Raw genomic sequence first — 72089 nt, forward strand, 5'->3', positions numbered from 1 at the left:
GCTGAAAATGTCCGAGTCATTTTAAACTGGCTTGCACGGTTGAAATACACCTTTGGTAAAATGCACGTCTCATCATCCTTGCACCATAGGTGCGCAGGCCTTTAGTGCATGGCTTTGTGGTTTCTTGCATCGCTTGGTTGAATATGGTTTGAATATTATCTCAGCTCCTATTTGTTCATGCAAAGTATGAGAAGCTAGTGATGAGCAAAGATGAGGCTTTCTGTATGAAAGTGAAACCGAGCTACACGTATAAGTCAAATTTTAATTATTTTATATTTATGCATTTGGTGGACGCTTTATCCAAGAGCATTTAACGTTCGCTGGAAATCAAACCCACAACCTTTTGTGCTGCTTTACCAGTTGACTTTTATGCCTGGTAATCACCTATTTTTATGTACCCAAGGTACAAACAAAGGTTCCTTTACTCCACAGAAATGTAAGAAGGGCAATGATTATCCCAAACCACTGTTTTGTAGAACAAGAGTGTGTTTTATATTTCAAATACCACCGCTCCCAATGGGAAAAGAATCAGGGCCAAGTCTAATAATTTTAGTTTATGGAAGGCATGCATGCAAAGTTTAATTTCATGCTGTGAAAATAAAAGGAACAAACCGGGCTGTTTTCGTCCGTCAATATATTACGCCATAAAACATGACCCGTCTGCGTGCATTTTACCGGAAAGTACGTTTAAATTTAGCATCAAAGGAAAATGAAGAATCTGAACATTCCATTGGGCTATCAACAGGTTGTGAATGTGAGGCGTCCTGCCAGCCGAGCTGGACTATGGTAGGAGGTAACGGAGCCAGCATCTGTCAACAGAAGTATTAGCCTACTCCAGTTTATCCACAATAACGTGTGGAATGTAGTGTGCGAAAACCAGCAAAGCTGCCATTTGGAAAAAAACAAGCATTTGATTGTGTAAATGTTGTTTCAAGGCAACAGTCCATCTGGAATAAGGATGATTTCATTGGGAATTCTTAGAAATTGTTTGGATTTTTGTATGAAATATTACACCCTTAGGCACTATTTGTGTCAAAACCAGAACATGACAGAACACAGAAGACAAAATTGTATTCCTCATAGTGTTCATCTACAGTATTCACACTTACTAAAAATAGTTAATGAACCCATGAAACTGTGACACGGGAACATCTGCTATAGCATGGGAATGCATGGATTTACATTTACACATCTACTAGATGCTTTCCTGCACAGTAACCTATAGTTGAGAACTTGTATTAAACATGTTGATATCTTCACAAATATGATGTTTTGCATATGGCCACAATTTAATAAGATTAAATTAAATTTGTTTAGTTGTTGAACCGATGGCTCCGTGATAAAATCTGCAATGCTCCCTAACTAGACAGCATTACCAGGCATCATACTAGGTGTGCATCTGAGAGAAAAATATGCAACAATAAAAATTAGAATATGCATTTATAAAATGGTTAGTTGGTCTTGTTTCTGATTGGTTGATTGATGTGTTTAATTTACAATAAAACCCTATGACCTCTGCACTCAACGATTGTGTGTATCACTTCTCAGCAAAAAGCTGAGATAATTGCATTTTTGTAAAGGACTTTTGATAGAGACATACACAGAGTACTTCCTGTTTGGCCTAAAGAGTTGCTTCTGGGTTTTATAAGTTGGGTAAGAGCACCACCTGGTGGATAATAGCAGAAATACGGATTGCCGGAAAAACTTGTCATTTGCAGGGAAGCGTTTTCTCTAAATTAACGAGATAAATCGTCAATGGCGGGGAAAGATTTAATCTGTGGTACTATGTCATACAGTCAGAGAGGTTCAAAGATGACCATTTACTCAAGCTTGCGACCACAGATAGCCTACGATAGTTGGTTAGATAAATCAGCATGATCAACACACAGTATGTTTGCTACGTCCTGTGTACAGTATTTGTTACCAGTAGCGCTTGCATGCTAATGATGTTGCGCTAACGTGTCACAGTCGTCACAGCGATTCAATAGGTGTCATCATTGTACAGTCTACATGGTTGTCATACCTAAGTTTACGATGCTCCATGTCGCACAGTGTGATAACGTAATGATCTTATAAGACGACAAAAATCCTGCCGTGTATCCCAGGCTTTAGATGAATTGAAGTAGCCTATGTGATCATAGTAAAGGTTTATTTGTGTGTTTTGATTTTGAGAGTTTAATAGATTGTATCCAACAACATACCTTTATACCTGTCCATGCTAATAAATTGTCCAGAAGAAAAAAGATTTTAATGAGCAGTCGGGAAAGTTTAACATTCCAGTGACCCTTTTAGGACTAATTTGAGCAGATCTAGCATTAATTGCCACATAAGACAGACGGCTTGGAACGATGCCCAGAACCCAATTTGATGAGACCAGAATGTTCCGGAAGAAAAGGTTTTTTAAAATCCTGTGAGAACACACTGAGGCACAAGGCACTATATGCAGTTTTTAGTTAGAAAGGTATACTTATAACTTAAATACTTATACTTACTATATAAAAGGGGTACTGCCTCAGTGACAGCTTTCTACCTTTATTTCTGAGAATGTGCAAATGACAATTCAATGGAATTAAATATTATTTATATTAGGGATGCACCGAATCCAGATTTTTTGAGTTTGGTTGAATACCGAATCCACTGTTTAAGATTCGACCGAAACCGAAACCGAATCCTACTCACATCCTTATTCCATTAACACAGTAAAAGACATTAATGAAGTAAACAACGTCCACAGCAGTGTATTTTTCATTTTATTTAATTTTAACTATAAATAAAGGATAGGCAACATTATGCCAGGATGACAAGTTGGAAAAACTATTTTGACAATTACCATAAGCCTATGCAAAATGAAAGCGATGCGTTGCGACATGCTCGTTTTCCAATAAGCAAGCAGCTCCGCGCTGAAACCGGCGTTCGGGTTTTTTCCACACTCAGCGCTGAGTGCCGAGAGTTCAAAAATATTCAACTTTGAGTGAAAAGCTCCGATCGTCAATGTCAGTTTTCACACGGCCGTCCAATTACAGTGGAGGAGGGGCGGGACATTACCACAGCAACCAACCGGCTCACAGCTGAAGCATCACAGCTACCAAGCGCTCGGCTGAAAAACAGCTGGCATTCGGCGTCCTCAAGGCGTTTTCAGCTGTGTTTAAAAGTTTTATTTATATAAATTGATACGACATTTGTACACATTTTTAAAGTCAACTAATAATTTATATTCAAATTAACTCAAAATCTTATGGAAACCAGGTAACTTACTTTTTGAGTTGAACCGAACAAAATTAATTACAAACTATTTATTTTTTACAGTGCAGGTTAATGCTATTTACCTGGGATTCTTAACCCCTTATCTGTCACCCCCCTTTTGAGTGGTGGGGGGTGAAAAGTTAATGTGCATCTTTAAATGAATATAACTCGTCTAGTGACTAATCTTGGTCTTGTTTTAAAGAAGACACTTTGAAGTTTTTCACTGAGGTGTCCGGAGTTGAAAATATTACATTTCAAAATTTAAAATATAAATCTCAAGTAGTTGTGATCTAAATTTCATATTAAAATCACACAAAAAAAAAGAGGTTTGTGTCACACTTTTAGTGGTTTTACCAACAATGGCCACTAGGTGTCATTGGTTTGCTGCAAACTCTTGTCACAAATTAATAAATTACTGTCACTGCATTATTATTACTGATAAAACGTTTTGAAATATGAAAACTACATTCTTAAGGCTTTCCAATGATAAATAGGTTGTCAACATTTTTGTAGCTTTATAATAGTATATAGTGTTATGAATATATTAATTAATATGCTTTCCTATGGAGGTGGGTTCGTGTAACAAAAAACAAAAAACATGTTACTACATTATGTCTGCATCAGATGAGAAAACTATGAAAACGACATTCTGAGAGCTTTCCAGTCATATATATATATATATATATATATATATATATATATATATATATATATATATATATATATATATATATATATATATATATATATATATATATATATATATATATATAAATATATATATATATATATATATATATATATATATATATATATATAATATATATATAGTTTATCAAGATTAAGGTTTAGAGTAGGGGTTTAATGTTATAAATATGTGAAAACAAATTGGGCCTACATGTGGGCGCATGACATTTTAGAAACTGACTCTCACTACGTCATAATATTCCCAAGATGGTAATGAAATATGAAAACTACACTCTTAGAGCTTTTCAATGATATATAGTTATTCAAGATTGTTAAGCTTTAGAATAGTGCTATGCATATGTAAAAATAAATTGGTTCCAGCTGTGGCCCAGTGACATTTTTAAAACTGACTCTCACTACGTCAATATTTCCCCAAAATGGGGATGATAAATGAAAAATACACTCTCAGAACTTCCCAATGATATATAGCTTGTCATGATTATATAAGAATTCACATGTGAAAACATTGAAGTAAACATAGGCATCTCGCTGACGGGACAGTGACATTTAGCAGTATATAAATGTTTTGAGGCGCACTCTTTTCATAAATGAATCAATTACTCTCCCTACATAATTTATTATATAAAACACTGTTATATGTATTCTAGAGGCTTAGACCTTACCAACGATATCAATTTGTCGTGATAGATTAAAATGTACATAAAATATATTGAAGTAAACTTAAGTGTCCCGTATATGGGACGGGAGACAGTTAAGTTAAACAAAAATGTTTCGATATCTTTCAGGTATAAACAAAAGTACAATGGCCTATTAATTTATAATTGTCCCTGCATGTGAAGCTGTGAAATACTTTAAGTGAAAATTTAAATTTTTGTAGGTGTTACCAATTAAATTATTATTATTTTTTAAGTTGGTCCAACTTTTCAGTTTTTATAGTGTATGTATTTATTTATGTGATTAATGTTGGCCTTCTCAAATAATCCAAAAATTACAAATATGAATAAACACCAGATTCCATTGACAACAATTCAGTCCAGCCAAACTGATTTACCAAGAGCTCAGACTACCGTACATTTGCATACGTTTGCATGCAGAGCTACTGATTCAAAAACTGATTTGCACACCCAGAGAAACCAAAGTCAAGCTGGACATAGCAAGACGCTCATCCAATATTTGCCTCTGAATGGAAAAATTTACTGTACCTGCACCTGTTTGACCTGAGATGAGTATCTTTTCATGCTGGCTGTGCTGGAAGGATTATGATTCACAAGCCAAGCTTATGAATCTGTTCACGCATGTTCAGACATGAATCATCTGCTGCAGGGTTGCAGTAGGTCACTGAATTATATAAGTGCCTTTATGGGGGCACATGGCCATGCGGCTCTCTGGTCCGTCTATTTAATCATGCTTTCTCCTCAATCGCCCTCAAATAAAAATCCCAGCTATCCATTCCGGTGAGTCCTAATCTAGTTAAGACACATAAATAAATAAAATTTTATATTAAATTTTAAAATTGAGGAGGATTATTGCATGATGATGGCCTATGGCTGTGCTGCTGAAGTGGGGAAATTCCATGTAGACAGACAGAGAGACAGACAGATTGATGACCTTCTGTAGTTTTAGTGGACAGTTTTCCGGGATGTTCCGCAGACAGAATTCCAATAATTTTAAAATGGAAGTGGCATGTGCCCACATTCCAAACTGTATTAACCACTCACATGCAACAAGTATGAAAGCTATGCTACCTTTAATGAGGACTGGATGTCCTGTCCTCTGTCAAACTAACCTGCTGTAAATACTTCCACGTACGTCAGGTTGTGCCAATAGGACATGCAATGTTACCGTCAAACTGGATGCTCACCATGTTTTATGGTCATGTTTACAGACTAAAGACAATCTTTTCGACTGGAGTAATTTAATCTGAACTAGAAACTATTGCGTTTGCTTGATGGTACATCCACGCCACTAGGTGTCAGTATAAAGTACAAGACAACGGCCATATCATTCAGCACAATGTAAACAAAATTAATGAAGTGCACTTTTAATAAAATCCTTAATGAATAAAAATCCTTAATGTCATAGAAAAGTTATGGAAATGTATAAATATGTAAAATATCATAATCGGCTAGATGTTATTTTTTCATCTCTCTAGCTCCTGAGGTCGTGAATCAGTATGTCATGTATGCAGGTTCGGGCACTAGTAAGGACCCTATAGCTCACTTCACATTGGGACACTGTTCATTTATTTTCCTGTGACATGGCAGCTTAAGCGCGTTGTGATTATTCACAGCTGTTATTCATAAACTACCTGCAAAACCAACATCTCTCTGATGAAATAATATGTGTAATTTTATTCACTGACTTATTTATTGTTAATTTTATATTTTAGTGTCTAATGTTATCTTTTCTCTATATGAGATTAATTTTCGTCTGTGCATTGTCCTTGATAAATAAAGAAATAAAATAAAATAAAATAAAATAAAATAAAATAAAATAAAATAAAATAAAATAAAATAAAATAAAATAAAATAAAATTAAATTAAATTAAATTAAATTAAATTAAATAAAAACTTAATTTTTAACATGTTAAAGTATATTGTGAAAAATGCTTTCATTATTTTCAAATTTAGAGGAATATTACCTTTAAATATTAAGTAGATCCCTACCGGTCAAGAAATGTGTTTTTATATGAAAACTAAAACAAATGATTGTATTTTCAAAAGTTTTGATACGTTTATTGAGATGGCTCGTGCAATATCATTTAGACGGCTTCAGAAAAGGTCACGTGATTTTCGGTAAAATAGGAACCATTGATACTCACTAGTTTTGCATTGCATTGTGGGAATTTAAGGGGAACGAATGTTCCAGTGCACTGGAAGGATTTTGCGATTGGAGCTGATTGAGATGCAGCCCAGGACAGCGCTTCCCTTGTAGAGGTATTTTTTGCACTAATACCAAAAGTCCGACACCATTGTAAAAATCAGGAATTTTTGCATGGACCTGGAAATGAATATGACATTTTTTAAAATAAGAGTATATGATTTTTATAAAAAGAAAAACACAATTTTTTTCAATAAAATAATTTATTTATTTATTTATATATAGAGAGAGCTTTTTATAATTGTTTAATTGTTTCAAAACAGCTTTACATTAAGCAGGAGAAAACACAGAAAAATCGGTGGACAACATAAGCAGTAGAATGCAGTGGCTAAGATTAAACCGTAGTACTAGTGAGCGTAGTAAAAATGTAAGAGTGTTCAAAGTTAAGCCAATGTCAGCTGACTCCCTAGGGGTCGAAAAAAACTAGTAAAAACACCCTATTTTTATCAGGGGAAAAAAGTCCTTTTGGAGAAAAAAACCCTTGAGAGAGAGACAAACATAGCTGATTCTATAGACAACAAGCTAACTATTGCGGCATAAGTATATTTACAAGATGAGTTATGTGAATTCTTTGTTAAAGAGATATGTCTTTAATTGATCGACTGTGTCTGATTCTTGAACATTGTTGGGTAAATCATTCCAGAGCTTTGGGGCTAAATAGGATAAAGATCTATCACCTTTAGACACTTTTAATATTCTAGGGATAAGAAGGAATGAAGAGCTCAAATGCAAAACCCTCTAAGTTTGTCTGACATGTTTTCTTATGAATTTAACAAATTTGACTTTCATTGCAAAAACCTCTAAGTACAAAAAGTATAAAAGTCTCCAGTCACTCTTTACTGTCATAAAAACTTAAAAATTTGGTTCTTTACAACCTTTAACCAAGATAAAAACTTTGGCACCTTGGTTAAAAGTATTTGATGAACACGTTAAAAATGAACACGCCGAAAGCATGTGGTCAATATTATCTCATTTTTGATGGAGGTGGCATTTAATGGCTTTTGCATCAGAGCTCTTCAAATATAAAGTGCTCTGAACTTGGTTTAGGTCCCTAATCAAATGTAAGCAAATTTGTGAAATTTGTGACGATACATTAACTTTTTTCTACGGATCAGATTTCCTTGCACATGCTGTAAGGTTATGCGGGTTTGAAATAGATCAGGTTTTTGACAAACATGTGTTCATGAAAAATGCAAAAGAGAAGCATTTTCACTAGTGGGCCACTATTAAATAAAAAAGAAACAATAAACAAATAAATTCCTTATCCAATAACCCCAATAACTGGAAATGTCATTCACTGGCCAATATCCTCTATCTCATCCAAAACATTCATGCATGAGTGTCTTAAATGTCTGATAAGAGAAAACGACCACTGCATTTTACTTTTCATTATATTGTGTGTTTACTTAATTTACTCAATCTGGAAGTTTATCAGCAAGTGCCACGTATGCAGTGAGCTAGAGTTATATATAATGTAGGTTGCCTTTTGAATTCCACTTTTTTGTCTGTCGAATGATGTCATAATCCAGTTGTTTTTATCTGGATTAAGATGAATATTATGCATTGTTACACAGCTTACTGTAGCTGAATAGGCCAAAATCATATCTGTCTTTGAAATTCATTATACAGCAATCAAAGGCAAATATAGCATTTTTATATTTTGAGTTACAATTCAATGGTGAATGCAAATGAGCTCATCTCCGTTTTGACATCACATGCACTTTTTTATGATGGTATCTTTAAATAAACATATGGAGAATGCTCACAGTTTATACAAGAACAGAAACCCCACGATGGACTGCAAGTTCAAGCATGAACCCTCTGCCACATGAACTCTAAAAACAAGGTGCTAAATAGCACTAAAAGTGGTACACTTGCTTGTAATCACTTTAAGTGCTATAGCACCTACGTAAAACTATAAGTGGTGGTATTGCATGACTATAGCACCACTTATAGTTCTACATAACAACATATGGTTTTAAAATGGTGCTATATAGCCCTAAAGTGATTCCTCTACACTGTTTAAAGTGGGAGGAACCATTGAACTTTTAACATAGCTTTATTAACCTTTATTGATTGAAACACACGTAATATTGCATTTAAATAATAACTGGTGCATTTCAAAATCAGGCATGCAACCATCACAGGCACCCATTTTGAAGACCCTTGGTGGTACTCATAAAGGTTACACTTTAGACACCTTACTAACTATAAATAACTTCGTAACTACGTGTCAACTAAAGGCTGATTTATACTTCCGTGTAGGACCTACGGGAAGGCTACTTCTGTGGTATTGTTCACGTCCCAATTCAATGTACTCATTTAAAATGTACTCAAACCGGTGAAAAAGTTTATTAAACTTAATGGTTCAACAAGTTCATCATTTTGACTTCCATAAACTCAAATAAAAACTTGGCTAACTTAAAAAAAAAATGTATTTATTAATTCCAAACAGAGTCATTTCACACTGCAAATAATTGCAAACTTTTGGTGGTTTTGATGATTTTAATGGCATTCAATTTGCCAGGTAAGATAAGAACATTTACTTCAATTTAAAGTTAAATCAACACGATTGGTTGAGGAGGATTTCCAGTTCCCAGCATGCTTTACATGAGCCTGCATTACACAAGCATTTTTGATATTTTATGTGTTTTTTAGTAAAGAGAAAGACTCAATAGTGTTAAACATTTTTTTTTGTTAGAGATTTAGAAGAGTTAGCTGTTGTTATTGCCTTTCACTGGTTTTAATTTAATGAGTCACGTTGTTAATAAGTTTCTGTGACTTTTGTGAACACCAAAAAAAGTGGTATAAAGTAGTTTTAAGTACTGTATACAAAAATATAGGAGTTTGGTTCCATAACTCTTACATTTTTAAAAAAAATTGTGTTTTTTGATTGTGATTCCATAGACTGTAAAAAATAGGGAGGATGCGACGTCACCTCCCTCCATTGTAATGAATTGAAGCCAAAAATTGGTCACCACCATGTTACGTAAAAACGTCAGTTTGGAGCCAAGGCATGCAGAGAAGGAATCGTCCGTGGAGCCAGAGGTGGAGCCGCGCTATCAAACTTTCACCCAAACGCCCGCGCGACCATTTCAATCATGCCAATCATTACGACACGACACGCACCATTCCTATAGCATCAAATTACTAGCTAAAATGAAACTTATCACAAAAATGTACACTTGAACATATATCAGCGTGATAACAACTACTTGAAAGGACCAAAACCATCTTTCGGAAACTTTTATTGGAAGTGTAAATAATTTTTTTATTTCGATTCGTTTGAATAGAGAGGGCGGGGTTTGTGACTTGTACTGCAGCCAGCCACCAGGAGGCGATCAAAGAGCCAGCGGCTTCACTTTCAAGACACACCCGGTGCATTCCAATTAATATCAATCAAACTGCAGTTAGTTTGTTTTGATTTAAGCCTTCATGAATAAAAATCACAGCTAAGTAGCTGATTATTATGATTATTACTATGATATCATAATAATAAGCATGTTTTGACATTTTTTTTTTAATGGAGTTATCTCGTTTTGGAACCAAACTCTTCATGTGGTAAACAGTACTTATAGTAAACCATCCCAGTCTCATGAAATTTTGTTATATAGTCACGTATTTTTTTTCACGATATCACGAATTTCCACATTTTTTTCGTGATCGTATAACGAATTCCTGTTTTTGTCCTATTTTCTTACCATTCTCGCTTCGGTTTAGGTTTATATTTACATAAAATGACTTCCCTACCCAACCCTAACGCAGACGACATATAAAAAATAAATCAGAAAAAATAGTATAAACCAATATATATAAAGTGACATTCTAATGCAAGCACCAAATCTAACCCTAAACCGAGGCGACAATGGCTTAAAAATAGGGAAAAGCAGTTGAGTATCCAAATACGCAATAATCACATGAAAACAGTTAATAATTTGTTATACGATCACAAAAAAAAGAATAAAAAAATTACGTGACTATATCACGAAACCTCGTGAGACTGGGTAGGGTAAACAGTAGTTTTAAGTACTTAGTAGTGTACTTATTATTAAATAAAAGGAAATGTAATTAATTAATTATTAATTATTGTAAAGTGTCCTATAGGGCATTTACTGGTGTATACACAAGTATCAAGGCAAAAGCCGAAAAAACAGAAGTGCGTTGTTGGAGAAGCGTCAGCAGTGATGGAGATAAATAAGTGACTTTTGTTGCATGAGGAACAACGCTCCTTAACTGGGTCCATCTTAATTTTTACTGTGGCAAGCCAGTGAAATGCAAATGAGGAAATGCATTGACCCGAGGGAGGGGTTCTAGCAGACCAATCACAGTGCTTGCGGTCCACAAATGGTGGATTGTTACGTTTTTGGAGAGGTGCACAGGCACAGAAGTACATATCATATACATATGTTAAATAGTATAATGATACATGTTTTTTACCTTGCTGTGTGGTTACTGTCCATCTGCTATATTGCCAATTGGAATGGGGCACTGGGATTCGGGTTGCTGTGGTAACCTTCACAGATTGGAACCTCTTGTGCATCCTTGATGGGTACATGTCTAAACAAAAGCCTTCAGTGATCCCTACAGCACACTTCTGCACAATAATGAAAACATCCTAATATTAATATTTTTGGGTTATATGTGTTAAACCATGGTTATGTCAATTCTCTGAAGAAAGGTTCAACACGATAACTAGCTTACACGCTCAACTCTTATCCATCCTAATGGTATAAAACATTGTCTTCTCAAGCCTGCAGGAATTACAGTTTTCCAAGAAAATACTTTTGGGATTTTTTTAATACTAGATTTTTTGTAAGAAGCACTTAAAAATGATACTAGTAACACGATACTGTGGGGTAATAGTTCACCTCTTGGAATCTTAAGTAGTTATGTTATTTTGAAGTGTGTGAAAAAGTGCAACTCATTTCCTGAACACCGGGTGACGGATATCAACATGGGGCACTGACAAAATCATTATCCTTGTCGAACATAGAAATTTCTTTAATGGGGTCCTGAGACACAGCTAGTTACCGTACGAGTGATTCATCAGACCGTAATAATACAGTACATTAATTACAAAGACTCCTGGGTCGTTCTCATGCTGACATGATTTTGATCAAAAGCATGATGGGATTGAAGCAAGACTGTGACCTCTGTTGTTTGCTTTGGATGGTGATCAAGCATGTAATTGGCTTTTCTGACATGCTGGGGCATTCATTATTTTGCGCGTCCAATCTGTAATTAAATTAATGTTTAAAAATCTTTACATCGCACTTGTTTGGACATAAATGGAGAAACTAAGGTTGTTGAAACTAAAGGGTTGTTTCTAACCCAAGGCCGGGCAAATATTGAACAGAACCCATGTTGAGTTACAAATAAACCTATGTTGGGTTGCTTCAATGCAAAGGCTGCGTTGTTTCAACCCATGGCTGGGTAACAATGCATGTTTATTTATAACCCAAAATCTGTTCTGTTGAATATTTACCCAGCCTTGGGTTAAAACAACCCAGCATTTTACAATGTAAATATGAATCAACCAAATATTATGACACCTTCATGTTCTCCTTGAAAATTCACAAAAGATTTTTGTATTTCATGCAAAGCTGATATTGTAATGAGTTGATTATCCTGAAGGATTTAAATTTTATTTTCACATAGTTGTTTTTTAAGAATTATCTCAGGCAACTGGAGACATTTCTCATTTGGACATCTTGTTTTGGATCATTACTGTCAAGTCGTCATCATTTGTTTAACCACAAAACAACATTAAGATTATTTTAATGATACGGTTAAGAGGTTTTTTTTCAAATATGCACATCCATGTGCATTTTTGAAAAAAAAAATATCACTGTAAAACACCTCTCATTTATTTATCTAATAAACACATCTCACATTTTGTTTTGTTAGAGAATATTCTGTGATGGAAAAATGGCTGGCATCTTTGTTTGCCATTTCATGTGTCCTAAATAAAATACAGTTAATTCTTTCCCTGCCATTGACGAGATATCTCATCATTTAAGAAAAAACATTTGCATAAAAAACGTGTTACTGATGAGGTTTTATGTTAATCTGTAATACCGCGAGTATCCAATAAATGGCGGACTTCCATAATTTATCAAAAAAAGAAGAAAAAAAATATTTTTTAATTTTACGTTTATGTTTTAATCGTTGTAAATTTCTAACAAAAATTATTTTTGCTAAAATAATGTATTTTTAAAGAAAGTACCCAAATGTAAGAGTTTATAAGCAGAAAAAAATATACATACATTGAAAAAAAATGATTCATTCAATTTACTCAATTTTTTAAGGTAAGTGGTTGCAATCAATTTATTTAAGCTACATTTAAACAAAAGTTGTTTATTTTATTTATATATTTGTTTAAATGTTGCTTAAATAAATTGGTTGCAACCACTTACCTTAAAAAATATAGTAAATTGAATGGATATTTTTTTCAGTGTATGATGAAATGTTTTTTTCCCATTTTTTTTTTAAGCAGAGGGTCTGTTCTTTCATTTGATATATTTGTGTTTATATATTTTTAGAAGAAAATTTTCCGTGAAGTTTTTTTTTGGAAGCTTTTGTGAAATCACAAAAAGGTTGGCTGGAATTTTTTTTAAATGTGTTATATGAGTTATATATTTTTCACAATTTATGTATAATTTGACTCATAATAAAATGCCTTTATAGAGGCTATACTGTATGCATTGACATTTCACAATTTTTTTTAAATTACATCATAATTGTAGGACACTCAACATTGCTATAAATCATTCTTATCCATCTTATATAGTCTTTATCTGTATATTTTTTATAGATGTTGTTTACAGTATCATTGTTTTTAAATGTAATGATAAGTGTAGTATTATTTGCAGTATTTGTATGATTTATATTTTACATTTCTAGGACAAGGGAAAAATAAATTTGCTTCCTTACATTTTTAAAGGAACAGTATGTAAGAAATGTATATCAATTAATCATAAAATGGCCCTGATATGTCACCAGCAACCAACATGATCTCACGAATTTCCGTGGCATAGTCACGGAATTTTGTGCTCATTTTTCCGTGGCATTCTCACGGATTGGTTACTCAACTGTTTTGTCCTATTTTCTTACCATTTTCGCTTCGGTTTAGGGTTAGAATTACATGAAATGACATCCCTACCCAAACCCAACTCTAACCCCAACGCCAGGTGACAATTGTTTAAAGTTTAGAAAATATAAAAGAATAAATCAGAAAAATAGTATAAACCAATAGTTAAAGTGACATACTAACGCAAACACCAAATCTAACCGAAGCGAAAATGGTTTGAAAATAGGAAAAAGCAGTTGAGTAACCAATCCGTGAGAATGCCACGAAAAAAGACAGTCCGTAGCAGGGCCACGGAAAAAATGCGGAGATCCGTGAGAATGCCACGGAAAAATGAGCACAAAATTCCGTGACTATGCCACGGAACTTCGTGTGATCATGTTGGTCACCAGACATTATTTCAAATACTTATATCACAGTGGTCCGGTCAGGATATTGTCACTTAAAAGGTGGAGTTGCAGCCCTCAACTGATGTTTATGTTGTCATGTTGTGTATTAGCCACCAGTTTTTTGATTGCAGTACCAGTTTTGGCCACAATCCTACATACTGTTCCTTTAAATTTAATCAAATTAGCTTCATGAGTCATTTCAGCTTACTATTTTAAAGTTTACTCCACTTTAACTTTAGCTAATGGCAATTTCAACTCGTTTATAAGTTATAGCATTACTATAGCTCATTACTAGTCATTTTTGATTCATTGAATTTAGTTGTAATGCACCAAATTTTCCACTGTAGCCAAAATTAAGTATAAAGACATAGCAAAGCTTTATAGGATTAGGATGTCTTGATTAGTTGAGTTTCTGATAGGACGTTCTGCTTGTGACCTCTCAGGTGTGTTCATAACATTTAGGATGTTGTTGGGACGCAGTTAGGATTGACATTGCCTTTCACAACGACCAACCAGAACAGAGAAGAGAAGAGAAAGCAGCAAAGAGGATTAGATGACGTAGTGTATAGGGTCTGAGGTCAAGGACTCTGTCAACTCAGTCATCTGCATGTGAACATATGTTGCACTGCATTGTATTAACTAGAAACATGCAGGTGTGTTATGGGACTTTAGTCTAGGAGCGTATATCAAGGAGCACCTCTATGATATTGTATCTCTTTGTAGCTTCAACAGTAATCTGTTTGACAATAATTACAAGAATAGTTCAACCTAAAATATGATGGTCTGAACCCATTTGACTAACTTTCCTTGACGATGGATTCTATCAAAAGAAATTTGACCACAAATATGTTTCTGCCTTTGTGTTGTGTTCAAAACAAAAATTGCCCTCTTGCTATTTTCTGTATATTGTACATTTACCATAATGACGATGCATTGTGCCAATTTGATTATTGCATGTCATATTACATCCCAGATTCGAATGTTAACATGCTCGCCAGATTTAACCATCATGATTAACATACATTTCAGTCGATAAGAAGATAACAAGCTTCGGGTTTGTAAAATAACACAATGAGAGCACAACAAGTTCACAATGACAGAATACTCTGTTCTCAGTGAACTATTACTTTCTTTGTTAACTATTCAGTCAAGGTTATTAGCAGAATAAGGATGTAATTCATGAGAAAGAATGATGTCATAAGTATAAATGGTTAACTCAAGTCAAGCATTGGTAAATAAAGGATTTGTCAGATTGATGTTGGGTCAAGGATGAGGTTCTGCTCCACTAAATGGCACAGGGTCATCAAAACACAGAATGGTCTGACCTGACTTTAAACAAGACCGTTATAGATCGTAGCCAGCATCTTTATTTTAAATGTCATTTCAGGTCACACAGACTTAGCTTCCTCTTTTGAGTTTCATTTTAACCACTTAAAAACAGGGCTGGCTTATAGTTATTATAGTTTTATTTATATTTGGAATTACTTTAACCTTTAGATTTTTTATTTTATTTTAATTTACTTTGCTATTTTTCCAACTAACATTGCCAATATTATTTTTAGTTATTTTAGTCATTTCTGCCTTTATGTGACAGACAGTGTGCATTAAGGAAACACAGCATGAAGTTAAAAACAACTTGGTTTTGCAAGTCAATTCAACATAATATATAAAGTTTTGACTTGTGAATAGTTTACATAAATTATAAAATTTAGTTTAGGTTCATGAAATCAGGAAAAATCTAAAGTGCTACAAAATAGCAGAATAATATTTTTTTTTAAATTGAAGGTGCTCTTTGGTATGGGGGGGGGGTCCAAGGCACTCTTTGTATTAAAAAAAGTGTTATAAAAAGCCTTTATTTAAACATGGCTTTATTACATTTAAAAATTAAACTGGGCAGCAACCCACGCGTAGCGGCACAGATAGCCTTCCTTAATTTAGGTTGTTCAACTTATATTTTTATGCATATATTTTTTTTACATTGTGAAGAGAGGGGTATGCAATAGGCAAAGGACCTCGACCTGACAATAGACTTGGGCGGCCGAAAGTTAATCTCCGCCATGTGTTGATGCACCCACTGCATCAGCTCTGACCCAATATTGCTAATAAAAGTTAAATAAAATAAATGTAATTTGTCTTACGGTGCATTACATTTTTGTCTATATTCGTTGCCTGAGTTCAAACCCATAACCTTTTGTGCTGCTGATGCAATGCTCTACCACTGAGCTATTAAGGAGTTTTAGTTTTATTTTAGTTTTTATTTTGTTTCATTTAATAATTTTAGTGCCCAAACTTATAATTCTTTCATTTTTTTTTGCTAAGGTAACATTTCTAATGATCATTTACTTCACTATAAAAATAAAAGTTGGTTCAACTTAAAAAAGTAAGTTATCTATGTTTTTCGTCAATTTTCAGTTAATTCAACTTAAAGGGCACAAATTATCCGATTCACGATTTTTCATGACATTTTCTTTGGTGTGTAATGCTGCGTTCACACCAGTTGTGGTAAGCGCGAGTGGTTTCAATGTTAAGTCAATGTGAAGACGCGTTGATGCGCTTCTGGAGGTAGACATGATTCCGTCTAATTCGCGCGTCTCATTCGTGTGAATGGCGCGAATTGAGCATTGCCGTGGGAAATGCGCAAGTTACAAAATTTAAACTTTGGCGGAAAAACGCGCTGCCATAACCAATCAAGAGCTTGCTTTAGTAGTGACATGATTACAGGAAGTGAGCGGAGTCGCAGAAGCCCATCCCATAATGCGAATTTCCACATGAATGTCTCGATGACTAGAATTTCACGCGCAAATGAAGCGAGTAAACTCACGCGAAACTTAACTTTAAAAAAAATTCTGCACATGAAAGTTTCACGTGAGCATGCGACAGTTTCACGTGAGCACATAAAACTAAACTTTAGATTTTTTTACTCCAATGTCACCTTAGTGGCTGGCTAGATTCCAATTATCAGATGTGTTTTAATAGTTTTAGTTAACGATATTAATCTTGTTTCATCTGACCTTTTCTAAAGTGGCAATACTTTTACATGATTTGTAATATTAAAACAAACAAAATAAGTTTGAGTCGTGTAAATTGTTTGTTAAAGCAATTTACTAGAAATGCTTTCATGAAATGCATTTTGCTTATGTTTAGTATTTTGTTCAGTGTGATGTTAGCATGTAGTGTAAGGCCAAGTACGACTTGCACAGACGGTGTCAAATGACAGTTTGTTGTGGTTTGTCTTTACAGTGTTTGCAGATGTATGCAAAATCCGAGTTTTATGTTTAGATTGCTACCGTAGATAAAGGTGGTGCAACTATTATCAGTCACAACAATGTTGCTTATATAGGTTTTTATTCAATGCAACACCCAGCAGCTTTTCCAAGTATTACTGTACTTGAAGTCTAGTAAGGTACAAAGTTTCATTCGTATGGTGTTACTGTTTCAGACAGTCAGCGCTATGTAAGGAAACAGTGAGAACGTGTGTAAGGAAACAGTGGGTGCAACTGTTTTTCTTCTGTGACATGACACTTTAATCTTTCTACAAAGTTATTGGAGAGGAAATGAATCAGTTTAATTTTTCGTGAGGAAATGTTGACTTTGTTTTCGTTGCCTTTCTGTCTCACAAATGAGTTAGTTTTGCTAAAATGCCTTTAAACATCGTCCAAGAGATTTCTTAAAACGTGTGAAAGCCCATGTCGAGAAATGAGCAAGGCTGCAAAAAGACTTGTAAACAAGACCGATGACAGGCTTCGACTTCCCCTTTCTAGCTTCCTCTGTAGCTGCTAGTGGAAAAATACTGACAGTTTAGTCATATAGACAAGCGTTTGAATGTTTGAGACACCTCCACTGTAAAAAAAATGCAGCATGAAGTTTAAACAACTTGCTTTGCAAACCAATTCAACTTTCTATTCTATGTTTTGACCTATGAATAGTTGACATAACTTATAAAACTAAGTTGTTTAACTTTTTTTATTTTTATGTTACTTGAACTTAAAATTATGTTTTTTTGCAGAGATCCTCTTATACACAAAACATGACCATGGAGAATTTTGGCTTATAATTTAGTCTTTTTATCAGTGCATATATAAAAATTAGATTTTTTTTATAATTTTATAATGTTACACATACACTACATACATAAGTTGGTAATATTGTCATGGGCCAAGTCCAAATTTAAACCCCCTCACATTTAAATACCAAAAATTTGAGTTTATTCTCATTATAAAAGGTACAGAAGCGGTCACCTTTGCACTTTAACTCTTTCCCTGCCAGTGTTTTTTAAAAAAGTTGCCAGCCAGCACCAGCATTTTTCATGATTTTCACAAAAGTTTATTGCCTTCCAGAAAATGTTCTTCTTTAAATATATAAACAGACCCTCTGCTTTCAAAAAAAAAAAAACAGTTTCATCCTACCTTCATTAGTTCTCTTGTAATCACCTCTCAAACATGGGTAGGTTTCTTGAAAAACACCCAATTTTGAGCAAAAAGCTGAGATAATTCCTTTTTTGCGAAGGACTTTTGATAGAGATCAGATGCAGAGTGATCTTTAAAACATACACGGACTTCTTTCTCTTTCACGTGAGGCGCTACTTCCCGGTTGTATAAGTTGCGGAAGTCCGCCACCTGGTGGATAATAGCGGTATTGCGGAAAGACGTAAAATCTCGTCATTGGCGTGGAAGAGTTTTCTCTTAATTGACGAGATCTCGTCAATGGCGGCGAAAGAGTTCATGGTACTTTCAAATGGGTGCTTTTGACAAAAAAGTGTTAGGGGACGTGCACACCAAAGCTTTTACGCCCGCGGCCGGCGCATGTTTTCAATGGTTTCCAATAGAAGCTAGGCATTTTTCAAATAAGCCACCAGCTAGTGTTTTTTTCCGCACTGAAAGCCGACGCTTGGCGGTTTTTCCGCGCTCGGCGCTGAGCGTCAAGAATTGAAAGAGATTCAACTTTGCGTGAAAAGCTCCGCTCGTCAATGTCAGTTGTCACACGGCCGTCCAATTACAGTGGAGGAGGGGCGGGACAAGTATCACAACAACCAACCGGCTAACAGCTCAAGTATCACAGCTACCAAAGCACTCGGCTGAAGAAAGCTGGCGCTCAGCTGATAAACAGCTGGCAATCGGTTTCCTCCAGGCGTTTTTAGTCACGTTTAAAAGTTTTGGTGTGCACAACCCCTTAACGCTTCTCATTTACTTAGGTGACGTCATGTGTTGCCAAACTGAATCCGTCAAGCATAGAGAGAGAGACCGCAGTTATGCAAATTTGAAAACCACGCCCACCGGGGGGAAAACAATCCAACCATCTCCATTGACTTTGTATTGCGAGAGGCTGCCTCCTTGTCATTTCTGGCTTATAACAAAAAACTGAATAATGCCGTAAAGCTGTTGTGTGATAAGATGCACAGCTAACAAGCCAAAAAAACCCAGAAATAAGTTTTTATAAGCTGTCAACCCCAAAAAACGAGCGTTAAAAGACACAAAAGTGGAAACGGGCAACTTTTCATAGTACTCCTATTAGTAGAACTGCGCCCACTAGGGGGAAACATGGTCGGCGATCCACTTTTTTCTCCTTGAAGGCTGGGTTTTGCGGCTCGACGGCTTATAAAAACATATTTCTGTGTTTTTTGGCTTGTTAGCTGTACATATTGTCACACAGCAGCTTTTAGACATTATTCTGTTTTTTGTTATAAGCCAGAAATGACAAGGAGGCGGCCTCTCGCAATACAAAGTCAATGGAGACGGATGGATTGTTCCCCCCCCCGGTGGGCGTGGTTTTCAGGTTATGTCTCTATTAACGCTTTCGCACCGTGTGAATGTATCGTAATGAAGCATATTAGTACCTCAAAGTTATTAAGACCTATTTTAAGATTACCGTCCCACCTCCTTCTGAGAGTGTACAATATGAGTAATCGCACTGCCAAAAAATGATCTGGTTTCCATTTAATACTCATAGGCCACATTTACACTACCTGTTTAAAGTGACTTAATTACAAAAAATAATCTCTCAAGTGGCACAAATCGGATATGACCCACGAACATGTAAGCTGGAAAAAATTGCATAGATTTTGATTATCTCAGATCGGTTTCAGGCCTCATTCAGAAGTGGAAATAAATCGTATATATATATATATATATATATATATATTGGATACACACATTTGTGTCTACAATGTAAGCGGAGGGATCGGATATTCCCATCTCAAGGCGTGTCGTGCGTCTCTCTTAGCAGCACAATGGAGGATGACGGCTTCACTTATTATAGTTTTATGTCTTGTTACAGAAATAAAGCTGTATAATCTTGTATAATCATTTTGCCTGTCCATTGCATATTGCAACATTTTACTTCCTCTGTGGTTTAAACTGTTCTGTGTCAGAATTGTTTTGCCAAGTTTTTATTGACTTGTTAATTTAATTAAAATTAAAGTGCAACAGGAAATTTTTACAGTGTAGGGCAGGCATATTTAAAGGTGCAGTGTGTAGGACCTCTTGACAGAAATGCAAAATAATATACAAAACTATATTATCAGAGGTGTATAAAGACCTTTTTATAATGAACCGTTATGTTTTATAAGAATAAGAGACGTTTTTATCTACATACACAGAAGGTCCCCTTACGTGGAAGTCGCCATTTTGTGCCGCCATGTTTCTACAGAAGCCCTTAACGGACAAACTTTTTTTATTAAGTTGTCTCCGTCAATTACATGTTTGTCCGGTGGTGACTACCGTAGCTTCTCTATGCGCTTCAAAAGCGAGGGGTGAGCAGTGGACTGAGCCGTTGGTTGCAATTCACAACCTCACCACTAGATGTCGCTAAAATTTTACACACTGGACCTTTAATTTAGTGCAGTGTGGTAAAAATCATAGGAAAACAACTATTCTACATTTATGCATTGTAAACAGATCAATGCGGCAAATAATTAAATAAATAAATATATTTTAAATATATTTCCAAATATACAACAATTGGAAATATTGAAATATATTTTCCATATAATTTAATCCAAGGAAATATATTCACGTTTTATTGGAAGAAACACTTTTTTATGTTACAAACCCATAAACAAAACATTTAAAAAAGTTAAAATTAAATATATATATTCAACTTCTAAAATATACTTTATAAAAGTAACTTGTATTTATCATATATTTAAAATATATTTTGGCAAAGAATACATTTTTGGCAAATTTGAAATGTATTTGCTTGTCCATGAAATATATTTTAATATATATATTGATATATTTAGGTTAAAACTAAATATATTTTCAAATTTAACAATATATTCATTCATTCATTTGAGCATTACTTTTTACAAAATGCATATTTCCAATATATGCAATATTTATGCAATATTTAGCATATATTTTTGGACAGATACATTTATTTTTTGCAATATGGGTATGCAGCTGATTGATAGCTGAACAAGTAATTAACAGCTAAGCATGTGATTGACAGCCGTTGCCTGCAAATGATCAACATTGAGAACAACGCTGCAGTTGTGGGAGAACTGTGAAAGAAAAAAAGTGATCTTGTGATCAAGACAGGAGAAGTAACAAACAAGTGGAAATTTACTGAGTCTTTACAGAGGCCAAAAGATGTGCAGATATTTATGCAAGCAATACAATACAATACATTGCTACTGCATGCATAACAGATTTAAATTGAAACTTTAGCGTGAAATATAAACACACTTGTTGACTTCATCAGGTTCAGATGAACGGGGCGGGAGGCTTTAGGGGTGGGAAGCATCTTAATTCAGTTAAGCTGATATAAACATGGGCTATACCCACAAAACCACAGCTGAAGTCGCTTAGTTTTTAGATGCACTAAAAATAGTTTGTTTGTTGGTGACGTGACAAAAGCACAAAAAGTTGTTTACAGTCAGTCTGGTGTTCTTGACTACCATTCCCACAAATAGTTTTGTTGTGAAAACAATATTGAATATCTGGCCTGTTGATCATTTTAGTGCATATCTTAAACTTTAAGTCAGTTTTTTAAAGGTACCGAATGCATTGAAATAATCTGTTAAATTGTTCTCTGATATTTACATAGATAATATGTAACTTTATTAAGTGCAACAATGATCCAGAGATGGTTTACATGTCCATTTACAACCCTAGGATTTGTCTTTAGATTGAAATGGTCTATTTTTACCTTATTTGAAAGGGTCATAAATAATAATGTTGAGCTTTGCTCTGATTGGCTGTTTCTGAGAGCAGCTCCTTCAGTAGCTCTGTGTGTGTGCAAACAGATCTTATGTTTGAGTCTGTATCAGACGAGATACATATTTTAAGAAATCATCAATTGTTTGGAGATCCTATACGTTTCTGAATGATAAGTTTGTGTTTTTTCAGTATGGACCTGCAAAACGTAACTTTAACGTCAATAGTAGAACTTCAACCTAAACGTTAGCATGTAGCATTAACTAGCATATAGCGCTAACTCAAGCAGTCAAAACTTTGTTTTAGCAAACTTTGTTATTAATTTAATGTGTAATTTAATGTTGGGGGCGTATATATCGACTGTGACATCACAGTTGGTGTTATGTTGAGATTGGTCGGTTTTCCAGCGGTCTTACATGAGGTTTACATAAGAAGGAGAAAACAATCGTGTTTGAGGCTCATGATATGTCATTGCCATGAACAGAGCTCATATTATTCATCTATGCCGAGGTAAATACAGTTATACATTATGCGACACCTTTAAAAAAAGTATGCATACAGTTATTATTCAAGTAAGGACACATGACTTGGTAAGATATTATAAAGTCAGCAGTTTAAATATACAGTACACTCTTAGAACAAAAGGTACAAAGGTTGTCACTGGGGCGGTCCAAATATATACAATTTTGGACATATACAGTGAGGAAAATAAGTATTTGAACACCCTGCTATTTTGCAAGTTCTCCCACTTTGAAATCATGGAGAGGTCTAAATTGTAGGTGCAAGTCCACTCTGACAGACATAATCTAAAAAAAATCCAGAAATGTATGATTTTTTAACTATTTATTTGTATGATACAGCTGCAAATAAGTATTTGAACACCTGAGAAAAATCTATTTGGTACAGTAGCATTTGTTTGCAATTAGAGAGGTCAATGTTTCCAATAGTTATTCAACCAGGTTTGCACACACTGCAGGAGGGAATTTTGGCCCACTCCTCCACACAGATCTTCTCTAGATCAGTCATGTTTCTGGCCTATCGCTGGCCTTTCTCCCAGGACTCCTCTGGATCATCCAAATGTTCATTGGTAAACTTATGACGGGCCTGGACATGTGCTGGTTTAAGCAGGGGAACCTTCCTTGCCTTACATGATTTTAAACCATGACATCTTAGTGTATTACCAACAGTAACCTTGGAAACGGTGGTCCCAGCTCTTTTTAGGTCATTGACCAGCTCCTCCCGTGTAGTTCTGGGCTGATTTCTCACCTTTCTTAGGATCATTGAGACCCCACGAGGTGAGATTTTGCATGGAGCCCCAGTCTGAGGGAGATTGACAGTCATGTTTAGCTTCTTCCATTTTCTAATGATTGCTCCAACAGTAGCCCTTTCCAGCCTTGTGGAGGTGTACAATTTTGTCTCTAGTGTCTTTGGAGAGCTTTTTGGTCTTGGCCATGTTAGTAGTTGGATTCTTACTGACTGTATGGGGTGGACAGGTGTCTTTATGCAGCTAATGACCTTAAACAGGTGCATCTAATTTAGGATAATAAATGGAGTGGAGGTGGACATTTTAAAGGTCTTTGAGGGTCAGAATTCTAGCTGATAGACAGGTGTTCAAATATTTATTTGCAGCTGTATCATACAAATAAATAGTTAAAAAAATCATACATTGTGATTTTTTTAAGATCATGTCTCTCACAGTAGACATGCACCTACGATGACAATTTCAGATCCCTCCATGATTTCTAAGTGGGCGAACTTGCAAAATAGCAGGGTGTTCAAATACTTATTTTCCTCACTGTATATGTACCTTTGAGGTAAACAAAGTGTACTTTTTAAAAAGGTACCGCCCCAGTGACAACTTTTGTGCCTTCTTTTTTTTTAAAGTGTACATATTGAAAACAAATGCAATAGTGCATGATATGAAAATGAAGGTACATTAGGTGTATTAAAAGTACAGTTCAGTACGGCTTGTACAGTAGACTGTAACCATTAGCAAGAACACCGAGGTTCAAATAAACTTCAACATAATGTTTTTAGATCGAGAGGTAAAGCAGAACTAAGACACGTATGATATATAATAATTAATAGTATCATACAGAAGCTAGCCAATAATGACTTTGAAGTTCTCTGTTTTAACAGATTGGCATATCATCTTTAATCCCAAGAGGGAAATTCACAACATCTAAAAATACTAAAGCTTGTTAAAATACCTAAAATGCAACTGTGTGAAATGTAATAGTACGTGTGCTATAGAGGTAAAATATGTATGTGATGACCTTTATGAGCGGTTTACAGTCATAAATGTTTCACTTATTTAGAGAGCCGATATTAAAGTAGAGATGGTTTAAAGGCATACAGCTCTATAAGACTAAGAAGGAAAATGGTCACATATTTTTAGATGTATTTAGATGGCAGATAACTTATATTATTATTATTATTAATGTTTTTTGTTTACTTGGGTCCTTTTATTTCTATACTGATGACTCTAAGAGCTTTGCTTCCTATGTACGAAAACATGATTCATAAAATATTAAAATCAAAATCAAATGAGATGCAATGCACTCAGCTGTAATGCATGAACAACCTTATCCTAAGACTAGTTAAATATTTTATTAAAATCATTGCATTCAATAGTTTACCCTTTCCCAAATATATACCAGTATGTTTTATGCTTTTACAAAAATATGATATGAAAATATGAATATGTGATATTCTTAACATTATTTGTTTTTTATTTTAAAGAAATAAATAAACCACTAATAATGACTTTTGAATTAGGCAAATAAAGACTATGTGTTAACTTAGCACCCTCCTCTCTCGTATATTATGTGCTGGCAGCTGTTGTATGTGATTTTGATGGTGTTGTACTACTGTTGACCTCTGGCGGCGCTGTTTAGCACAGTCTCCCCGCAGAAGTGATGCGATGCAGCGGCGCGCTTTTCTGAACACTGGCGCTTTAAGAAGACGCGCTGGTGCCGCGGGCGGACAGGAGGCAGGCCGGTGATTTTCCACTAGTGATGATGTCTAATGGTCACCCATGTTGAGAGACAAAGGTCAGAAAAAAGCTCATAAACTAAATTTACCGCCGCTGCTGTTATTCAGCACTCTGTCGCCACACAATACAGAAGAACACAAGAGCTTTACAGAGGAATAAAAGGAAACACAACGCAAAAGGTAACACATGTTTGATTTAGTTTGCCCCTTTTATATTTCATTTAATGCACTGTTGCCAGAGCATTAAAAGCATTGTGATTTATTTTCTAAACATTTTTGCATGAGTTGTGATATTTTAATTTATTTGAAAATGAAGATGACATGAAGCAATGAAGATGTCTTTACCCCAAGTGCTTGTAGGAGTTTAACAAGAAAGCTAAGAAGTATTATAACAGTTTTTGTTTGTTTTTAAATATTTTACCTCACATGATGATTTTCAATCTAATATTAAGAAGGCTATAATAGTTTAAAAACAGTCAAAGGCAAAGTATACTGTCAGAATGAGTTATTGCATGCACGTGTCTTTCCCATTTTCAATATTTACGATCTCATTTCTCTGTTGCTTTTATACATCATGACCACATCATCAGATTAATAACAAGCGGTCATGATCTACTACTGAATGCATTTCTCCTGGTGCTGTCACTTGTACTAGTTGAGTTTCCTGCACTCCTTTCCACTGACTACACAGACTGCTGGCTATATTGAGTTAAGAATAGACAGACTTTATAACCGATGGAGTATTTATCTCAACAGTATCAGTAAACGGAAGCGCAAAATGTTTTGTCATCACATATCCTAACAGTTTAAGCTTTGTGCGTGCATATAACGGTGCAACCTGTTGGATACATTTGAAGCAGTACAAATGCGTTGTAACGCACGAGGTTACATTTTGCGGACACTTTGCGCACTCTGGATGAACGATGTTGATGTAAACGGATGTCCGTGTCGTACGCGTCTTTGCTTTGGAATCAGACAGGACGCGGCGTTTATAATCAGAAAAACGAAACGGAGGACTTGCGGCGCGTTTAAAAGTTTCACTTAACAATTTTAAGCTGACGCGCCTTACGCGACGCACACACAGTAGATCCGCTTGCAGTACGCGTCTTCTGTCAACAGACCTGCCATGTTTAGACCGATGGCAATTTTATTTTTATTTCAATATCAGCGATGCAATGCAAGAAGTACTGTAACGCCGTATTTGATATAAATTCCAATGCGTAAAATGAATAATTCAATAATAAATATTTTATGAATATTCCGTCTCCACATCCTGTGTGAAATCGATGTCACGGTGTCAACTGAGGTAAAGCAAGCGCGCGAGTGATATCTAGTGATAAAGGTTATGCGGAAGTCAGTCAGCTGACAAGTCAACTGTAGTGTAGAGCCCTACTCAAACAAACCCAATCCAGGATACCGAGTTTAGGTTTCTGTGCACTTGCCAACTTGCATAGCCTACCTAGCACACTGATAAGGGTAACAAGCATGCCTTTGGGGCAGATGCCAGCTTTGAGTACAAAAACAAACCATTGTGGTGTTTATATCTTGGTCATAAAAGTGGGTTGCAAACATGTATCAGCTATTATTTGTACTTTTTTATTTGGTGTTAGTGGGCAGAATCAACCTGATCTCACGAATTTCCGTGGCGTGGTCGCGGGGTTTTGTGCTCATTTTTCCGTGGCGTTCTCATGGATCTCCGCGTTTTTCCGTGGCCCTGCTGCGGACTGTCTGTTCCGTGGCGTTCTCACGGATTGGTTGCTCAACTGTTTTGTCCTATTTTCTTACCATTTTCGCTTCGGTTTAGGGTTAGATTTACATGAAATGACATCCCTACCCAAACCAAACTCTAACCCCAATGCCAGGCGACAATTGTTTAAACTTTAGAAAATATAAAAAAATAAATCAGAAAAAAAAGTATAAACCAATAGTTAAAGTGACATACTAACGCAAACACCAAATCTAACCCTAAACCGAAGCGAAAATGGTTTGAAAATAGGAAAAAGCAGTTGAGTAACCAATCCGTGAGAATGCCACGGAAAAAGACAGTCCGTAGTAGGGCCACGGAAAAATGCGGAGATCCGTGAGAATGCTACGGAAAAATGAGCACAAAATTCCGTGACTATCCCACGGAACTTTGTGAGATCATGTTGGCAGAATTTAGTTTTATACTGTAAACTTTGAACTTGTTTATTTTATTGGCACTGTTAAAATTGTTTTACATGTTTTTCGTGTTGACGCCTATAAACATTTAAGTACACTGTAAAAATGGCTAGCTGTTTCAACATGACAGATATGGACTAACCCAAGTGTTGTGTTAAATTAAACAGAAAATTTCTACTTTCTAGTTAATTTTACTCAACAGATGGGTTTGTCCTTATCTGACCCAAACATGAGATACAGTACACCCTTAGGACCCCATTTATTATTAAAAATGCGCCATTCATACCATTCTCTAAAAATAAATTGCTGGGTTTTTTCAACCCAACATTAAGTAAAAAAATGCACAAACCCAACCGGTTGAAAATGTTTATATTTCACTGAAAAAATAAATAATTCATTACATTCACTCAACTCCCTAAGGTAAACGGTTGCAATCAATTTATTTAAGCTAAATTTAAAAAAATGTTTTGTATTTTTATTTTTTTGTTTTTGTTTAAATGTAGCTTAAATAAATTGATTGCGACCACTTACCTTTCAAATTTGAGTAAATTGAATGAATCATTTTTTTTCAGTGTTGAGCCAAAAATCCAGTATTTTGGATTGAAACAACCCAGCATCGGCTTACATGTTAGAAATAACCCAGCATTTTTTTTTAAATATACAAGTTTACATTTTCATTTTCTTTATGCATGTTAAGGAAATCAAATATGTTGTAACAAACAACATAAAAGAAAGTCTAAAGAAATTATTGCCAGCTTTTCTTTTCCTGTACCAAACAGTTTTGGGGCACCATTTCCAGTATTTTTCCCTACTAGGTAGTCAATGGTGCTCCTGCTTTATTAATTACAAATATCTTCCTTTGCATTCAGCAGAACAAAGAAATGCATATAGATTTGATACAATTTGCAGGGAGTAAGTTTTCCAGTGAACTGTCCCTTTAATGGGTGTTGGTTTGGTCGGGTATCAAATGTTCCCTTTGAACAAGCATGACATTTGTAAAGTCTTAAAGTTCTTGGTGGACACTTTCACAGAGAGTTACAGTACGTGGGAAATCTGATCTCCTCTGAGACGCCGTACAGTACCTACAGTACACTCTAAAAAAACAAACGGTGCTATATAGCACCAAAACAGTTGCTTTGGATCGTAACGATAGAAGAACCATTTTAGTGCCATATAGAACCGGTGAAGCACCAGTGAAGAACCAGTGAAGCACCAGTGAAGCACCAGTGTAGAACCATATAGGGGCCATATAGCACCACATATGGTTCTACATAGCACTATATGGTTCTACACAGGTGCTTCACTGGTGCTTCACTGGTGCTTCACCGGTTCTATATGGCACTAAAAATGGTTCTTCTATCGTTACGATCCAAAGCAACTGTTTTGGTGCTATATAGCACCGTTTGTTTTTTAGAGTGACAAGATGTGCTGATGGATGTCATTTATAGCATTAACCTCAAGCCATGTCTCCAATCCGGGTCAAACTCAACATCTAGCATAAAAACAAATAGTTACAACAGCTTCAAAGGAAATAATGCAACTTGTTTTTTTTGTAATGATAATGTAAGTCTGTAATGTTGCTTGTCTAAGATCGACCCAACCATGCACAACCATTGACATGAGGGTGCTTACAATGAAGAGCAAAAAGCCTTTAATTATTAAACTCAATCTTGTGTTGTTGTGCATATTGGTCAGCTGAATGATCATCTACAGGAGTTAACACCGTTACATACTTCACCCCTTATTAATATTTTATAACTACTGGCATGCTTAAATCAACTGCACTGGATTTCTAGCCAAAAAGACCCAAAAAGTAAGCTTTACTATAGGCCCCCTCATCACAGGACGGGGAACAACATTCCCATTGCACCTGATTTAAATGCAAGTGTCTTGATAAAGAAAGTTATGTTCATATGCATTGTTTGCAATTCCATTATCGTTCAGTTAAGTGCTTCAAACTTTACACAGTTATTTCCAAGGCAAGGCAGAGCATTAGTGTGCTATAGATCAAGCACAAAGTTAAATGATAGTGAGCATGACTCGATTTTTTCGTGCATCGTTGCTTCAAGTGTTGTATACAAAAAAAACAGCGTAACCCAAATGCGGCATCTGTAGTGGAACAAGTTTGGATTTATTGCATTCAATGTGAGAGCTCCCAGGAAATATAAGGACATTACGTAATAAATCACACATGCAAAATCTAGACTTAAAGTTTCCCTCGATAATCAGTACTTGGTATTCCTGTCTCTCGGATACAGTAGCTCCCCAACTTACAGACGTATAAAAACAAATCACGGCTACTTACAAGGTGCCTGGAGGCTTTTGGGAATATGTGGGATGATTGCAGATTTTGGACTAAAGGGGGAGCTACTTCTTCTGTTGTATTCCTGAACAAAACTCCTTCAAAGTCATTCGTTGCTACTTTGGAATAAAACAGACATAGCCAATGACGCAATGCAAGTTGTGATGATGTCATGACTTTTTACATTATTTGCACAAATGCCTCAAAATGCCAAGCATAGAAACGATCCTGGAAGTACAAATCGGCATTGTTCCTCTATGTAAAAGGCTGAGACGGGTTGGACACTGATACACAAAAGCCTTTTGTCACTTGCCACATTTAGCCCTATGCAAATTTACTGAGCCTTGTCTTTGCAATGCTGCTCACCACAATCTAAATCCCATTTGTCAGTCATTTAAATATCGTGTACAAACAAGCAAAAAACATGCCGACATTTTGCCTTTGGTAAAGTTGGGAATTATTATTTGGGAAACAGGGCTAACACACAGATCCAAATAAAACTCAATGCATGGTTTAAAAACCACATATATTTACTACTGTAAATGTTTCGAGTAAATTAAATAATATTTCCACGAATCCCATGATTGACTCCTTCATGTCAATGTGTTTTTCCAGTCTTGTGAAAGGAAAAGCTATTAATGTCAAGCCATCAGCTGTTCGAGTAAAGCGCAACCGAGGTTTGGATTGCCGTCCGCACGCTCTCGTTTGTCGCGTCTGCGGCTCGGATTGCCAAAAGCAGACAGTGCATGCAAAGATAAATAGTTTCAGACCTCGGACCCTTCTGAAGAGTGGAAATTTACTGTCGGGCTGACTGACGCTGGGGTTATCCTCTGCTTTAAAGCTGTGACCAATCTGCTGATTGCTTTTAATTGTCTTAGCTTGTAGGCGGGGTCGTGGTGTCACCTCGGCTTACACTGAGCCTCGGAGAGATTTAGGCTGTGCAGTCAGAGGTATGGTGTCTGCTGAGAGAGCAACATAGACCAATCGGATTTAGCCATGAAGGAAATGTAAGTGAAAGACAGGGAGTGAATGAAGCGTGTTGCCATGTAGAGGAAATGTAGAGCCTGTGTCCCTATATTGTTATTTTATAATTGAATGTATTTTTTTTGTTCTTGTGTAGTGGGGAGAGGTGTTTGGCTAAAAGTATAATGTTGTGGGGCTTTTATCTGTTTGTAATGCCTCTCTCAAGTATTATAAACTATAATGTATTTTGTGTTGCATTATAAATCCTGTTGATAGTACACATTATTTCTGTCCACCCGCCGGCAACAGATCGTAGCGCAATTTGAATCAATTAAACCAGGTCGTTGCTAGTTGAGTTGTGTTTTCATCAGCTTGCTTGCTTTGAATTTGTGCCAATGCAGGTTGTGTCACCACAGTGTTTTGAATGGAAAGTCAAGGTCTGGATGTTGCTCTGATTATGCAACAGTGTGTTTGAGTTGTAGCAGCTTTCTAAGCTCCAGAAATATACAGATTTAACCTACCTCAAGGGGATGATCGGCATTTGTTGAACTCTTTAGACCTTTAAATGTGGCTCTTTATACTATTGTGTAACAGTCTTGTGTGAATCACCAAGTGAATGTTTTTTAAAAATACAGGTGAATCTTTGTTTTGTTAAACATACAAGTTTGATGCTTGTACAATGTTTACTAGTACTGTTATAGTACCGCATTTATATTTTGGATGGTGGCCTTCTTCAGTTCACCTTTATTTTTAAGAAAAAAAGATAAAGAATTGTCCCTAGCTGTCATTGGGGTGCTACCCTTTCAAAGAGTTCATTTTAGTACCTCAGGAGGTACATATTGGTACCAAAGAGTCCATATTAGAACCTCAAAGTACATAGTGGTACCAAAGAGTGCATATTAGTACCTCAGAGGTACATTTTGGTACCAAAGAGTCAATATTAGTACATCAAAGGTAGATAGTAGTAACTCAAAGGTACATATTGGTACCAAAGAGTCCATATCAGTACCTCAAAGGTACACATTGGTACCAAAGAGTGTGTATCAGTACCTCAAAGGTACACATTGGTACCAAAGAGTCCATATCTGTACCTCAAAGGTATATAGTAGTACCAAAGAGTGCGTATTAGTACCTCAAAGGTAGATAGTAGTGACTCAGAGGTACACATTGGTACCAAAGAGTGTGTATTAGTACCTGAGAGATACAAACTGGTACCAAAGAATATGTATTAGTACCTCAAAAATACACATTGATACCAAAGAGTGCGTATTAGTACCTCAGAGGTGTATATTGGAACCAAAAAGTCTATATCAGTACCTCAAAGGAATATATTGGTACCAAAGAGTGCGTATTGGTACCTCAGAGGTACATATTGTAACCAAAAAGTCCATATCAGTACCTCAGAGGTACATATTGGTACTAAATAGTGCAGTGGCGAACCGTGAGTACTTCAGCTGGGCCTTCAAAATATGCAATGAAGTGCAAATGCCTCTCCATGCGCAATTACGCATGGCGCAATAAATGAAAGTCACAAATTTAATGGATAGGTTCTACTTACTACACCACCTTAATTCTTAAAAACAGAAAAATGGAGACAAGTGAGCATGGGGGAAAAAACACCAAAATAAATTGAGAGTAGTTTGTTTTTCATAAATTTTAAAATTCAGAATATAATACTAGGCTATTCGTATTTCGTTAAATCATACAGTGAACGTGTAAAAATTCTGAGCACGCAAAGTTAAATTACAGAATAGGCATCGTTTGCCTTTAAATGCAGTTTTAAAGTTTAAAATTACTTTAATCTAACTGATAAACACAAATACAGACTCTGCTGCTCTGTAAATTTGCATTTAATTTTTGTAAATATATATTTAGCTGTAGGATAGCTTGTTAGTCTTTTTTCATAAGGGGAAATATAGCACCCTGCGTTCTCAGTGCACCTCCTTGTGGCTTATAACTGTTATATTTTGCGGGCTCGCAAAATCCCTAGCCCGAGCCCCGGTGAATGTTTTTGCATTCTCTGAGATTTAGTTAGGTAATTATATTGTATGTAATTCGGCGTCGCCTGCAGTCATTACTATCCTCAAGTAAAACTGTCAGGAAGTGAAAGTATAATTAAACTCATTATTTTTCTCGTGTTCACGTCTGATATGCGCAGCGCAGCTGCACGCGCATCTCTCGGCTGTGCTCTTCACGAGTACCCGCTTAAGTAATTTCGTTTTTACCTCAGCCCTATCAAACTAGCCACAACGTCAATCACGTTTTCTGCCATTTACCTCAACCACTCTCACAGCAGAGATTCGGGCCATTAGACGGTCTATGATTAGGACTTCTTCTTCTTTGGTGTTTTACGGCAGCTCGCATCCAGCTTGTTGCATGATTAGGACTTCATGAAGGCTTACAATGCTTTGTTTTTTACCCGCCCACTTGAAATCAAAGCATGATTGGTCGATTTGCCCGTCACTCTCCACACCAAAACACATAGCTTGGCCTTCCTTGGGATTCTTGAAGTCCTAACCAATGAATGAGCCAGTTTACCGGGCCTTAATAGAGACAGACGATTCTGATTGGATATGAACCTGACAGTAAGCTTAACGTTAGAACATAGATGAGAGAAAATATATTACATGTATTAAATTAAATTAAATATAAATTTAAACATGTAAAAACATATTTTTATTGAATACTTTATTATTTATTAGTATTATTATAAAAAATATTTTTATTAATTTTTTTTAGGCCTTCTCTGAAGGCGTATAAGGCCCTGAAGGTTCCCCACTGAAATAGTGCGTATTGGTACCTCAGAGGTACATATTGGAACCAAAAAGTCCATATCAGTACCTCAAAGGTACACATTGGTACCAAAGAGTGTGTATCAGTACCTCAAAGGTACACATTGGTACCAAAGAGTGTGTCTTAGTACCTCAGAGGTGCATATTGGTACCAAAGAGTCCATATCAGTACCTCAAAGGAATATAGTGCTACCAAAGAGTTCATATTAGTACCTCAAATACAGATATTGGTACTAAAGAGTCCATGTTGGTACCACAAAGGTAGATAGTAGTGACTCAGAGGTATACATTGGTACCAAAGAGTGTGTATTAGTACCTGAGAGATACATATTGGTGCCAAAGAGTGTGTACAGTATTAGTACCTCAGAGGTGCATATTGGTACTAAAGAGTGCGTATTAGTACCTAAGAGGTACATATTGGTACTAAACAGTGCGTATTAGTACCTCAAAGGTAAATATTGGTATCAAAGAGTCCATATCAGTACCTCAAAGGTAAATATTGGTATCAAAGAGTCCATATCAGTACCTCAAAGGTAGATAGTGGTACCAAAGAGTGCGTATTAGTACCTCGAAGGTACATATTAGTACTAATTAAAGAGTGTGTATTAGTACCTTGGAGGTACATATTGGTACTAAAGAAAGCGTATTAGTACCTCAGAGACATATTAGTACTAAAGAGTGCGTATTAGTACCTCAGAGGTGCACATTGGTTCCAAAGAGTGCGTATTAATACCTCAAATGTACATAATTGGTACCAAAGAGTCCATTTCAGTACCTCAAAGGTACATAGTGGTACCAAAGAGTGCGTATTAGTACCTCAAAGGAACATAGTGATACCAAAGAGTCCATATCAGTACCTCAAAGGTAGATAGTGGTACCAAAGAGTGCGTATTAGTACCTCGAAGGTACATATTAGTACTAAAGAGTGTGTATTAGTACCTCAGAGGTACACATTGGTACCAAAGAGTGTGTATAAGTACCTTAAAGGTAGATAGTGGTACCAAAGAGTGCGTATTAGTAACTCAGAGGTACATTTTGGTACCAAAGAGTGCGTATTAGTACCTCAAAGGTAGAGAGTAGTGACTCAGAGATACATATTGGTGCCAAAGAGTGTGTACAGTATTAGTACCTCAGAGGTGCATATTGGCACCAAATCTGTACCTAAATGCTAAATATTAGGACATTACAGTAGGGACCATTTTTTTGTTTTGATAATGAAGAAAATTGCCATACAAAACATCAATTAAAATGAATAACTCAAGACAGACAAAAGAGGTCTTCTAATGTCGTACAACTGTTGTATGGAAGACAGCTATAGATTTTATTTGGATTCCTGGCATGCAGCCACACTTGTAGGTTAATTTGTTTATAAAATCACATATTTATTAAGGAACAGCCCTTAAAGTGACGGAAAATTGTATTTATTGGGCGACAAATGCTCTAAGAATTTTTCACCCTCTTCCTCCGTTTCCTTGAGAGCTGGGAAAAGGCGGACTTGTGTTTGAGGAATCAGCTTCACAGTGGGTCTATAGTTTGTTCAAGGGTTGCTAAGCTGTTGGGGAGCAGAGAGCGATGTTGGAGCCGACTTTGGTATCGTACTCTCTGGGATTTCATCTCGGGGGCTCCATGGCGAGTTTGGCTCGTGCTTTGAAACACAAGACGCCAAGCCTGACATAATTACTCCATCCTTGAATAGATTCCTGACAGCGTAAACACTGTTAGTTAAAGGAACATGGGCGGGATAAACACATGGCATTTCTGGAAGCTACGTATTTCCGGATGAATGGATCTACAAGTCTTTTTCATTGAATACCTTATAATTTGTGCGCTCGATTGAATTTGAATTGGCTTGCAGACTTTAAATCATCATGTAATAGTGGTCTCTATTTCACAGGTGGTTGGAGGGGAGGGGTTGAAACAAATTAAAAAGGATAAGTAACGTCAGTCGGAAAGCAAAGGAAGTTCTCACGTTAATGATTATATTTTGTTTGGAATAACTTATTTTTAATTTATCCCTTATCCTTTGGAATATTAATCATTTACAATAAAATCTGTTACGTAAATTATTCGAAATTTAAATTTTATTATTATTATTATTTCTTTATTTTTTATTTATTTCTTTTTATTTTTTATTTTTTTTATTTTAATATTTTATTTTAGTTAGGTACACAGTATACGATTGCAAAACTTTCTTACAGCGTGCATGTTGTGTTCTGCGTGATTTCCTGTGTTAAAACCACATAAAGTTAATCGTCATAGCCATCAGATTAACCTCAGATGTAAACATTTCTCATGTATGGAAAGTTACAGTTCTTAATTCCCTATTTACAGCTACAAACTGTTTTAATGTTAGACAGTCTATTTGTTCTCTCCACTTGCAAGGCCTTTCAGTTCAATGGAGAGAGTTAAGTTAAATGTTTTTAATTGAATTCAAGTCTTTGTCTCTCTACGTTAGCATGGCCCAAAAAGAGAAACTCCAATGTCTAAAAGACTTCCACAAAGACATCCTGAAACCTTCCCCCGGAAAGAGCCCAGGCACGAGGCCGGAGGACGAAGCTGAGGGAAAACATCCCCAAAGGGAAAAATGGGCAAGCAAGCTTGACTTTCTTCTGTCAGTCGCCGGGGGCTTCGTAGGTTTGGGAAACGTTTGGCGTTTCCCGTACCTCTGCTACAAGAACGGCGGAGGTGCATTGTTGTGTGTGTGCCACAATTTTGTGAGTTGGTCATAAAATAAGGGACCTTAGTGCACGGCTATTCAAATCTTACCCTGGAGGGCTGGAGCACTACAGAGTTTAGGTCCAACCCTAATCAAACTTAACCACCTGCGATTGTCAAGTGATCATAAAGACCTTGATTAGCTTGCTCAAGTGTGTTTGATCAGGGTTGGAGCTAAACCCTGCCGTGCTTCGGCCCTCCAGGGTAAGATTTGAATAGCCCTGCCTTAGTGAGTTATCACAAGGGCCATGACGATGTTCCCCCGATATCCAACCTGGTGCACGCCGAAAACATTAAGAACCACTGTTAAATGAACTTTTAGATTTTAACTTACATGCATGACCGTAACCACCACATAACTGCCATCCCACTCGCTTCACAATGGCAGGAAGTATGAAGAAAGTATGCAAGCAAGTAGGAAAACCTCAGAATATACAAACAAACTCCCATAAGTTGAAGAGTTAAACACTAATCTAGCAGTTAATAAGATGTAATTATTGACAGAATTAAACAAATCTTCCCTTTGCCTAGGTGCATTTCTCATCCCATACTTCATCTTCCTGTTCGGTGGAGGCCTGCCTGTGTTTTTCCTGGAGGTGGCTTTGGGCCAGTTCACCTCTGAGGGAGGGATCACCTGCTGGGAGAAACTCTGTCCCATCTTCACAGGTGAGTGTCCTGATCGGAAAAAAAGCAAACCAATGAAGAAATGTAGGCAGAAATGTAGGCAGTTTAATCCGTGAACGGATCGAGAGCGAAAGCACATGAATATTAATTTGTGGTAAGGACGTGGGGTGTGAGGCGTGTCAGATAATACCAGCTGGATTTGAAGATACGCTGTGGCAAACATATAGGTTTCGAAATGTGGGCTGCCGGATAGGAAATGCGTAATTCACCTAATATCTGTGCAGCAGATATTAGTTTAGTTACCAGTCAAGGTTAGGTTAAGGATTAAGACATTTTATATGATATGTTTCAGTGGTTGCTGATGTGGAAAAGGTAGACATCACATATCAGTGGCACTTATTAATTTTGACCTAAACTCAAATGTAAAATAAATGACCAAGGTCAGAAAAACGACAATAGACTTGAATGCTTAACTGAGCAGGTTTTCAATGAGCTGAATCTGTTTGTCAAAGTATTTTGTGTGTGACTTAATAGCAAGGATATTATTAATATTAAAATATGCTATAAAGTGTGTTGATTAAAAGACCCATTGACCCACACTCCAATAACGACAGGTGAGAGATGGATGTGGTGAACTTGCATGCTTCGCTCTCATTGGTAGTCGCTCCCGAAAGTCGCTCATCATTTGCATAAAAACTTTTAAAAACTTTTCTTAACTTTGTCGCATTGATAGACACGCCCCATCCAAGGGGCAACCTTCTGGTCTATATCGTGAAGCCAACACGGAAGCGACTTAAACTACAATTCATTGATTGGCTTCAAAAGGGAATCCCCATAGACTCCCATGTTAAAATGCCCAACTTTACAGCAGAAATAAATATGTTTACAGCCTGCTACCAAAAGTGTTTTTGGTCTATATAGCAAATTTTGCCTTTCATGGCAACTGTGAGGGGTGAGAATTTTTTGCAACTCATTCATTCGAATTATATTAAGCCTTAAAGTTCTGCATAATTAAGGGCATGGCCACTTGAGTGACAGGTAAACTGCTGCTAAGGTCCACCCATGTTCCGCCTCTTGCCAATTTTCAGTTATCCAGGGCTGCGTGTTCTCCAGTTTTAGACACGCACTCACGAACTTCCCTAAACACTTCCCCTGGGGGGAATCCCTGTCCACTTCCGCGCTTTGCACAGTTCAAATGATGGAGGGGGCAGTCTCCACTTTCCATGTGATCAAGGGCTTAGGGCGATCCATTTGAACCTTCTTCAAGTGTTCCAGCAGTAGTGGGCGCTTGTACAACGTAAGCAATGACGTGCACCCGAGTGAACAGGACTGAGGGAAGTTAGCGAGGGAAGGTCATAAAAAATGAACTGGAACGCAGGGCAGGAGTGACACACTGCCAAGATGGCCGCCTAGTTTGGGCTTCAAAAATTCTCAAACCTACAGGTGACGTCACTGACACTACATCCATATTTTTTACAGTCTATGGCCCCATCCGATTGCCAACAGTCACTTTCGCTGGAAGTCACCAAGCTTCCATTGAAATGAATGAGACTGTAGATTTTCCCCAAATGTATCTCTTTAATACTCTTATATAATAAAGAAAACATCAGACCTCAAAAAATATCTGAATATATTTTAACAAGAATCTACATGCAGATTACTGAATTACGCTAATCTTTGTGCAGGCGAATTACATGACAGCTTAGTCTGTTTTGCTATCCAGTCACATCAATTTTCATAGTTCAGACTCTAAATCTGATATTCATCATTTTCGTCCAGCTCTGGTCAGGTTTTTCTTGTTTAAGTATCTCTAAGAAATTTGTAATTTATTTAGCTGCTCTTATGGTCCACTGGATCAGCTGAAAGTTCATTGTACAGAGAGTAACAAAACTAGTCTTTTCTTGCTTAAAAAACCTGCTTAGACCAGCATGAATTCCAGGCTGGCTAGTGCTGGTTGGAGTTGGTCTTGCTGGTTGACGGTGATAAAGAGGGTTGACCAAGAAATTCTTGCTGTTTAAGTAAACTCTCAGAAAAAAAGGTACAAAAGTTGTCAATGGTGTTGTCAACCTTTTCAAAAAGTACACTTTGGTACCCAAAAGGTGCATGTACATACCTCAAAGATAAATGGACCTTTTTCAAAACTTTTGTACCTTGTTTCTGAGAGTGTAGTTTCAAAGCGTTATGAAGGCATCCGCATCATATCCAGAGGCATAACATACTGTATGCATGGGTATCATCCGCTCAATGTCAGTATTTTTCTTTGTGCAGGTATCGGCTACGCATCCATTGTGATTGTTTCTCTGCTGAATGTCTACTACATTGTCATCCTGGCCTGGGGTTTGTACTACCTGTTCCAGTGCTTTCAACCAGAGCTCCCCTGGGCAAGCTGCAACAACAAATGGAACACTGAAAACTGCATTGAGGACACCCTCCGCAAGAACAAGACCCTCTGGGTCAATGCAAATGCCACTAACTTCACTTCCCCCGTCACTGAGTTCTGGGAGTAAGTACGTCATATAAATTTGTTGGGTGTACAGTTGCCATTTATTGGCTTTATTCTAGGGCTACATAATATTGCAGAGAATTTAATATGTGATACTAGCTACAATGTACGGTATGTGGTACGGTATGCTTTACATTTGTATAATCAATTAAATTGTAATAAAATATAAAAAATGAAATTATATGGCAACATAACACTGATCACCCATGGCATTGTGACCACCTGCCTGGTGTTGTGGGGGTCCCCCTTTTGCCACCAGGGCGGCCCTGGCCCGTCGGGGCATGGACTCCACTAGACCTTTCTATCAGAATCAGCATTACATTTTTCGGCGGTTTCGGCTACAGTGGCTTGTCTGTTGGATCAGACCACACGGGCCAGCCTTCGCTCCCCACTTGCATCAATGGCATATGACCCTGTCGCCGGTTCACCGCTTTTCCTTCATTGGACAGAACTACACTTGTCCTCAAAGTTGATGTGCTAGAAGCAGGAAAAAATGGGCAAGTGTAAGGATGTGAGCGACTTTGACAAAAGGCCAAATAGTAATGGCTAGATGACTGGGTCAAAGCATCTCCAAAACTGCAGCCCTTGTGGGGTGTTCCCGGACTGCAGTGGTGAGTACCTATCAAAAGTGGTCCAAGAAAGGAAAAGTGGTGAATTGGTGACAGGGTCATGAGCGGCCAAGACTCATTAGTGCACGTGGGGAGCGAAGGCTGATTCAACACACAAGCTACTGTAGCTGAAATTGCTGAAAAAGTGAATGCTGGCCTAGTGGAGTCGGTGCCTCAATGGGTCAGGGCTGTTTTCGTGGCAAAAGAAGGACCTACACAATATTAGGCAGGTGTTCATAATGTTATGGCTGATTGGTATACATGTCTCACATTCTTTTGTATTACCCCGTTTCGACAGTCTCTGCTATCGGCATTGAACTTAAACTTGAAAAAAATGACTAGACATAACTTTTTGAAGTATTCAAATCATTCAGGTATTGCACACTGTTGCCAAATGCATATTGCAATATGCACATGTGAGATGTTCAATATTTTCAATTTGCATTGTATTGTTGGTTTGATCGTGGTCTAAGTGGTAAATCAGCATAGCCATGTGGCATCACCAAGCTCGTTGACTTGCTTGGTCAACTTTCTCTGGGTAAACAATGAGGTCTTGCTGTTAGTCAAGATCTCCACCTAGTGTCTGATTACAGGGGTTTAAATCCTTCTTCTGGAAACCCACTGTCAAAACAGATTTGAACCAGCACAGGTTCTGATTACCTGGTCTTTGATGGAAAGTGGGTGTTGAGAGTTGTAGAGGCTCCGATAATTCTTTTCTCCTTGAAGAGTTCAGAGTTTCTCACCAACAAATGTTCTGTCCACCACAGGCGAAATGTTCTCAGCATCTCTGATGGTATCGAGGATGTGGGTCATATTAAATGGGACCTGGCTCTTTGTCTTCTTGCTATGTGGGTCATCTGCTTCTTCTGTATTTGGAAAGGTGTGAAGTCCACTGGGAAGGTGAGTTCGGTTACACTTAGCATTGTCTCACTTGGCATAATTAACTGATAAACTATTAATATTGTTCTATAAGTGAAGACTTCAGAAGCAATAGCAGCTGAATGCTACCTATTGTTAAAAATTGTCTGATCAAATTTGCTAATTAACAAGAAATCATGCCAGACGCACTAAGCTGGTTTTGCATCTGAGCTCTTCAAGTCTGTACTGCGTCATTGGAGTTACCATAAAACTAGCTAAAGCGATTTGAAGAAAACATTAGCCAGTGTTTAACCTGAGTGATAGCAATGATAGCATACATCTTTCACAATAAAAACTGCACATACAGTTCTCTTCCTTGGCACACATTTCTCTTGAGCATACAGTTGTAAATCTTATCATTGCTTCTGCCAAGACACTGCCACTTTGGATTTCTTAATAGTAATGTGAGCATTAATTATTTTAAATCTTTCCCCTTCGGCTTACAGCCATTTAGATTTGTGTGAAATATTGTATTTAACCTGACTGCATTAAGGGTGGGTTATTTGTTGTAATAAATCTTTGGAATTTAAAAACCGCAACCACATTTGTAATTGTGGTATTAGCCTTGGGACTCATGCCACAAACATTAATGCAGTACAAAACTATTTACAGACACTTGGTGTTTTGACGTCCTTTCCACATTGTGGTCGATATTGAATTTATGACAAACTTGAAAACAACAAAATGTTTCAATTACAAAATCAAACTAAATTGCATGTTAGCCTTTCAAAACTATTTTGAACGAATGTTTTAAAATGCTAGTGACAAGTATGACAAGTCTTTTAAAGAGCCTATAAAACACCCCTGCATTAATTGCCAAATCACTAACTTTGCTTGCGTACTTTTATATACAGACTTTGAACTTGTGTCCTCCTGTTCTTTCTTCTTAGGTTGTTTATGTCACTGCAACATTCCCGTTTGTAATGTTAATCGTCTTATTGGTACGTGGTGTAACTCTTCCTGGGGCAGCCGAGGGCATCAAATTCTATCTGTACCCGAATGTGACTCGCCTGGGAGATCCAGAGGTAAGATCTCATGGGTACTGGCATATATTTTTTCAGAGGACTTTCTAATTAAGTGCAGGATTTAACCCCAATGGAGCAGTTTGCCGGACAAGGCTTACAGTATAGTAGTCCCAGACTAAAATGCATGAGCTTAAAATATATCAGGGTCACTGTTTTGCCTCTCAATATGCATACCAGTATTATTTCTTTCTAAGGTATGTTATGCAAAAATGACTTAAATGACCTAATATAACTAAGGCCTAGTTCTGGATTAACCTGAACCCTGTCTGGAAAACTGCCCCAATATGTACGAAACAGTTGACATGAATAAAATACTTGACAGCCTCAGTTAAAATCCAAACATGTCATAAAGTAGTAACAATTTATATTACTTCTTGATAGTGTATACAGATCTGAAGGACCTGCAAGAGTCAGAATGCACACAAATATTTGAGTTTGTCTCGCCAGTTAATCAACAAAACAACTTTGAATTAGCTAGAGTCTCCATTCATGTTGTCCATCAACAAGTGGTTTGTTGTCTCGTGTCTAGGTTTGGATTGATGCGGGGACGCAGATTTTTTTCTCCTACGCCATCTGTCTCGGTGCCATGACGTCACTGGGAAGCTACAACAAGTACAAATACAACTGCTACAGGTGGGTTTCATTGTCCCGGGGGGAGGGAGGTAGGCTTAGTCCAGTGAACAGGCAAAATGGGAACGTAGGGTTCCTTTGTGTTAATTAACAAACTCCATGACATATGTGTGATATAGGGACTGTTTGCTGCTTGGAGGCCTGAACAGCGCTACCAGTTTTGTGTCTGGCTTCGCAATATTTTCCGTCCTGGGCTTCATGGCACAAGAACAAGGGGTGGACATAGCCGATGTGGCAGAGTCAGGTACGAGGGTCAAGCAGCAGTGATGGTGGGCACTGCTGCTGCAAATATCATCAAAAGAGTGTAATCCTGTAGTTAAAAACCATCGGCAACAAAAACAAGTCGGGAGTAATGAAACGTCCAGGACTCGAATTAGTTTTTTCGAAACCACTGATGTTCAGCAGCTAAGAATTAAATTTCGCCTTTTGGTCAGAAACGGAAATTGCTTGGATTCGTTCTTGGAGCCACTGGGAAAATTAAGCCCAAGTCAACTAATGCAAGACTTCAACTGTGGAATAACACAACTTTACGTTTAGAATTAAGTGCTGTTGAAGCTGGTTTCCATAGGCTGAGCCAAATCGAGGAGCATCTTGTGCCAACATCATGATAAAGGCAAATTACAGATCTGAACTCATCTGAATCCTGATCTGTTTCCAACATGCCTTTTGGAGATTTTGGCTTTAATTTGGCAATTCGGTGCCAAGTCGGTTCCTTCTTCTACCATGATAACTATGTTAAATAATTCTCAAGATGGCTCTTCTGATTTTAAGGTGTAGAGTTGTTTTATTTTCTCTTGTGGTACACGGTTATGTTCAGTAGCAAGCAGAGTTGCTTGATTTCAAAGGTGTAGTTGTCGATACTGTTCGTACTTTGGCTATCCTCAGTGGAGACTCTGTTCCAAGTATGTCTGGCTCAAATGAAGTGCACACAACATACATCTTTATCACTATGTTTATACACCAAAACCTAAGCTGTACTTGAACTTCCTTGCGGATCAGAACAATTGTGTTTGCACACAGCTTTTACAGGGAATTCTGAACAGGCATCCTTTTGTATGATTCAAATGGATTCATTTCCAAATATAAGTTAAAAGAAGCTTGTTGGAAAGAGGAATATCTCATTCTGGAGTTGTAGGGAGGGAAGTTGTGGATGCAGAAACCTGACTCTGCGGAAAACGCGTTTTATTGTAATTGAACATTGATGCTGTGCTACATCAAGCTTTGTATTGTTCTTTGGATACTTTTTATCATTTGAAGAGTTCAGATGCAAAAGGCGCTAAATGCCATCTGTGTCAAAACTGAGATGATGGTTGTACCAAAAATGCTCTCGACACGTACTATATGTTCATCAAAGATTTTCATGTCAAATCCGCTTAATCCCGTGCCATTAGGCCATTCAGAAATACCGCATTTTTAAGGCAGAATCTATTAAGAGTCGGATTTTTATCATGCTAATTGACAAGAAATCATGCCAAACCCACTTAGCAGGTTTTGCATCTGTACTCTTCATATATACATTGTGCTGTTGGTGTGTTATATCCTTTTTGAATTCCACAATTCCATCTTGCAGTAATGTTAGCAAGAGAAGGTGTTTGAACAGCTAACATCACGAGGCTAGTTTTTCAATAGAATGCGATGATACAGTCTTTGGACCTACGATGAGCTATCGCAGAAATTTTGCCTGGCTTGTTCGCTTTGTCATGTAGATAGTTGCTCCATTTTTCTTTCATGTCTCCTTTTGGTCTGTGCCGACGACAGAAGCGCGCCACAGAGGCATAGATCAAAGTGCGCAAATGGCTAGCCTTGCTAATCGTACATTCCCCCCTGTTCTCTACCCAACAGGTCCTGGCTTAGCCTTCATTGCCTACCCTAAAGCTGTGACCATGATGCCACTGCCTACTTTTTGGGCTGTTCTTTTCTTCATCATGCTTCTGCTGTTGGGCCTCGACAGTCAGGTGAGTGTCTAAAGAAAAACTGCTATGCTAAGCAGTTGGAGTGCCCCTAATTTATACAATGGTAATTTTATATAAGTAATTTTATTCTTTGAATCTGTACAAACCCCATGACCTTTAAGTCATTTTACATGATTATCTAGCATATTTAGCATTCAGTTCTTAGTTTTTGGTGAAATATGTGAGCAACCATTTTTAAAACAGTATAGTCTATAGCAGGGATGGGGCAACCTCTGTCCTGGATGGCCACTGTCCTACATTTGGTTTTTAGTTTTTGGTGAAATATGTGAGCAACCATTTTTAAGACAGTATAGTCTATAGCAGGGATGGAGCAACTTCGGTCCTGGATGGCCACTATCCTACATTTGGTTTTTAGTTTTTGGTGTAATATGTGAGCAACCATTTTTAAGACAGTATAGTCTATAGCAGGGATGGAGCAACTTCGGTCCTGGAGGGCCACTGTCCTACATTTGGTTTTTAGTTTTTGGTGTAATATGTGAGCAACCATTTTTAAAACAATATAGTCTATAGCAGGGATGGGCAACTTCGGTCCTGGATGGTCACTGTCCTACATTTGGTTTTTAGTTTTTGGTGAAATATGTGAGCAACCATTTTTAAAACAGTATAGTCTATAGCAGGGATGGGCAACTTCGGTCCTGGAGGGCCACTTTCCTGCAGAGTTTAGCTTCAACCCTAATCAAACACACCTGAACAAGCTAATTCAGGTCTTCAGGAATACTAACAAGTACGGGCAGGTGATTTTTTCGGAGTTGGAGCTAAACTCTGTGGGACGGTGTCCCTCCAGGACTGAGTTTGCCCATCCCTGGTCTATAGTAACAGGAACAGTAAGAAAAAACATTGGCAGTTGGAGTCCTGTACTATCACATTTCTCATGCCCAGTGAAATCAAACACTGTGCTAAATCTGGCTCCACAAACGTTGAGGGAGTCCACCGTACCACAGCGTGGTGCTTTACAATAATATGTTTATCTAAATACATTACAGTACTGTATGATCTCTTTACACCTCAGACATCAGTTTATCTAAGTTCATTTCACAACTACTGTAGGTAAACCATGATTTGTTACTTGCTATTGCTGGTCATTGTCAGGGGGTTCGGAGGGAGGTGACATTCTGATCTTGAAGAGCAATTGCAAAGATCAATATTTTTGGTCCGTCTTCTCTGACTCAGTTTTTTTTTCTTCTCCCAGTTTGTTGAAGTGGAAGGGCAGATCACATCCTTGGTGGATCTGTATCCATCCTTCCTACGGAAGGGTTATCGGCGTGAAATTTTCATTGCTATTATCTGCTTTGTGAGCTTCCTGTTGGGATTAACCATGGTTACCAAAGTAAGTGCAATAGTTAAACACTTTGCATTCATAACCGGAAGTGGACAGCAAATTATTTCCACCTTTAGTCATAACCATACTAATTCTAGTCTCTACCACTTATCAACGCACTAGCTAGTATATCCTGGCTAAATGGAGAGTGTACAGTATCCAATACCGCTTAGTTAATGCCGCCACCATATGTTTTCCTTTTGAGATTTTAGCAACATTGTTATTTGATCTTGTATGGCCAGATCAACAGCCTCAGCTCTCTCCCATAAGCAAAAGCTTTCCACTCCCAGTACCTTATCTCCCCAACTTCCATGTCTTTTTATGGATGTCCTGATCTGCTTACAACAGTGACAATTCCACAGAGGAATCTCATTGCTATACTAGGAGTCAAGTCCTGGTCTGACAATGCACCTAAGATTCCTCTGGCCCTTGTCAATGATTGCTAAGCCCACGTAGCTGCGATAAACCAGGAATGCTATTTTGTGGTTCGAGACACACGGCGTCCCTATTTTCCGTGACACAGTCGCCCCTGAATGCATTGTGCAAGAAACAATTTTGGCAAAGAAAGAAAGGCAACTGTTGATCACATCAGACCTATTGTCCTGTCAGTCTTTTTATAGTATTAGCTTGTACAATATTGCATTGACTTTTATTGTTTTCTTTTTTTCCAGGGTGGCATGTATGTGTTTCAACTCTTTGACTACTATGCAGCCAGTGGCGTGTGCCTTTTATGGGTTGCATTCTTTGAATGTATTGCCGTAGCTTGGGTTTATGGTAAGCACAACAACAAGTGCACAGAAAATGTCAAGTTTATGGGGTGGGACAGGGATTAGCTGAAACCAGGACTAGGCCTTAGTTTAATTAGGCAATCTAACTAGTTTTAACAAACATGCCTTAGTAAAAACATTTATGTGTGTGCATTTTGAGGCAAAACAGACTACTGATGTATTTCAAGATATGTCAGTGCAAGTTTATAGTAGTGCAGTAGTTTGGACAACTCTTACATTTATTTTAGTTTAGGAGTAGTCTAATTCCTGTCCGGGAAACCGCCCCTATATGTTTATTATTACATACTAGTGTACTTTCTATGAACATGGACATGTTAGGGCCCTTTTGTATTATTTATAGCGATACAAATTTACAATCTAAGAGGTTCTTTGAAGGAAAAAAAACTACTGTATGGATGTTGAACTATTACGTAACCTAAGATTAGCATAGAATGAAAAGTAGCTGATTTTCATGTTAACAAAGGACGAGACCAAACAAACATACACAAAATGGTTTCAGTCAGCCCTCCAAACAGCATCCGACATGTAAAATTATGTAACAATAGGGCTACACAAGTATTCGAAATTACAAATAATTACATAATCGCCAAAAACCTCAATTATAGCTGTCCATTTGTGCTCATTTCTGATTTTAAAACTGAGTTGACGTGTCCTTTAGCCATTCGTACTCCCATAATTATTTGTTATTTACATTATATGATATAGTTTTAAATGTTTCGAATTTACCATGCAGCTGCTTCACAGAAAGTTATAAAACATTTCAAATGTTAGATCTGCAACATTGTAATTTACCAACTCATTTGTGTTAGGATTTAAATGTTTGCTTAATGGTAAACGCTAAGCACTTCTATTCATTGAATTGCTAAATAGCAAATATTTAATGTACTTTTTGCATTGAGCTATAACCGAGTTTAGATAACAAATACAGAAGGTCTTTGTTCCCTACTGTCAAGACCTTGATTTAAAAATCTAAATGAGCCGTAAATAGGTTGGTATAACCTGCATGCAGGTACAGTAGATTTAGTTTATACAATGACTTTCTTTATGATGTGGAACTGGGTACACAATACAAACAAATTTTGTAGACAGTACAATCTAGCACGTCACATGTGAAAAGGTTTAGTATATTTCGCCTTTAATGCCACACCCATTGATATTGCTCAAAAATCTTTTTTGACCTTTTCCTAAGATCCAGTCCAGCAAGTTATGTTTCACTGCATCTCTTTGATTAATATATACACTTAATTTATTACACTAAACTGAAATAATCCCAGAGATAGTAAAGTAGTTTTTACTTACTACTCAAGTACAAACTTTTACTCAACTTCTTAACTCATTCCCCACCAGCCATTTGTTGAAAAGTTGCCCGCCAGCATCCTATCTATATTTTTTCTCTGTTTATAAACTCTTAAATGTGGGGTTTTTTTAAGCAAAAGCTGAAATAATTGCATTTTTTGTGAAGGAATTTTGTTCGGGATAAGATTCAGAATGATTATCAAAACATACACAGAGTTTAAAATTAGTAAATTTAGTAAATAACATTTTGGCTTCAGTTTTTTCATAAATTGGGTAAGTGGATAATCGCGGTATTGCAGATTAACATAAAAATTTAATAGGAACACGTTTTTTATGCAAATGTTTTCTCTTAATTGACGAGATAACTCGTCAATGGCAGGGAATGAGTTAATTCGATGCATAATATTGCTTTCTAATATTATGCATAATATTATTAATTTATATTATGCTTAATATTATTACTAGTTTATACCATACATATGTTTAATATTAAAAATTTTTAAATATTTGAGTAGGCCTACTACTGAAATGTAGTGGTATAAAAAGTATGATACTATGCTTCAAAATGTAGTGAAGTAAAAACGCAGACTGATAAAGTACATATTCTTGAATAATTTAATTTACTTGATTGAAGTAAAAAATCTGAACTACTTTACACATTTAAACAATTTTGTAAACTTAAAAATTGCCCCCATCATTTTCTCCAAATGTTCTGCTAATTTCGTTGCACTGACAGTAAAATCTTGCAAAAATAAAATCATTGTATTATCATCATTTGAAATACGTATTAATACTTATTGTGTGCTTATATAATACATTTTAGATTTACCTGACACTTAACATCAAATAACAGTAAGAACTTTGGTTTGATCTGATGCTTTTCCGAACTGGGAGAGAATAAGCTGCTTAATGCCAATAATCATACAATAGTTTTTTTTTTACCAGAGCCAGCCAACCATCAACATAAAAACATCTGATAAACATCATGGGGTGGTTTCCCAGACAGAGATTAGACTAGTCCTAGACTAAAATAAATGTAAGAGCTGTCCAAACTTGTACTGCCATATCTTAAAATACATTAGTAGGGGAGAGCGGTTGCGAAAGTACCATTTTCAGAAAAACTTAAATTATAAAGATAATGTTATAGACAGAGATATATTTTTGCTGTGGTCAATAACTCACAAGTGTGGTCTATCAATACCAGTATAATTTCACTTTAAACATAAATAGTGAATTGTTACTTTCGACCCCACCTGCAGGGACGAAAGTAACACAATAAAACAAGATAGATTTTTGTGTTACACGTGTTTTTATTAAATATACATGACTATGACTTTGTTAATATGTAACTGCAAACATATTTTGTCACTTATCTTTGCAAAAACTTGAATTGTTCCCAATATAAATATTTTTAAACAGTATGAACACTATAAAATAAAATTTAATCAAATAAAAATATTATACATTTTGCAACAGTATTAGCAGCGGCGTTACTTTCATCCTGACAGGAACTCCTGACATTTAATCCCGATGTACTTTTATTTTGAAAAACTCAAAGTGTTAGAGCACTAAATAACCTGTAGATTGATCAGTATTTTAACACATGAAGACAGAAACACAACGTCTTATAAGAACAAAATTATCGCTTTAGTAATTTACTATAATACAGCTTTCTGGACCTACACACGCAAAGCGGTGAGGAAATATTGAGATGTTTGTCAGGTCTGTCAAGGGTTTGTGTGCTTAAGATGCTGTCGGATGCAAATGTTATCAGAGCTAGGAGAAAATCGCTTTGTTACTTTCGTCCCGCGTTACCTTTGCCCCTGTTCTCCCTTGTTTCCTAATTAAACTAAGGCCTAATCCTGGTTTAAGCTTATCCCTGTCCGGGAAACCACCCCTAAATGAGTCCATGTGCCGTGCATGTTTATGTAAAAGTGCCTTTAAACACTTTTAAGCCTGAGACAGTAACATAGCTGCCCTCCTCACAGGCGCGGATAATTTCTATGATGCGATTGAAGAGATGATTGGTTACAGACCAAATCCCTGGATGAAGTGGAGTTGGACTGTGGTCACACCTTTTCTGTGTGTGGTAAGTCTCCTAAAGAGGTACAAATAAAAGCTATAGTACATTAAATTACTCCAACCTTTACAATATGTCATTACACTACATTGGAGATCCTATCAAATTAATTTGAGGGAGTGTGAATTACTCCCATCCCCCAAAAGCCGCTTTTCCGATTTGGATTTGCTGCAAAAATCCGACTCCCAGCACGTTGTTAGAGAGCCGCAGATGGGACGACCATCTGCCCAGCCGACAGAATGAATGGAAATCTTTTATAAGATTTAGATACATTAATGTTGTTTGTGTATTGTGCTGAAACCTCTGGATCAGTGGTCTCCAACATGGTGCCCATGGGTTGCCCGCACAGAGTCTGTGAGGTGCTCGCCAAAGCACAGTCTATTCTCAATTGTAACATTTATTTATTACATATTTTTATATTAGTTTGGCATCTTTTATGTATGTAAAGCATATCAACAAGTAAAATAAAATATAAATAGTTTTGAGTAGATAAAAAGGTTGGAGACCCCTGCTCTGGATTAAGGTACACATTTGTGACCTCTAGTCTGTTTTATGCCCCAGGGATGTTTTGTCTTCTCATTGGTCAAGTATACGCCCCTGAGGTACAACAAAATGTACGAGTACCCTGATTGGTCCATTGGAGTTGGCTGGAGCCTCGCGCTCGCTTCCATGATCTGCATACCAATGGTGGTCGTGATCAAAATTATTCAGTCAGACGGACCTCTCATTGAAGTGAGTTAATGGCTGTTTATTTACAGTAAATTCAAGCTGATGACTGAGCTAATAACGACGATATGCATTTTTCCTCCAGAGGATCAAAGCTGTGGCAGCACCCGTGCGTGGAGGGGCGAGTTCTTGCCCCAAAGACCACCGACCCAAAAACAACGAGCTGGTGCAGCCTTTGGATCCCAACTGGAATGGAAGCTTGACGAAGCCCCCCACACACACCGTCGTAGAAACTATGATGTGAACGCTCTCTGTGAGAGGATATAACATGACCTGCTTTTCCATGATATATATATATACAGTATATATATGTATACATATATTATAAAGTATATAATCTGTACTTTTTAACATAGTCGTAGGACCAGGTTTACATTGCTACGCATCTGCACTAGTTTTTGTTTTTGTTTTTTTACAAAGTAAGAGAATTTTTCCTGTCTGTATTTTTAAGATTTTTATCATAATACTATTATATTAATATTATTGTCGCTGTTATTAGAGAGAGAACCGATCACGTACAACAGTATCCGTAAAGTAGAACCACAACTGTTCTATTTTTGTATCTTGTACATATTTGAATTAGTTGAATTGTGGGAAATAACACAAAAGGGCTTCGTAAACCGGTGAACGCAAGTAAACATAAATGGTTTTATTGGTGTACACAGCAAAAAAAAAATTATATCCTCCCTTGTAAAATTTTCAATATCGGGGAGATTTCTTCAAATAGTAATGTTAGTTCTCACGTGTCACTGTAGATCTTTAATGTTATGAAGCTAAGTGTGTCCCGACAAACCGTTTACACTTGAGATTGTACTAACACAAAGGACACTAAGTTTTGGTGCACTTTTAAAGTACATAAAGTCTAACCGTTTTGGATGCGTTTGTTTCCGAAGTCACTCACGTGTGAGGTCGGAAATGCACGTCACACTAATTCTAGGCAACGTCTCGAGTCCCCATAACACATTCATGAGATGTTTAGCATTCAGGATTAGTAGATACTATAGGAGATGAGAGCTTGCCTGCTATTGCAACTACCATTCGGATCCCAGCATTGATGTGAAGGAAATTTCCCACTAAGCAATTTTGCGTTTAATGGCCGTCCAAACACAGCATAAACGTCTGAGCTAAAACAAAGCAAAATTCTAACCATAGCCTAAAAATAAATGACATGCAATAAATAAATAAATGAAAACAAACACCTTGTAATCACTGATAACTTTGCCAATCCAAGTTTATTTTGACTAGAAGTGGATTACTCATAGCTGTACTAAATCGGGTCTATAGGTAACCAAGAAATGACGGCTACTGCTCGCTGGGATGGCCCTGATTTACTAAAAGTTTGCATGCAAAATCATGTGGTTAATTACCGAAAATACGTCAAAGGTGGTGGTGGAGGTGGTACCTTCTGTATGCCACATTTTCCATACCCGTCCCGCACATACTGGGAATTGAGAAATGCACGTACACTGTTAAAATTAAAAGTCGGATCAACTTAAAAAAAAATGATTTCAATAAGGAACATCTAAAATATTTTTTTTTTCAATTTAAACATTTTCAACTTAAATTTTCACTTTTTTAGGTGTTACCAACTCAAATCATTTTTAAAAGTTTACACCTTAACGTGATAGAATGTAAGTTAATAAAACATAATTTTTTACGTTTTACGAATTGAAGTAAGTTTTTTTAACACTAAAACTCCCACCCCAGGGGTCGTTGGATACCTAAATCCGCCAGCGGTAAAATTTACCCATTTACATAACTACTGTGTATTATACCACTGCATTCACAAAGTAATGTGTAAAGTCATGAACTTATTATTTTTAGTCATCAACTATGTTTTGGTCCTGTTGTCTTATGACTATATCAGCTAGACTTATCACTTTTTTTTAACGGTGAATATAGGCTAAATTGCGATGTTAATGAGAATTAGAAGGAAATAAATAGATATTTGGGTGGCGTAGTTATAATAACATGTCATTACACACATATTTAAATACTAAAATACCCTAAAATAGACAATAAAGAGCAATAATAATTCACAAATTTAAGCACACAGTTTCACCTGTTTAATTATTAATTTGTTTAGTTATACTATTTATAATTTGAGTAAGACAACAATAATATAGATTATTAAATATAGCAGTGCAAAAATTACAAAGCGAATATAGGCGTATTAGGTAAATTTGACCCGGCTAGTGATTATAGGTGCAATATAAATGCTGCGATTTTAATCTGGTTTTATGTAAACAATTTTAAACAACATGAGATTGTAAATAATACAATTTTAGTACACTGTAAAAAATTGCGGTTAAAAAACGGCCAGATTCTACAAGAAAATGCTGTTTTTCAACAAAACAGTAAAGTGCTGTAGAAATTGCATCATCAACTCAAGGCAACTGGTTTCCCAAATGAAATGAGTTAGGGTCAAGGGTATGAATACGGTAACTTACCGTAAAATATAGGGGAGATGTTAATTTACGATAGTAGAACTGTAAATTAACAGTAAATTGCTGTCAACTTAGCTGCCAGTAGTTTACCGTTATACTACGGCATATTTTTTACAGTGTAAAAGTCAATGATTGGGAGACTTTATTGAAAATCTGTTATGTACATTTAAATAACAGCCATGGGTAAATTTTACTCTAGTGTTAAGAGCAGCTTTCACTTTTTACAGTGTACAATGTGTTAGATTGCAATAAAATTGTTTTGGGGGGTCTTAGTATATCAGGGTCATAATGTAGCTAAGCTATACGAAAGTACATTATCATTAGTCACCCTTTCACCTTTGTTAAGAATGCACACATTTTTATTTTGGGGATGTTGGAAGGTGAAAGTTGCCTCATTTTTAAAACCACGTAGATTCAGGGGAAGTTGATTTTGTTTCGTGTATCAACTCTAAGCAGTTTTTATTTCCAATCACATTTGCCTTTTGTATTAGAAGTCACTGTATTTGACTGTTATGTTCAATAATCACCATTAGATCTCATCTACAACTGTTAATCAAAAAAAGCTTGCTATGAATTATTATGTGCAATACTTTGTAGAACAATAAGCGTTGTTCCTTTCTTCACCCGTCTTGCAAAAAGTTGGTACTACTTGGAAGTGTGGAGTTTTGTATACCTTAAGGTTTATGCTAGAAATGATGAAAAGGGGCCAATATAAGCTACCGTTCACGGTATGCTTAACTAACACCAAAAAAACTCAATGCAGTTCTACTCACTGTGATTTATATTTTTTCAATTTTAAGTATAAAAAATGATGCGTAAATATTAGCATTACTGCCAATATATGGATTCAATTTATTATTTTTCTGACTTGGCCAAGTTGAACTCAAACTGCAGCCAATTGAAAAGGGAGATGTGGTACCGTTTGGAGTGTAAAAGAAAAAAAAACAATTGTAAATGTTGAAAGAGGCACAATTTCTTAGCAATATAGAAATTAATGTCCAGTCTCAGGGTGCGTTCTTATGAACTCATCTTTGTTTTATTTGAAAGAGTCTTGATTTATTTCCCACTATTGTATGTGTCTTTAAACCCTTCCATTTTTAAGAACAGTTGGAGGACAGTGTTTGTAAATTAAAGAGGAAACCTTTATAAATATAATATGATTAGAAATGTTTTATTTTTTTATTTTTGAGGATATCTGTAATTAAGTGAGTGTATCAATACAAATTTACAGTACCCGAAACGAGAAAAAAAAAGAAAAAAACTTTATATATATCTTAATAAACATTTATCTTTCAAAAACCCTTCTGAGTTTGGTGATCATTCAATTACGTTTTTGCTATATTTTTCTTCTACAGAGCAGGTCATTTGAACTTAAACTGTGCAAAAAAATTATTTTCAAGAAAAAAATTCTTAGTATTTTTGTCAGTAAAAATATCTAAAAATTCTTAAATTAAGATCTTTTTCTTAATGAGCAAAACGACCCAAGAAAATAAGTCTAGTTTTTAGACCAAAAATATCAAATTTAGGTGATTTTGTGCATAAAACAAGCAAAAAAAAAAACTAAATCTGTCAATGGGGTAAGCAAAAAAATCTTGAACATTTTTCTTAAACCCTGAATTCAAGAAAAAAAATCAAGGAAATTTGCTTACCCCATTGGCAGATTTTTTTTGCTTGTTTTATCACTTAAATGTGATATTTTTGGTTTAAAACTAGACTTATTTTCTTGGGTCGTTTTGCTCATCAAGAAAAAGCATCTTAATTTAAGAATTTATAGATATTTTTACAGAAAACAAGACAAAAATACTACGTTTTTTTCTTGAAAATCATTTTTTGCAGCGCAGGATAGGTCCTTGAGTTTTTCTAAGAAGTTAAATCATGGAGTTTTGCACTCAGCCAGACTTAAAGGTGCAGTGTGTAAATTTTAGCGGCATCTAGTGGTGAGGTTGCAAATTGCAACCAATGGCTCAGTCCACTGCTCTTTCCTCGCTTTTGAAACGCATAGAGAAGCTACGGTAGCCACCACCAGACAAACATGTCATCTTGGGAGACAAATTAGTAAAAAAGTTTGTCCGTTAAGGGCTTCTGTAAAAACATGGCAGCACAAAATGGGGACTTCCATGTAAATGGACCCTCTGTGTATGTAGATAAAAAACATCTCATTCTAAGGTAATAAAAACATAACGGTTCATTGTTAAAAGGTCTTTATACACCCATGATAATATAATTTTGTATATTATTTGGCATTTCTGTCAAGAGATCCTTTTAAAAATTACGCACTGCACCTTTAACAGTAAAAATGTAAGGATTTTTATTACAGTTATATCTGGAAAAGGTCTGTTCAAAACAGGCAGTTAAATTACAATGTAATAAAAATGACACAACAAATCATATAATGGGATTCATTTTTATAGAGCACCTATTACATTCCTAAAAACAACGTTATTTTGTGTATTCGGTGTAAAACTATGTGTTTGCATTATTTATGGTTAAAAAAACACATTATTTCCACATAGCGTACATTTCTGTTGCTCATCTATGTGCAAAATTAACCTATTATAATATGCAGCAGGCAAAGCGCATCATTCTGAAAGGTGTCCTCTGATTGGCCAGCTTACAAGTACGTTGTGATTGGCCTGAATACCTCTGACGTCAGCCAGAACTTAAGTGGTAAAGTTGATCGATCAACTTGTTCATCTGCATCAGATTCGGCTCATATTGATATTGTAGAGGACCATATTACAATATTGCATCGTGAGCTAATCTTCAAAACACGGTAAGGAGCGTCACATAAGGTTAAGTTTGAGTTCATCCCTCTATAGACATTGAAGATTATCAGTGAACTTAAATTTAAATCTGTTCACACAAGACTTTTCTTTACCTGCTGTGTGTTTAGCTTGGCTTGGCGGTCTTAAATTCAGAGTTTAATCTCCCTCCACATAAATACTTCATTGTTGGCTGCTCATAATAAAAATAACTGCAACAGATGAATGGAAAGAAACTCCATTCATGATACTTTAGGGCCAGCTTGTTCTTAACAGATCATCAGAAATTAGCTCAAGACACAACAACGGATCCCTCAGGCTTTTTAGATGATATCAGTTGAATACGTTTTCATCTCATGACTCTGATCATTGCCCTACAAAATGCCTGGTTTTCATCTGTTACAGGATTAGTATTCTGTGACAATCCTGTTAAAATGCACGTCAACACCCACAAAACTCCCTCCCAAACTCGTCCAGTATCAGATACAGACAAATGATGCAAAACTTTTTTTCTTAAAAAATAAATGGTATGTTGTCTAAACCAATATTTGGGTCAAATATGGACAAACCCAACAGCAGGGGTTGTTTCAACCCAAATGCTGGGTTCATTCAATAAAACAGTTGGTTGTGTCCATTTTTGACCCATGATAATTTTTTTGTGTTAAAACTATTATAAATAAGGATCAAATCTTGAATGTTTAAAAACAAAACTGTGCTTTTTTGTGTCATACAGCTCAATTCAGATTTTAAAATAGCTCAGGTGTTGAAAAGCATCATAAGAGAGGTACATTATTAACCATTTCCAATGTAAAATGTTTTGGCAACCCCTCCATCAGAACAAAACCATCAGATCATTCATTGAAAGTAAGGGCCTATTGTTGAGTTAGATCCTAAAGGACACACTGTAATAACAGAAGCTACCTCTGCACTACTTGGACATCATGCAAGGAAACTCTAATGTAAAATTGAACATCTGCAGTATATGACAAGATGTGCTATTAAAAGTCTTTAGGTTACTATGCCTAATTTACTAAGCTTAGAAACTAAAAAACATGACATTGGAATGCTATGAGCAATCTAGGGTTAGACCAGTGGTTCTCAAACTTCTTGGTGTGCGTCCCCCCCACACACCCGCTGGGTAGGATGCATCTCTGCGAACCCCCCTCCAAAAAAAATCATGACATAAAACAATCTCAAACTTAGAATTTGAATTACACAAAACAGCTACTGATGCATTGCAGTGCTGGTGGTTAGTGGACTTACTTACTGAGGTTTCATTACACAGAATTTATGATTAATGAATTTTTATAAAATGTTATAAAACCCAGTTTGAAAACCACTGGGTTAGATGCTTTGTAAGGACACGGTGTTGATCCAACATATTGTGATCCCATTAGATGTAACTGGGTCATTGCTACATGGGTCTATGTTTAGCAACCTTAAAAGCCCTGATAATTTTAAATATTTGACTTTCAATTCAAGGCTAAAGACCTTTGTGCATACACATTTTGTTTCAAATGTGTCCATTTTTAAGGTCTTCAACCCATTTACAATAGGGCTGTCAGATGATTAATCGCGATTAATCGTATTCAAAATATATATATGTGTATAATGTATATATAATGTATATTTATATATTTATATTATATACAAATATAAAATGTTTTCTTAAATCTATACATGTATGTGTGTATTTATATTAACATAATAATTACACACAATACAAACATAATATATTATGCAAACTCAAACATTTATTTTGTATGCAATTAATCGCAATTAATCTTTTGACAGCCCTAATTTATAACTAATTTTGTTCTCCTAATGTTTAATGAAGGTCCAGTGGGTCAATTTGTAAGAACATACTGCAAAACATGATTTTCAAGAAATAAAAACTTAGTGTTTTTGTCTTGTTTTCAGTAAAAATATCAAAAAATTATTAAACAAAGATGCTTTTCCTTGATGAGCAAAACGACCCAAAAATCTGCAAATTTTTCTTGAATTTACTGTTTATTAAAATGTTCAAGATTTTTTTGCTTACCCCATTGGCAGTTATTTATTTTTTGCTTCTTTTATGCACAAAATCACTTAAATTTGACATTTTTGGTCTAAAAACTAGACTTATTTTCTTGGATCGTTTTGCTCATCAAGAAAAAGCATCTGAATTTAAAAATTTGTAGATAATTTTTACTAAAAAACAAGACTAAAAGATTAAGAAAAAATTTTCTTGAAAATATTTTTTTGCAGCACATAAGTGAGTTAAACTATTTTATGTAAACTGTGGAAATAAATAAAAAATCTGACTACGATATAAGAATTAATTTACAATTTTTTATAAAGTCGCATTAACAAACTTTAACATATGTCAGATTATATAACGCTATCTCATGCAAATTCGTACATATTTTACGAGGTAGCTATTTGTATGAATTTGTACGACCACATTTGTGCCAACGATTTGATTTTGCCCCTGTAACGTTGTGGTTAGGGGTGGGGTTTCATTATTGTTTATTTTTTAAAAATCATATGTTTTTGTAAGATTCACTTCATATGAATTCATACGAATTAGCCAACTCATAAAATAGATTCTGGTAAGACCATGCTAGATTATAAAGGCATTAGTATGACACATTTTTAGTAAATTATATTGCAGTGAGACATTTTAAGTGTTTTCACGCCTCCTCAATAATGTTTCTCAAAACTTCACATTTTGTGTCAGCAAACGAACAACAAACACTAAAACATGACTCACATTTTAATCATTTATTGTGATATTTTTTAGAAAATGATATCATCAGCACACTCCCCTGTTGATGAGGAATGGGTTTGGACACCAAAACGGTCTAGGCAAACCAGAACAGGCTTATTCAGTTTATTTTCATCAGTTCTGTTTTCATTGTGCTTCAAATATGCTGTGGAAACAGCAGGTTTAGAGTCCATATAAAAATACTATACAGAGAATAGAGCTTTCATATTACACATTCAAAAATACACATTAATATCAATGCATACATTAATCAGGAAAATGCATAGGGATGAACACATTTGGAGCTTTATAAAGCTTATATGTAAAATCCTTTGTAAAGCCTGTCTCTGGCCTTAATATTGCACATATTAAAAAGACCTCCGTCGTGTTTCCTTACTGGAATAGTGTGAAAAACATTTAAAACAGCAACACATTTTAATGTCTCTGAAACAAAATGAGAACAAGACAACTGTTGCTCTTTGAGAGTAGAAACAAATAAGCGTATGTACCAAAACAAGTCTTTACTGACTTTCGGCCTGCAGTACGGACACCTTCAGACAACGTGTGCTCTACTAAAATGCTGACTCGTTTATTTTTTTAAACAGCTTTGGTAGCCAGTTGTTAAAGTTACATAACAGAGACAGGAAGGTGTAGAAAAGAAAACTTGCAAGGGCCAAGGAGAGAGCCTTGAGGGACTCCTAATGCAACCGGCCTACACAGAGGCTCGGATTGTTTGATTGAGAATTTAACAACATCTAGAACAATGAGTGCTTTCTACTTCACTGCAGTTAGGTATTGTATGTGGTATCTAAGTGAGGAAATAAATTCATGTAGTTCACAAATAACTATGGTTTGTGTTCTGGTGTGGACGGGAACACATTTAAGGACTAGCCTCAAAAATAGAATTTAAGCGTGGGAAGACTCAATCACATGAGAGAGGAACTCCTAAAAAGGAGGAAAATAAAATCTCTTGCTAACTTTGACAAACAACAGAACATAGCTGATTTTGGGGTTTCTATGGTAATAGGTGAACTGAGGAACTTGAAATCTATAAAAAGGCAAAGAAAGTTTTCATTAGCTAAGCTCATTTTGGGTCACTTTGTAAGGATAAATAAACTAATGGCTTCAGCTGGATTAGTCACATAACTTGGACTGCAAAAGAATAAATGTTCGCTGACTTTGTGTGGGATAAAAATACAGTAAATACTGTACAGACAGTCTGTTAAAATTAGGGATTTTGTACGTCTATCTAAATACTTTTAATTAAACCAAATACCTAGTTGCCCTAAAATGTAAACTTTTTTGAGAGTGAACCATTAACAAACATACAAGATCAGATACACCTTTTAAAAAGTTCACAGCAATAGCTTGTTTTGAGAAAAAAAGATTTCTCAAATTGGTCTTTGGGCGTGGACTGATTGTTATACCAGCCAATAATCTCACAATCCAAACATAACAACATGAAAAACTAAATCTAGACATCCTTTATCAGGCTGCATCAGGATACATATTCATCCAGGATCCACCAATGACACTAGGTAAATATTTGTAACGCTAGGTAAATGTTTAGTTAAGGTTAATAGACTCTGGGACTCGTGTCTAACGTGACGTGACCTTTGTAACAGCTGAGGACCTGGCAAGTACCAAACACCAATTAAAGATGCGATGGCTTTACAAGTGCTCTAAAGTGACACTGTGTCCGAAATAGCCCATAGCGGAAACATTTGTGATATTTGGCCAGCGGTGACCAATGACAGCTGGGTGACAGTCTATTGTGAGAGTGCACGTGGTGCCCTTGAGGTGCAGACATTTGTGAGGACTGGTGTGAATGCTACACTGTGTCAGCAGTTGGGTGTTAAAAGAAAAGTATGCAGGGAAGAATGCCGGGGTACCACAGTACTTACCCATAGTAAGCTTCCCATACAGGATACAGTACATGAGTTTATTGTGGTGCCGGTTTGAGGATGTGTGGAATGGAAAGGCATATTGAAAATGCGAGAAAAATTATTAACTCATTCGCCGCCAACCTCTTTTTTAGAAAAGTTGCCCGCCAGTATTCCTCGTAATTTTCACAAGTTTCTTCTACAATTTTTATATATTTATAAAAAAATATAATTTTTTTTAAATATATTTTTATATATTAATATATATATATTTCTCTTCCAAAAATATATAAACATACAAATATATCAAATAAAAGAAAAGACCTTTCTGCTTTCAAACAAACAATAGACAAACAAATAAACAAACAAAAGCCAAAAAAGTTTCATCCTATCTATATTTTTTCTCTGCTTATAAACTAAAAAATAGTTTGATTTTGGTGATTAAATATGGGTTATTTTTCTTTATTTTAGCAAAAAAGGCTGAAATAATTGCATCTTTGTGAAGGACCCCTGCTAGAGATCAGATTCAGAACGATGATCAAAACATATACAGAGTTTAAAATTAGTAAATAATTTTTTTGCTTCAGTTTTTTTTATTAATTGGGTAAGTAATCGCGGTATTACAGATGAACGCCGGTAACACTTTTTATGCAAACATTTTTTCTTAATTGACGAGATAACTCGTCAATGGCGGGAAAAGCGTTAAAAAAGTGTCAACATTATAAGCATCACAACTTCTTGTTTGTTTCCCGGATCGGTCAAGTAGTTTTTTTTACAAACATACCTTAAAAAAAAAAACATTACAGGTGTGCATCTTTAGACAAGACAATAGCTGCATTTACGAAGGATCGTATTGAACATTTAAACCGATTACAATTGTCTATGTAAACACCTTAATCGCAATAGAAAGAGCCAAATCAATTAAAATCGAATCGGTTTGAGGGGGTGGTTTATACCTTTTGTAATCCGCTTAAAATGACATGTAAACACTTGATCGGATTGATAACTAAAACTGGGACGCTCCACGCATGCGCAATCTTCTTCTTCTTTTCCCATTTAATGGCGGGAAACTGCCCCTATATGTACTATTTTACTTTCAAATCACTTTATGTGGGGTTTGTTGCCAATTTTAAATATTGGGTAATTTTGTAAATTTGGGGACTTTCAAGTCTAAATACAGCTTTTGTGTTGATTGTTTAGCAATAAAAAGAATGAAACAGAATAAAATAAAAATCGCAATGGTAACAGAGTTAGTTACATGTATGCAAATTTGGCCAAAATTAACTATTTCCCCGCCATTGAAGAGTTATCTCGTCAATTAAGAGAAAACGTGACGCTTCCTGAAGAGTTTTTACGGTAATCTAAAATTTAGCTATTATCAACTAGGTGGCGCTCTTAACCAATTTATTAAAAAAACTGAATCATCAACTCATTAAAAAACATAGACAATTCTGTGTATGTTTTGATCCTCGTTCCGAATCTGATCTCTAACAAAAGTCCTCTACAAAAATGCAATAATCTCAGCTTTTGGTTCAAAATTTGGTATTTTCGAAGAAACCTACCCATACTTAAGAGGTTATAAAACGAGAACAAATGAAGATAGGATTAACAGGATTTTTTTTTAAAGCAGATGGTCTGTTTCGTTATTTGATATATTGTATGTTTAACTATTTATAAAAGAAAAGTTTCTGAAAGGCCATTTTATAAAAAAAAATGCTGGCGGGGAATGAGTTAAGCTAGGACAAAATAATAATAATAATAATAATAATAATAATAATAAAATAATAAAATAATAAAATAATAAAATAATAATAATAATAATAATAATAATAATAATAATAATATGAATATGGATATGAATATGAATATGAGTATGAATAATAATCAAGTAATTAATGTTAATTAAAAATTCTGAAAATAGAATTAATAATGTTACTGCTTAAGAGTCTCAAATGTAAAGACATTTAAAAAATATTGCAAGATGATTTTAAATTATGCTGTAAATCATTCCGCTGTGGTTGTAAAATATGGGAACTACATTTCATGTGTTTAAAACAGGCTACTTCTCATATTTCAGACAAGATTTTCTCTAACATCTCTAATGCTTTTAAAAGTCATGGGACATCCTCATACCCTGATATAAAATAAGAAAGAGGAACTGTGTCGCATCACATGATGTTGACAAGAGACGCTGTGGTGGTGTTATTGTCGGCGATATCAAACAGAACGTTTCTTTTTTTGGATCAGCAGGGGGTCAGCTTGTGCATTGTTGTCTGAAGTGTTTGTGTGTGTGAAATTTTCATTTGTTTGTTATAGTGTGCAAAGTGTACGTTTAAAAAAAAGTGGTAATTTGTCTGTTTATTGTAGTTGTATGTGTCTGAAGATATTCCTGCAGTGTCTCTAACATTATTATTAAAAACACAAAGAAATATAGGTTTCGGAAAAACAAGAATTCAGTCTGACGGAGGTCTACTCATAAAGCAGAATCCTTTTGTGTTTTGTAAACATTTGGGCACAGTTTGTATTGTCCTAAAAAAAACAAGTAAATATTTAAAATTGAAAAAAGTTAAATAAAACCAAGACATCACTTACACAAAAATTGCTTACGGGAATGGGGAACAGCAGGATCTTTCTGTAAACATTTGGACGTAGAACAAATTAAACCAAAATGTCACTTGAATTCGACGAGGCGAAGTCCTTATACAGTATGAATTGTATTAGTCCAAGTCTTTATTGTTTTGCTTCAGTTTGTTTTAAAAACTGGCTCAGATCCTTTCCAGTACTGTGCTAAAAAGTTGATTTTATTTTCATACAGTAATTCCTCCACGTAATCTTTCAAATTCTGGATAATATTAGATTGAATCATGGCTCATTGTGATGGTCTTTTGCAATAAATGACCCAGTGTGGTTACGGTCTCAACGGTCACAGGTCCAGTGTGCTGGTCTGGTGCTCTCGGGAATGAACTACAGGAGTGAAGTGAGGATGGCAGTCATGGGGCTGGGGGTCATCCGGCTGTGCTAATGGGTTTCGGCTAATAACAAGCTCAAGTTTGTCTCCGGCTTCTGTGATGAGGGGCACGGCTAAACAGCAGTCGAAATCTCGCGTCCGTACGTGGTTCACCTGGCGGAAAAGAAAGTGGGAGATCTGTAAAATTAACAGGAATTGACAGGTTTCCCAAAACAAGAGGGCTGGATTGTTAAATTGTATTTAAATAAAAGTTTTTTGTTTCATTAACTTACAACTATTAACATTTTAAAAGCTTACATTGTTTGTTTTGTTTTATTATACTTATGCAATGTGCTGTACATTTACCATACAAACTACCTTTTATTTGCAAGTGCCTTATAAGCAAATGAAAATTAACAATTTCAAAATATACAAATTTGCTGAAATATAATTTAGAATATATATAAAATACATTTTAAAGCATTAAAAATATATCTCGCCTACTTTATCTACTTTGTTTATGTTAAGAACCTGTAAACATAACAGTTTAAAACAAATAAAATTAAATATATTTTCAACTTAAAAAGTACACTTTATAAATTAACTTGTATTAAGCATATTTAATGTTTTTTTGTCATATGGGATGTAAAATTAGAAATGTTTTTGCTTGACCTTGAAACACATTTTGAAATATATGTCGATATATAAAGGTTAAAACTAAATATATTTCCAAATTCAAAAATATATCTAGTTGAGCATTTCTTTCTACTAAATATTTTTAGCATATATTTAAAATGTATTTCTGGCCAGAGAAATAAAATAAAATAAACGGGGTTTCACCTTCCTTCAACTATCAAGTATAAAAACCAAAAACGTAAAATATAACAGTGACAAAAAAAACCTAGCTGACTGAAGATATGGCAAAAAAATATATTTTTAAATATAAAATAGACAAAAAAAGGGTCAAAAAATATATTTGCTGAAATATATTTTGGAATATGTTTACAAAAATTTATTTTTCACCGATATATTTTTTGGCCATTTTTCTATATTTTGAAATATATTTTAAAATTAAATACATTTTAAAGCATTGAAAAATATATTTAGTCCTCCATATATTTCAATCCAAGGAAATATATTCATGAAAAATATATTTTTTAATATATATTTTAAATAGTTTTAAAAATATACAAAAATGGCCAAAACTATATTTGCTGAAATATATTTGGAATATGTTTACAAAAATATATTTAATATTTAAAAAGTAAATAAGGAATTGAAAAATGTATTTTATATTCATATAAAAATATATATTCATGTCGCATTGGAAGAAAAACTTTATGTTACGAACCTGTCAACATAACAATGTAAAAGATTAAAATTAAATATATTTTCAACTTCAAAAAATACTTTATAAAATTAAAGGTATTGCGGAGGATTTTCTTTTTCCGGGTGGATCATCAAGACTATTGGTCCTCCTAGGAGTGTTGCGCAATTGCATTTTTTTTTAAAGTAGAGAAGGCGGTTCTATTCTAAAATTCGAGAAAATCCTCCGCTACACCTTTAACTTGTATTTAGCATATTTTTAAAAATATATTTTATTAAAAAATAACATTTTTACCATATGGGATGTAAAATTAGAAATGTATTTGCTTGTCCATGAAATACATTTTGAAATATATGTTGATATATGAAGGTTAAAACTAAATATATTTGTAAATCAATTGAGCATAACCATCTACAAAATGTATTTAGTATATACTTAAAATATATTTTTTAAATATTAAATAGACAAAAAATTGTTAAAAAAAAATTTTGCTAAAAGGTATTTTGGAATATGTTTACAAAAATATATTTTTCACCGATATATTTTTTGCCCATTTTTTGTATATTTTGAAATATATTTTAAAATTAAATAAATTTTAAAGCATTGAAAAATCTATTTAGCTCTCCATATATTTCAATCAAAGGAAATATATTCATAAAAAATATATTTTTAAATATATATTTTAAATATATTTCAAATTATTAAAAAATGGCCAAAACTAGATTTGCTGAAATATATTTGGAATATGTTTACAAAAATATATATTTTTTGGCCATTTTTGTACATTTTGAAATATATTTAAAAAGTAAATAAGGCATTGAAAAATGTATTTTATATTCATAAAAAAATATATATTCATGTCGCATTGGAAGAAAAACTTTGTTTATGTTACGAACCTGTAAACATAACAATTTAAAAGGTTAAAATTAAATATATTTTCAACTTCAAAAATATACTTTATAAAATTAAAGGATTTTCTTTTTCCGGGTGGATCATCAAGACTATTGGTCCTCCTAGTTGTCAATCAGGAGTGTTTTTTTAAAAGTGGAGAAGGTGGTTCTTTTCTAAAATTCGAGAAAATCCTCCACTACACCTTTAACTTGTATTTAGCATATTTTTTTAAATATATTTTAGCAAAAAATACATTTTTACCATATGGGATGTAAAATAGAAATGTATTTGTCCTTGAAATACATTTTGAAATATATGTTGATATATAAACGTTAAAACTAAATATATTTGTAAATTCAAAAATATATTTTGTTGAGCATAACCATCTTCAAATTGTATTTAGTATAATATATTTTTGGCTTACAAAATGTTTTTGTTTTTTTTGCCGTATGGGAAGGTTAAGTGTAATATGACATTATAGGTCCTTCATGGATCAATACTCCCTGACAGCACTGATCCACAACCACGGCTCCCACCATTCTTGCTTGTGGTGTTTTTATTGACTGTGGTTAACCTGCCATAGATATAAGTCTCGTCATCAGACATGTAATCATTTCCACACCCAGTGATGAATGGACCTTATAAAGAGTGATGATCCACCAATAATTAATTCTTAACTGGACGTGTCAAAGGCCTAATGGGATTGTCATACCTCAGGCTCTCTGCGAGTATGTTTATATTTAACCGAGCGGGACAGATCATATAGCTGAGTAAAGGGGTAATGTGTAAAAGAGGGCACCTGGAGGATCCGATCGTAGGGTCTGAGTCCAGCACGGTCTGCCGGTCCGTCTGGTCTGATCATGTTCACGTAAACACCCTTTTCCAAGAAACCGTCTGACACGCTGAATCCAAAGTCGTCGCTCTCCGGGTCTTTCATCACCGTCACCTGATCAGCAGAAACTTAAAGTCATTTAACCACAAGCTCATTTCTTTTAAATTTGCTTTGGCTAATTTCTTTGACTGCTTAAACTAAAATCGTCTTAAAGAAACAGTACGTCCAAATAGGCTATTAATCCTCGTTACGAACCCGTATGGTGAATTTTGAGAATGAAAAAACTAACTTTTTGGTTTAGTAAAATATATTAGATTAACCCTCATAATTTCTATAGTAATGTTGACATTTATTGAGAACTAGATTTTCCTAAGTAAAATACACAATTAATTCATCTTTTTAAATCATTCTTTTATTTTGGTATGTAAGTTGTACTTGAAATGAAAATTTTACTAAAAGTTTGTGCAGATTGTTACGAGGATTTAATTAAATAATTTTTATTAAAGTTATTTTTTCAGTGTAGTTTAAAGTAACTACTTATTGTATTGCCCTTGTTTGACTAATATTAGTGAGTTGAATGGATAGTTCAACCAAATATAAAAATTCTGTTATCATTAAAGGCAATTTGAGGGTCTTCCACTGACTTTCATAATAGGTAAACATACTATGGAGGTCAATGGGTCCCGTCAACAGAATAAAGAATAAAGAAATTCATACAGGTTTAAAACAACATGAGGGTATGGAAATGTTCATTTATCATTTTTATCCCTAATTTCCCAAACTGGTAACACTTTACAATAAGATTACATGAGTTTTTATATACTAACTAGTAAGCAATACTTCCACAGCATTTATTACTCTTAGTTTATAGTAATACATTTTCCAAAATGATAAATCATATATTTTAATGTTAATGTAGAATAATTGCTACAAAAAAGTAACTATAAATTATCAATATTAACAAAGAGTTTTGGTGTAGTGTTCATGTATATTGCTTAATGTTAGTTTACTTAAGCCAATGCATTAACAAATTGGACTTTATTGTAAAGTTTACCTTAAAAAAGTAATAATAACAACATACAGGTTTGACAAGACATGACCGTAAGCAAGTTATTCCTTTATGTATTCTTCAAGCTCCTGGGATCTGTTAGATTTTACTGGAAGTTGACCACAGATATGCTGACTGGACAAATGCATGAGTCACAATTTTATCGGTTTAGACTTTCCGTAATAAAACTGCATGACTTATTTTGGGAAAAACACCTTAAAGTTTGAGGTACAAATGTTCATTAACTTATGAGGACAGAAAACATGAAGAAATGGAACGTCATGTTCATAACCCAATTTAATTTATATGATGATCAATTTATAAGAAGGATGTGTTGTTTGGATGCAATTTTTACAATGCAATAACAACATTAATATTAATAATAAATATTTAATTTGTTTCATACTTTACCTCATGTTGTTCCATATGCTGTTAATTTTCTGTGATAAACATACTCATAAATGTTTTTACAATATTAACAATTTTTTATTTTAATTCAGTTTGACTCCATCCCCAATAAGGTGAGAAAAAACGTATTTATATTTCCTATTTCCGCCAATCTTGATTACCCAGAAAACACACATGCTGCTTAATAAAGAGCTGAATTGACAGCGGATTCATTTGTTGAATTATTTACTGATCTTTGCCCACCTTGTGTAGTTCTAAAGGCGTTGGTGACAAGATATCCTGAATCTCTTCTTTGATCCTCCGTGACTCCCAGGTCTTCTCGGACATGCGGAAGGTGCTCTTGTTTTTGGACTCATTGTAAAGGTTTGGAGTTTTCCGCAAAGGGCTCAGGTGCGGTTGGCCGACCGCTTCGCCGTGAGACTTTCCACCTTCTACGCCGAGGCTCAGGGCACTGCCGGTCATTATCGAGGCCTTGGGGTGGGACAGCCAATCACAAGAAATTATTACTGATCTGTAAGGCACATCCCACTGAAGTGCCGCAAAATAGCTAAAAAAGTTTGGAAAGTTCATAGAACGTGAACTAATACCTTAAAGGCGGAGTCCATGATGTTTGAAAGCCAATGTTGATATTTGAAATCACCTAACCAAACACGCCCCTACCCCAATAGAATCTGGACCTTCTGTTGATAGACCCACCCCACACATACGCAACCCGGCATTTGATTTGATTTGATTGGCTATTAGTGTGTTTTGGTAGTCGGCCCGTCTTCTTTTCCAACGCGTTTTTCAAACATCGTGGACTCAGCCTTTAATACGGGATAAATAACAAGCTGGTTTGGTGGAAATGCAAATTCTGTGCATGAATGTGTTGGATCAACTTAAAACATTACTGCAATTGGTAAAATCTAAAAAATCTGTTTTTTCAACTTAAATTTTCCTTCTTTAGGTGAAAAATTTAAGTTGAAAATGTTTAAATATTTTAGGTGTTACGAATTGAAGTATGTTTTAACTCATTCCCTGCCAGCATTTTTTTTTTGTGTTTTTCACAAAAAAATTTACAAATTGCCTTCCAAAATATTTAAAATACTTTTCTTCTAAAAAATATAGAAACATACAAATATATCAAGTGAAAGAAAAAAAGTATTTTTTTAGCAAAAAGCTGAAATAATTGCATCAGATTCAGAGCAATTATTAAAACATAGACGGAGTGTAAAATTAATAAATAATTTTTTGCTTCAGTTTTTTTATTGAGTAAGTGCGCCATTTAGTGGATAATCATGGTATTACAGATTAACATAAAAACTCATCAAAAACATTTTTTTTCCAAGAATTTTTTTCTTTTAACTCATTCACCGCCAGCCTTTTTGAGAAAAGTTGCCCACCTGCATTTTTGTGATTTTAACAAAATTTTCACAAAATTCCTTGCAGGAAAAATCTTTTTCTATAAATATATAAACATACAAATTATATCAAATTAAAGAACACACCCTCTGCTTTCAAACAAACAATAAACAAACAAACAAACAAACAAACAAAATGGGGAAAAAACGTTTCATTATATATTTACTTTTTCTACTTAATTTAACCACTGAAATATGGATATTTCTCTTCAAAAATACAACATTTTGAGCAAAAAGCTTAAAAAATTGCGTTTTTGTAAAGGAATTTATGTTAGAGATCAGACTCAGAATGACTATCAAACATAAAGGCAGTTAAAATAAATCATTAACTCTTTTTAACTTCCGTTTTTTATAAATTCGATTTGGTGGATAAAAGCGGTATTACACTTTCACTTTGAAATTCGTCCAGAAAGGCATATTTATTAGTTAAATATGAACTCATAAATGACGAGATAACTCGTCAATGACGGTGAATGAGTTAATTGACGAGATAACTCGTCAATGGCGGGGAAAGAGTTTAGTAGAGCATCTTTTACTTTTATTTATCTTAAAGTTTATAAAAAAGTCTTATAAGTCAAGCAAACTTCACGAGATTTTACATATTCATTTCAATGGCTTCTGCCAATGTTGCCGTCTGTCAAAATCAGAGATATTTTAGTGTGTTGGTCGAACTTATAAAAGTAAGTAACCTCAATATACTCAAAAATTGAAGCAACCAGGTAACTTACTTTTATAAGTTGGACCAATCTTTTTTTACATTGTGGGTATTCAACAAGAAAATGGTGTGAATGTCGTGTAAATGAAGTGCATGTGCCATTAATGCAACAGGAAAGTTGCTCAAAACCTTTGCCTTAGGCTATGAACGATAATAATATTGTAAATAATGTTCAAATTCTGACTGTTTTGCTTTTTATGACCTATCATCATGTCAGTATTAAGTTTGTGTTTAGTAAATGAACAGCAAATTTTTCTCTGAACTTTCCCTTCTGTAACCTTTGCCTCTCTATCGCCATCTCTGTTTAAAACATAAAATTGCAAGTTCGTTTTTTATGTAGATTAATTACTGTTTTAACCAAAAAGTTATGGATTGCCATTATCCGATATGGAAGCTTACTTTAGAGGCGGAGCAAAGTCATTACGGAATCATTATGATTTCCCAGTCAATAGCAAATTTTTTCTTCACAAGCATATGCAATGCATTGGTAAATGTGTCATGTTTTAAGCTCAATGTTGCAACCACGGACACTTATTACCTTCTTACCACCTACTAGTCAGTTCATAAATTTCCCTTCTTCTTTAAAACTATCTGTCCTGAGGTAAGCTGTGATAAAAGTGCCTTTAGAGTCTAAAGTTTAGGCCACAATGTTCCAACAGGGAGTTCTGTGTACGTTTCTGACTGACTACTCATTAAGTTATCATCTTATCCAATAAAACTTCATTAACCAGAGGCTATGATGCTGATTTTCCTTTAATGAGCTCCAGTCTGGTTTAGTTCCTAAAGCTGCTCCCGGAAATTTCCGCAGAGTGCCCTTAGTGTTAATTGTGAGGCATTTCTGGTTCTTTAAAGCTACAATCCAATCGAATTTACCACAAATGAAAGCACAAAATATCTGCGGTCATGATATTACTTTCAGGACACTTAAATGGTATTCAGCTTACGAGAAATTGCAGATTAGTTGGAAGCGCCCACCCATTACGCTGTTATGACATAACTTGAGATTTGTGATGCCTTTATACAGTAAGTGACTGAGTACATTACGCATATTTTATTAAGTTTGACTTGCTTTGAACATGCTGTAAATCATTTGATCACTCTAAACCTTTTGAACTTTCTTCTGTGGTGGACCAAAGGAGATATTTTGAAGAACGTACAAGTTAAGGATTACATGTGACCAAAGGCTTAAATCTCCAAACAGGACACCATATGGGCATCACAAATGTAGACCATATGAATCATAAACTAGTCTCGAAATAGCCATACCTTCATACTAAAGGTCTGGGAACCATGGTCACTTTAAATGGCCAAGGACCGCCCAAGAGGTTATATGACTGACGCACAAAGCAACCAACCAAATCATTTAGTCACGAACATCTGTGTAGTTCACACCAACATTGGCAAACATGTTAAAATATCTCTTCAAATTCCACTAATTCCATCAAGCAAAACTCCTACATGTCTTTTAACTCATTCTCCACCAACCATTTTTTTTTTAGAAAAGTTGCCCGCCAGCATTTTTTTGTGATTTTCACAAAGGTTTAACAAAATGCCTTCCTGCTAATTTTTCTTCCAAACATATATAAACATACAAATATATCAAATAAAAAACAGACCCTCTGCTTTTAAACAAACAATAAACAAACAAAACAGGGAAAAAAACGTTTCATCATATCTATATTTTTATCTGTTTCTAAACTCTTAAATATGGGTATTTTTCTTAAAAATAATTTTTTAGCAAAAAGCTGAAATAATTGCATTTTTTGAAGGAATTTTGTTAGAGATCAGATTCAAAATGATTATCAAAA

The 72089-nt window shown here is 35.4% G+C and overlaps 2 protein-coding genes across 12 annotated transcripts in view; one reads left to right on the plus strand and one right to left on the minus strand.

The window, feature by feature from the left end:
• The first annotated feature begins 25436 nt into the window (after positions 1 to 25436).
• Positions 25437 to 54623, plus strand: LOC141359538 (sodium- and chloride-dependent taurine transporter-like). Of its 2 annotated transcripts, none has more exons than XM_073862165.1 (14): positions 25437 to 25634; positions 36127 to 36356; positions 36918 to 37052; positions 39279 to 39513; positions 40889 to 41021; positions 41930 to 42064; positions 42594 to 42697; positions 42814 to 42938; positions 44537 to 44649; positions 45857 to 45994; positions 46657 to 46759; positions 50058 to 50158; positions 50711 to 50881; positions 50961 to 54623. In XM_073862165.1, the coding sequence occupies exons 2-14, from the start codon at positions 36128 to 36130 to the stop codon at positions 51117 to 51119; spliced, it is 1881 nt and encodes a 626-aa protein (XP_073718266.1). In that variant the 5' UTR covers positions 25437 to 25634; position 36127; the 3' UTR covers positions 51120 to 54623. The 2 variants fall into 2 exon arrangements, with proteins under 2 accessions (XP_073718266.1, XP_073718265.1); XM_073862164.1 differs by lacking the exon at positions 25437 to 25634 and adding an exon at positions 30767 to 30923.
• Positions 54624 to 62567: 7944 nt separating this feature from the next.
• LOC129453568 (glutamate receptor-interacting protein 2) overlaps positions 62568 to 72089 on the minus strand; it is a 181811-nt gene continuing 172289 nt past the window's right edge. For all 10 annotated transcript variants that reach the window (XM_073862157.1, XM_073862155.1, XM_073862153.1 and 7 more), the window contains exons 22-24: positions 68410 to 68637; positions 66678 to 66824; positions 62568 to 63834 (exon numbers count right to left, since the gene is read on the minus strand). In XM_073862157.1, the coding sequence (XP_073718258.1) occupies positions 63637 to 63834; positions 66678 to 66824; positions 68410 to 68637 (573 nt within the window). In that variant the 3' untranslated portion in view covers positions 62568 to 63636. The remainder of the gene's footprint in view (positions 63835 to 66677; positions 66825 to 68409; positions 68638 to 72089) is intronic.

This window comes from Misgurnus anguillicaudatus, chromosome 23 (genome assembly GCF_027580225.2).
Source record: "Misgurnus anguillicaudatus chromosome 23, ASM2758022v2, whole genome shotgun sequence".
Lineage (NCBI taxonomy): Eukaryota > Metazoa > Chordata > Actinopteri > Cypriniformes > Cobitidae > Misgurnus > Misgurnus anguillicaudatus.

Excerpts from the sequence above, each read along its gene's own strand:
- LOC141359538 (XM_073862164.1), top strand. Across the intron at positions 46,760-50,057 it reads TGCCGTAGCTTGGGTTTATG|GCGCGGATAATTTCTATGAT; the intron begins GTAAGCACAACA and ends CCCTCCTCACAG. Across the intron at positions 50,159-50,710 it reads TCACACCTTTTCTGTGTGTG|GGATGTTTTGTCTTCTCATT; the intron begins GTAAGTCTCCTA and ends TTTATGCCCCAG.